The sequence below is a fragment of the Podarcis vaucheri genome (genome assembly GCF_965113315.1).
Source record: "Podarcis vaucheri genome assembly, chromosome: 4".
Taxonomy (NCBI): domain Eukaryota; kingdom Metazoa; phylum Chordata; class Lepidosauria; order Squamata; family Lacertidae; genus Podarcis; species Podarcis vaucheri.
In genome coordinates, this window is record NC_138762.1 from 28936381 (window position 1) to 29008469 (window position 72089).

A 72089-nucleotide genomic window follows, 5' to 3' on the forward strand; every position below is an offset into this window, starting at 1 on the left:
CCCTATGCATCTGGACACCCACCTGTCAAAAACAACAACCCCACTTTGATATTTGTGTGCTCTTGGGGATGAATACATTATGGCAAGATATTTGAGATTCCTGAGTTTGACTAGATGACTCCTAGGGTCCCTTCCAACTCTACAATTCTATGATTTTAACATGGCTGGAAGGTGTCAAGGCACTTCTTATAGAATATAGAAGAAATCACATTTACTGTTGCACAACGACTGTCATGCTCATAGGGCGTGAAAGTCCCTGGGCCGGATAGAAGTGAAATATCAGGAAACAGATCAATGTGCACAGAGCTAATTGCTCTGATCCATCAAAACTGGGGGGGGGGAGATAAAAGCTAAGGGGAAAACACACCAGCAAGCTCAGGAGAGTGCTGACTCAGCACCCATAAAAAAGAGGGGACAAAACTGGATAAATGAGAAAGCCATTTTAGAAAATAAATAAATGAGGAAGTCAATTTGTTTAGCTGTTCTTAACAGCCATCTTTTATTTATAGCCTCTGGGTTTTAAACAGAGATGGTTCAAATTAAATTAAAACCAGAGCTGGAGAATTCAGGGGGCAGAGGAGGAAACCATAGGTTTCTGGTTGGCCACTGCAAGACCAGCGTCCTTGGCCCAGGTAGCCAAAATAATTGGCCTGGCCTTCAGAAGCTGATAGGTACAGAAGGGAGGGAGTTTGGTACTTTCTCAAATGCACTACAGTGGTACCTCAGGTTACATACACTTCAGGTTACATTCGCTTCAGGTTACAGACTCTGCTAACCCAGAAATAGTACCTTGGGTTAAGAACTTTGCTTCAGGATGAGAACAGAAATCGTGTTCCAGTGGTGCAGCAGCAGCAGGAGGCCCCATTAGCTAAAGTGGTGCTTCAGGTTAAGAACAGTTTCAGGTTAAGAATGGACCTCCGGAACGAATTAAGTACTTAACCTGAGGTACCACTGTACTGCCCCTCTCCCTAGAACTGCATATTATGTAATCAGATTGTCCTGAGCAGGGTTAGTCCGCTAGTTCAAGCTGATCTTATCTCAGCCTAAACACTAAGGAGAGCAGGGTAGATGTTCCTGGTTGTACTCCTTCTTTCTCCACCACCCCAACTTACCCCTGGCCCAAACATCTAGGGAAAGCATTTGGGAAATTCAATGGATAACAAACGCAGAAAAAAGTGAAGGAGCTGTAAATTAGAATGGCACGGTATCTGGAGCAAAGATTTCAGCCGCAAACACAATGGACTGGGTAAAGGATCCCTGGATGGTTAAGTCCAGTCAAAGGCAACTATGGGGTGCAGCACTCAGCTTGCTTCAGGCCAAGGAAGCCAGTGTTTGTCCACAGACAGCTTTCCAGGTCATATGGCCAGCATGACTAAACCGCTTCTGGCTCAACGGAAGTAAGAGAGCACAGAAACGCTGTTTAGCTTCCCGCCACAGCAGTAACTATTTATCTACTTGCACTGACATTCTTTCAAACTGCTTAGTTGACAGGAGCTGGGACAGAGCAACGGGAGCTCACCCCATTGCAGGGATTCGAACCGCCAACCTGATCGGCAGGCCCTAGAGGCTTGGTGATTTAGACCACAGCGCCACCCACATCCGTAATGGACTGGAAGGAAGGCTTGTAACAAGGGTAACTGGAAACAAAATTATCCATGTATTTCCAGGTGCAAAGCCACTGGAACTTAGAGGATATTTTTGTAGAGCATAGCTCACCTGACGTCAGCACAAATGTCAAAACCACACACACATATAAAAGCACTATAGGATGAAATATAATAGCACTCTGGAACAACCACACTGGTAAACGTTGCACCACAATCATGGGGGAAATACAACATGGATTTTACCCGCTGAGAAAATGTATGGACATTTAATGAGGTGTAATGGGAGGGTTACAGGGTGTGGGTTAGATCATCCAGACACTCAAAAGAGAGATGTACTAATTCCAATTCACATGCCATGTCTGGAACTTCTGACCAGCAGTAGCTAAGTACCAGTAAAAACACTTCGGCTATGTAGCCTGATCTACTTTTCAATAAATCTTTAAAATTATCACTCAAGTACAGTGGTACCTCTGGTTACGAACTTAATTCGTTCCAGAGATCCGTTCTTAACCTGAAACTGTTCTTAACCTGAGGTACCACTTTAGCTAATGGGGCCTCCAGCTGCTGCTGCGCGATTTCTGTTCTCATCCTGAGGTAAAGTTCTTAACCCGAGGTACTACTTCCGGGTTAGTGGAGTCTGTAACCCAAAGTGTTTGTAACCCAAGGAGTATGTAACCCGAGGTACCACTGTACTTGAAAAGGAGTTTAACCTAATAATCTACTTGTAATTTAACTATTTATTACCATCACTTGTTACCACATCATGTGAAAACTTTCAAAACTACCCTTTTCTCTAACCAGGCATTCTTAATATTCTCATGTAAGAAGGGTATTTCTGAAAAAGAGATGGATCCAGGCATTGTCATGCTTAGTGAAGATCCACTTAAATTAATAGGACTTAAATTAGTTGTGACTTAAGTCCCATACTTCAGGTCTGGCTCCATCCCAAAAATCTCTTTGTCACACATACAAACACATAAGTGAAATGGCAAAGTCACCAAGTTTAGGCTGATGCATTTATTTTGAAGAGGTGGTGATCAGCCTAATAGACTTTTAAAAATTCAATCTTTCAGTGGGAATTTGATTTAGAGAATATCATCAAGCAGAATAGCTGGAACCTTATTAACAATACATTCGAATAACCAGTAACAGTTTCTCAAAGTAGCATGCTGGGAGAATTTTTAATTAAATATATGATAACTGTGATTAAATCTAGCTAGGTTTAGATAAAATGTTTCCCATTAAAATATTTTCATTTTATACTTTCCACAAAACAAAGCCAAACACTGCTGTCCTTGGGAATTGAAGTGGGAAACAGCCTCAGAGTGGTTTACATATCTATTTACACTTTTCAATAACTGCGAGCAATTTGGCAGACGGGGGCAACAGAAAATTCCCACATTTCCCTGAAATTACAGCAAGCTATTTGCACAAATTGCTGTTGTCCTGTACAATTATCATCAATCAGAGGAAAATTAAAAGGGAAACAAATAAAGCAAAAAACCCCAATACCACCCTGACGGGGCTAGATCATCCCTGCATCGAACAATTTCTGTTTCCAACAGAGCAATGAAAGAAGTGCCTTGGTCCTTTCGCTCTGGCTCCCCCAGATTGATTCATGGCAGAGGCTTCAAAGTGCTGGGTCTTCCTCTGCCAAATTCAGGACAGTGGTGATGTCCTGCTACAGGGTATGTGATACATCCACTGAGATTTTACTGAGACTGATCCTGATGTATTTTGCAAGTTGTAAACAAATTTGTGCCATTCGATCTAAGCACAGTGACTTGCACAGTGGTATTCAGTGTAAAGATACAAAAAAGGGTGTCTGGATATAATCCATAATCAATCTGTACCATTACCAAGATAATGGGGCTGAAATATAAAGGAAATACGTTGACCTTCTATAAGTGCATAAGGTAAAGGTAAAGGGACCCCTGACCATTACGTCCAGTCGTGACCAACTCTGGGGTTGCAGCACTCATCTCGCTTTATTGGCCGAGGGAGCCGGCGTACAGCTTCCGGGTCATGTGGCCAGCATGACTAAGCCGCTTCTGGCAAACCAGAGCAGCGCACGGAAACGCTGTTTTCCTTCCCGCTGGAGCGGTACCTATTTATCTACTTGCACTTTGATGTGCTTTCGAACTGCTAGGTTGACAGGAGCTGGGACCGAGCAACGGGAGCTCACCCCGTTGCGGGGATTCGAACTGCCAACCTTCTGATCTGCAAGTCCTAGGCTCTGTGGTTTAACCCACAGCGCCACCCGTGTCCTTCTCTAAGTGCATACCAAAGAGCTAAAACAGGCTTGGGGGTGGGGAAATGCTCTGCTGATATGATGAGCAAAAATTGTCTCTAGGTGGCCACTGGCCAGACAGGGAAACTGAAGAAAATTGGGGAGGTGTTGATTCTCAATAACCTTTCAGCCACCAACATGACATAAATGACTAACATCTGTTGCTGCTTGCCCACCCACATCCAAATCAGCCGCATCAATAGCCTGAGAGAATATCCAGCGCTCCAGAATCTTCCCTGCCTGGTCCGCTCAGGAGACATGTGAATTCAAGAGGATTTAGAAGAAACTTGTCTACAGATGTTGCTGGAACACAGTTTCCATCATCCCTGACCATTGGCCACACTGGCTGAGGTTGATGTGAGCTGGAGCTCAGAGTGGTGGTGTGGTTCAAATCCTCAGTTAGACAGTATGCTCACTGGGTGACCTTGGGCCAGTCTCTGTATCTTAGTCTAACCAACTTCACTGTAAGATGGAAGAAAAGAGCCTTAAAGTTGCCCATCACTGGCTAGCACCTGGGCAGCAGTCAGAGCAGACACAGAAGGCACCTGGTCCACAGCCTGTATTTCCATGGAAATTATAAGAATTGTTTTCACATTTGCAGCTAGATGGAAAAACTAGCATGTGCATATTCGATTGGTGATGAGTTAGTTAGTTAGTTAGTTAGTTAGTTAGTTAGTTAGTTAGTTAGTTTAGATGAATCATAAATGGCCAACCTAGAAATGGGATTAATCAGCAATATTTTAATGCTGATTGTAGGACAACGAAAGGGGAAACAAGGCGTTTGCTTAAAAGAAACTTACATAAACAAAAGCAGATCTCAATTTGTGTTAAGCATTTAATATTTGGACTGCACAAGTACATTTCATGGAAGTGGAGCTTATTGTCCATAGTTAACCAACATTTGAAATGGTTATTTCATTGCTTTTTCTCTGAATCAGTTTCTGCCCCAATCAGTTTTTCCTTGCATACTAAAACTTTCTTTTTAAGAATGATGGTGATCCATGTCTTCTGTCTTTCTTCAAATCCATTCAGCTAACCATGCCATTCCATTCAACACTCTGTGGTCTCAAAGCAGGAGATATCAGACAAGATATCGGAAACCGTTTTTCTTGAATAAGTGATGGACAATCCATCATTTAACCTTGGTAAGACTATCTTAAATGCAGTGCTTGAATCGTAAACACAGATTGTTGAAATGCATGCTGTTGGCACTAAATTCCCTGTGACCAGAGCAGCTCAAATTAAAATCCGTGTTTTATAATTCATGATTTGTGAATTATTTTTTATTGATTAGCTGGCATGCGCTTTCACCTCCACTTGGTATGTTATTTCCCCCCACATCCTGGGACATAGCCTGAAGGGTAGTTAAGGAACTGTATTACATAAAAATAACTTTTTTATTTTGGCAACTCATTTCCTGACATTCTTGTTCATGCAGTTCCTACATCTTCCCTTCCTCTTGTCTGAAGCTCTTACAAAAGGCAGATACATCTCACACTGTGAAAAAAGACAAGCAATAGGCAGCTGCCCCAAAAACATCTCAGTTCAGTTTCACCTGTCCCCACCTTGGGTTTGGGATGGGGCCATCAGCATCAAACCCACAGCTTTGTCTTAAGCCAGCCTTCCCCAATTTAGTGCTCTCCAGATGTTTTTGCTGGGGATGGTTGTAATTGTAGTCCAAAAACATCTGCAGAGGACTAGATAAGGGAAGGTTGTCTTAAATCACAAGCATTTGTTAATGTATGTATATAACACCCTCTGGCATAATATCAGGGCTGCGCATAGCAATATGGTGGTATTTTGGTAATGCACTGTGTTTTACCAGCACTCCCTGGGAAGAGGGATTGATTGTTAAACCACACTGGGAATTGTAGCTCCGTGAGGGGAACTCTCAGCACCCTTAACAAACTACAACTCCCAGGATTCTTAGAGGGAAGCCATAACTGTTTAAAGTGATATCATAGTGTTTTAAATGTATAGTGCAAATGTGGCCTTCAGGGGCGCCGACTTATAAAAAATATTGGGGGGGGGGCCATACCGGGGTCCTGCCCTGGGAAGTTTTCTAAATTTTAGATGAAAATTAGTGAGTTTTAAAGTATTTTGGCGGAGCCGGAGCGATTGGGGAGGAGGGGGCTTGTTGCTGGATTCTTCAGCTGGGCCGGAGATCCGCTGCTGGGGGGTCCCTGGGCCGAGTTGTGAGCACGGCCTGCTGAAGGGAGATCCAGCCGATTGCGCGACGGGGACGGCCGGGGCTCTCCGGCTAGGGCGCGCGGCTGGCTGGCTGGCTGGCGAGGGAGCAGGTGGGGAGGAGGCGGGGGCGGCGGCGGCGCTCTGCTGGAGGGGCGCCCGATATTATAGGGGGGCGGAGTCCCCCCAAACGAATTTTTGAGGGGGCTCGGGCCCCCTCAGGCCCCATGGAGTCGGTGCCTATGGTGGCCTTTGGCTACAACTGGCGGGGGTGGGGGTGGGAATTCAAATCCGCTCATGTTTAAAGGCGAATCTACCTAATTTGCAGCTTATGAAAAGATGTGTGAACATGAACACAGCCATCGTTTGAAATTCGCACGGCTCCAGATTTTGCAAAGCACTTCTCCTGTCAACTAATGTGTACAAAAAAAATAAAAAATCATACACTGAGGTAAATTGTCTAGCATACAGGGCTAGATTGCCCACTAGGCAGTCTAAGCATGGTGCTTAGGGCAGTAGCAAAGCAGGGGAACCCAAAGGAGAGAGAGGGAGAGAAAGCGAGAAAGAGATTTGAAAACTTTTTAAAAAGAAAAAATTGGGATTTGATATTTCAAAAAAGAAAAAAAATCACCAAAGTAGCCATCAGGGGGAAAATCAGAACCTTGTTACGCTTCACACTCTTCCCCAGTTTTTTTGTTCTCTTTTTATTACCTATCCCCACTTTTTTATTACTTATCTCCACCTAAACTATGGGGCATCCTACTGACATAGATCAAAATAATGCAAGGAAATCAGATCCAGACAGGTTGCATGTGACACACATGCCCATATGTTTCATCATACATTTAAGTTTTGTGTCATTTTGGAATTTTTAAATTTTATAGTTTAACTTGGTTTTTATTTTGAACTACATGGGGGAAGGGCACCCTAATTTTTCCAGTGCTTAGGGCTCCTAAGGGCCTTAATCCAACCCTGCTGGCATGCATGTGGCTCCCAGGTCTGATCCCGGCATCTCTCTTACATCTCTTGCAGGTACCAGGGACAGGAGAGAGACCTATATATGACTTCGCTTCAAGGCAAGAATGAGCATAACCGCAAATAGCTGCTCCATTGATCTGATTCAGTATTAGAGGACGGTGGCAGCTGTGAAAAATGATGCAGATAGTTTCTGAAACAATAAACAATTGCATAGTCTTACATAACCAGAACAGTAGAGGGCAGCTCCACCCAAAGAATAATTGTTTATGGAACAGCAGCTGCTTGCAGCAGATCCAGAGACCTGTTAACTGGGCAAGATTCAGTGTCAGGCTCTTTAATCCTACTGCATTCAATGGGATCAAACAGATCTAGTTTATCAGGACTCATCCAGAGATACTGTGATGGCCTGGGAATCTGATTCAGAGGCTGAACCTGAGGAATCCCAGCCTGCACAGGAGTCACCGCCTCCAGGGCCGGCTGAATCGGGGCAGGGGCTTGAATCTGAAGGGCTCTCACCTGTGCTGGATCCTCAGGAGCAGACACCAGCTGAATCCGCTCTGGCTCTGGAGGTGATCGAGGACCCATTGCCTGCAGGTGCTCCACTCTCAGCCCTGTCAGGGGAAGGTGAGGTTGCTTCTGGGTCCAGTAACCCTCCAGCCTCTCCTGAGCTGCAGAGGCTCAGGGCAGAGAGGCGGAGGGAACTAAGTTCTCTCAGGAGGAGTGTTTGCCTCCAGGCCAGGGGAGGCGAGGCACCTGTGGACCAGGGCTACCCTATGCCTTGGAGGAGATAAAGGCCAGCCCGCCCAGTCCCAGGTTGTGGGAGCAACATCGTTGGTAACCTGTTCCTGCCGGCACCCTGACCTGCTCTCCCGAGTTCCTGACCACGCCCGACTCCTCGCTTTGGACCTCCTCGCTTTGGACAGCCTCCTTACCCTCGAACTAGGACCAGACTTAGCCCACGCCGCACGGTAACACCCCCCCCCGGGACCAGCATAGCTACTAACAGCCAACAGTCAACATTTCACATCCATTTTTTTACATACATAAAGTGCAATAGGAAAAACTTCCAAACAACCACCGTGATTCTCGTTGCCAGCCCTTTTCCCAGTGCTGTGGTTTACATAGACAGACACTAAAGAGTATTGTTAGCGCAATCGCATTGTGTTACAGTCTCTGCATTGCCCCAGAAGGAGACCTAGGACTCAGCTATACAGCTGCAAAGAGAACGTTTCAAATGTGCAATATACAAATGTGACACTAGATGGCAACAGTGAGCTATGCCAAATTCAATGTATTTTTCAAAACTTTTTTTTTAAAAGCATTTTCCACAGCATTTTTTAATATGTGTGTAGATTTCACCCTATACTCCTGGAGGTGAAGCTTGTGAAGTTTCCTCATCTACTATATATTTCAGAAAGTGTATTTCAGAGCCCTGTTGGAGAAGAGGGGGCGTGATCCAACTGAGTCTAGGAATCTAACTCTGTGGTCTTATCCCCTTCATGAACTAACTAGTACAGTGGTGCCTCGCAAGACGAAATTAATTCGTTCCGCAAGTTTTTTCTTCTTGCGAGTTTTTCGTCTTGCGAAGCACGGTTTCCCATAGGAATGCATTGAAAATCAATTAATGCGTTCCTATGGAAACCGCTTGCCAGGCTGGCAGTGCAGAGAAGGGCTTTTCTCCCCACCGCAAGCCTTCAGGACAGGTACGGGAACAGAGGGGAAGGGGCGCAGCGCTTCTCCTCTGTTCCCGGGGCTTGCGGTGGGAGAAGGGTTTTTCCTCCCCACCGCCAACATTCAGAACAGCATTCTGAATGTTGGCGGTGGGAAGGAAAACCCTCCTCCCACCGCAAGTCTTCAGGACAGCCATCCGAAGGCTGGCGCGGGGAGAAGGGCTTTCCGCCCCACCGCCAGCCTTCGGAGGAGCCTTCCGAAGGTTGGCTCGGGGAGAAGGGCTTTTCTCCCCACCGCCAGCCTTCGGTGGAGCCTTCCGAAGGCTGGCTCGGGGAGAAGGGCTTTTCTCCCCACCGCCAGCCTTCGGAGCATCCTTCCGAAGCCTGGCGGCGGGAGGAGGTCTCTCCGCCCCACCGCCAGCCTTCGGAGGAGGTCCGAGGACAGTGGGGAAGACGCGCTGCGCTTCCCCGCTGTCCCGGAGATTTCCCTATGCTCTTTCGTCTTGCGAAGGAAGCCCATAGGGAAATTCGTTTTGCGAAGCGCCTCCAAAACGGAAAACCCTTTCGTCTAGCGGGTTTTCCGTCTTGCGAGGCGTTCGTCTTGCGGGGCACCACTGTACTGATGAATATTTATGATTGACTGCAGTTCCCCACAGATTGTATAGTCATTCCTGACACTGCCAGGTGGTCATGAAACCCACTAAATTTCTCTGAAAAGAGCATGGATGTAGTTTGGGGGTGCTCCTAGATCCATTGCTGTCACTAGAGGCCCAGGTGAGCTCAGTGGCTCAGAGCATCCATTATCAGCTTTGTTTGGCACACCAAATCCACTTTAATCGTGCATCCTAAATTTGCCAGCATATGATTGAATCATACCTGCAAGATTAGTCTGGAAGCAGCCTAAATCTTTATGCACAGGGGAATTCCGAGAATCTTTAACGACAGATAACAAGGCCATGGGTGAATCAATAGTTTAAATTGAGAGCTCACTGACAAGCCTGCTGAGTAGATGCTTTGTGTGTAAGCCACTCAGGCACAACTCTCCTTTTCCTGATGCTGTCTCCTTTACACAGTAAAATATCTTGAATTGTCATGACAACCCGGAGGGAGAGATTGAGAGAGAGAGAGAGAGAGAGAGAATGTGTGTGCTTGCCAAGAGAACCTAGAATACCAACAGGGAGAGGAAAATTTTTATCAGGGGAGAAAGACAAGGACTTTCTGTTTATTTGAGATTTCACATGAAGAACTCTGCAGCCTCAGCTCTAAGGCGCTTCCAGGTGGGTGTTTATAGTGGGATTGATGCTCCTGGAGCATGGAGACCCCTTTGTTCTCTTAATGGACCAACGCTTGAGTCTTATCATCTCAAGAGGAAGCTAGCCTGGCTTAATTAGCTTTAAACAGTTGTTGGATCCAGCAATTACAGTAGTCTGGCACACATCTTAACACCCCCAAATTTGATTACATTCTAACACTTACTAAATCCAGGAATTTAGAAATGTCTAGCACCCACAAACTCACCACAAGACTCGGGCTGTGGTATTGTTTGTGGGGAGCGATTGTTGCGGTTGATGATATTAATTTTTTTTATCTTTATTTTGGCTCCTCTTATGATGTATGTGGAAATTGATCAATTCGGTTGCATACTTTTGGATGCTTTATTAATTGTTTATGTCTGCATTTGTTTGTAATTATGTGTTTTTTTACTATGTGGTAAGCCCAGTTTGAATCCCCGCGACAGGGTGAGCTCCCGTTGCTCGGTCCCTGCTCCTGCCAACCTAGCAGTTCAAAAACACAAAGATCGCTTCTCCCCGTTGCAGCCCCTTGGTTCAAAAGGGGTCCGGATAGAGAGGGGAAGGCGCGCCTCACTCTTACTCTCAATCATTTAATGAGAGGCGCTCACAGCTGCTGGCCAGGGAATTGCAGTTTGGTCAGGGGCACGGCTGGCCCTCCCATGTGGTAAGGTGAGGTAACCGCCTCAGGTGGCAGGACCTACGGGGCAGAAGATCTGGCCTCCAAGGAACACATCACATGTAGAGCTTTTCTCCTCCCCTGTTCCTGATGTAGAGCTTCACTTCTCCTTGAGATGGGCACCATTTTGTGGCTTGCTTCAGGTGCCAACATTTCTTGGTCTGGCCCCTGGTCAGGGGATTGCTCAAGAAGCTTCTAGAATGTGCCGTAAAGTAAGCTGACTGAGGCCTGGTGCACACAGGCTGTGCAAAGAGGCACTTGAGGAGTCAGAATAGAGCATTTCACTTCAGACTATAGGTGTGGCATATTGCTGCCAATTGTTGTGCTGGGTTAAAAACCAAAACATTGTGGAAGGCAAGAACCAGCACACCACAGAAAAGGTGCCAGCCCTCTCCGTTATGCTAGTTTTCCACTTGCAAGGAATTACTAGTGCTACAGTCCTCTCCCTTCCTCGTTCAAGCCCAAGTCGCACTGGTGTGCTTGTTATGTACAGCAAAATGTGCCTGCAATTCCCAGCTCTACGAAAGCTGCGGTTGCTGCATTTTCCACAAAACTGTCTATTCTGTGTTTGCTGGCTGCCACCCCACAGCTCAGCACTTTTTCAGGAGCCGGCACTAGGAAATGAGGAACATAATATTGCAAGGCCTGAGCTTCAAGCATCGCGGAAGAAAGAGCCAAGATAATTAGAGCAAACGGATATTTGCACGTAGCTCTTTAGCAGCAACACACACACAACATATCACATCAGAAGAAGCCAAGCGATGGTGCCATATGCTGATAACGTGTTAATCTTCATTGCCTTTAATCTTCGCAGGCTGGAAATAGATTCTTCAAAGTCCCCTCCAGAGGGCTGCATGTGCCAAGCTGAACCAAACCAGCTGGCAAAGAGCACTACCAGACTGGTGCTATTTTTGGGTGGGATTCAATCACAGACCAGAAAATTCAGGTGGCACAACTGATGTTGATTAGGAGGTCTTGTGTAACAGTCATGATCCCCCTACCCCGTCAGACTTTTTGCAACAAGGAAAGTGATGGAGAAACACACAATAAAGTGTTGCGTGACCCTTGCTTTGATGCAACGTCCCTGCAGGGGAGTGTTCCACATCCAGATCACCTGGAAGCAACCAGAACTATAAATTAACAGGGCAGCCATTTTGGAGTTTTCAGTGTTGAACATAGCTCAATCTGAAGCATATTAAATTTCAATGTGTCCTGTGGTTAAAGACCAACGGAAGGGTCTCCAGACAGTCTCTTTATTGTGCATTCATGGCATTGGGGTGGTCTACGGGTTAATGGTCAGGCAGTCCCTGGTTCCCTGTAGGGTTGGGCATTTCTTTCTTTCTGTTGCCAAGACCAGGGGGCACAGGATTCCCACTGCCTTAGGGTGGTCTCCTTGAGAGTTAGGGGAAGAGGGACTTCCGGCTCAAGCCGTCATGGTGAATAGCAGCTCCCATGATAGCGGAGGCTGTGCGTGCAGCAAAATTAAGGATAATCTGAGAGTAATTATCCTTGCAAGCCCCCCCCCCCGGGGTCAGGGGGTTGAGGTCTCACTCACAGATCATGATACCTGCTTCTCGCTTCTACGATGCAGGGGCAGGAGACGCTGAGTGCATAGCACTGCACGTATTGGTAACTCTCCAAAGCAGTCACTATCAGTGGCAGTTCCTGTTTTTTTAAGATAGATATGAATTTGGACTTAAGAAACAGACATGTTCTGGAGATAAGATAACCTGCTAAATGAATCAGCCACTGAGCACCAAGGTCTCGATCTGGAGAGGACTATGTCATAACCGGATTGGAAGGTGGGTGGAGGGAAGCCTTTGTTTCTTCTCTATATATGCACTACATTGTTTTATGATTTCGCAACCCTTCACAGAAGAAAGAAAGAAAAATTCTAATGGAATATAATTATCAATGGATTGCAGCTATTAATGGAATGAGAGAGGGAATCAACAAAAACTTCATAATTTTTATGGACTAATTGAAAGAGTAGAACTGTGTGGAATATGGGATGTTTTGTATACCACCCTAATGAGGACCCTGACTTTACAGCTTGGGAGAGATACCAGCTTGTTAACGGACGGTAAGAGATCAAAGAGAAATGCTGGAAGTCTGCCCAGAGCAAAAGCTAGATGCCAAAGAAAGATGGTGGAGAGGATTGTGCAGTAAGAATTAAGTTCTCGGAGTGGGGAGGGCAGGGAATGGCGGAAATAATGGATTGCAACAGGAAAGGAAAGACAAACATTAGAATATAGAAAGTTATAAGATATAAACACCTCTGGCAAATTAACAGATATGGAACAGTTAAATACGAACGGAAGTCATTACATCAGTGGCTGTTAAGATAAAGGATTAACATTGGAACTGTATTATTTGGATTAGATAAGAATGGAAGTAGGAAGAAGGAATGACAACAGCATCTCTCCAAAATCAGAACATGGGAAGTCACCCAAACGTGTTTAATTTGGAATGGAATAATTGGCTCATTTAATTGTATTATGATTTGGTATTTTATCAATGTGGCTCATATTGGATAATTATTAATGGAAAAATTACGGTAATAAAAATTATTATATTAAAAAAGAGAGGGGAACAGGAAGCTGAATCCAAGTCTCCAGTTTGGCAGCTTCAAGCATCTCACACACACACACACACACACACACACACGTTTAACATCTAGGAGCACAGTCACAGCAGAATAACGAGCCCTACAATGCAACCAGTACAACCCAGTAATCCAATTAAGCAGTTCATTGATAGGAGTGAGGCAGCAGTAAATCACACCAAGCAAGTTTGATTTTATTAGCAAAATAGGATCTACACAGGAGTGCCAGACCTAAGGAGCACAGCAACCCATCTCCAATAGGTCTTTCGTCCCCGCAACTGTCTAGATCTCTTCCTCTCCAGTTCTCCCCCCCCCCCAAGCAGTCAGAGACTGAGCCTGCATGCCTGCCTTTACCCCTCCTGCTTCATGCCTCTCCTGGTTCTGGGAGGCCAGTGGAGTGGGAAGCTTGTCACAAGAGCTGGTACCTCCCACCATTCCTCTGCATCCAACCAGTCCATGTCATCCATTCAAAGGAGCATGGGCAAAGAAGCAGGTGAGGGGTCGTAACTATGGGTCATCTCTTTTTTTGCTCTCTAAACCAGCTCAGAGAACAAGCAAGGGAGAGGCGACATAGTAGAAGTTTATAAAATTATGCATGGCATAGAGAAAGCAGAGAAAGTTTTTCTCCCTCTCTCATAGCACTAGAACTCGTGGGCACCCAGCAAAGCTGAAGGTTGCAAGACACAGGACAGAAAAAAGCAGGGGAGGGGTGGAAGAAGACTGGAAGAAATTTAAAGACTACTTGCAGAACTACTGTAAAATTAATGAATGTTAAAGGGATGTTGGATTGAAAATAAGCGGTATTGGTAAAAAGATTAACAAGAATATGTGAATACGGATTGATAATGGTTTAAAATATATAGTTATAATAGGTTAAGATATTGAGTAAAGATAAATGATAGAGGGTAAGGATTTGCTGAATTAACTATGTGAACTGGAATATAAAAAAGGGGGGTGTGAGGAGGTCAGGAAACAAGTAAATGAAATATAAGATATGAAAATATTGATTTCTTTTTAATTTTTTTCTTACTTTTTATGTGTTGTCTTAGTATTTTTGTATCTCTTCTTTTTTATTGTTATTCTTTTTTATTTTTTATTTTTAATCTTGTAACTTTTTATTGTCTGTAAAATTTTAATAAATATCTTTTTAAAAAAAGAAAGAAAAAAGCAGGGGAGGGTGGCGCTGTGGTCTAAACCACTGAGCCTAGGGCTTGATGACCGGAAGGTCGGCGGTTCAAATCCCTGCGATGGGGTGAGCTCCCGTTGCTCGGTCCCAGCTCCTGCCAACCTAGCAGTTCGAAAGCACAAAGTGCAAGCAGATAAATAGGTACCGCTCCGGCGGGAAGGTAAACAGCATTTCCGTGCACTGCTCTGGTTTGCTGGCCACATGACCCGGAAAAACTGTCTGTGGACAAACGTTGGCTCCCTCAGCCAGTAAAGCCAGATGAGTGCCACAAGCCCAGAGTCGTGACTGGACTTAACTGTCAGGGGTCCTTTACATTTACCTTTTTTTTTAATGAAGGGGAGAGCGCTCTTATGCTCAGATCCCGTTTGCAGGTTTTCCTCACAGGCATCTGGTTGGCCACTGTGAGAACAGGTTGCTGGACCAGAGGGGCCACTGGTCTGATCCACCATTTTGTAACACCACATCTTCCTGGCTAGCACTCCTGTATGTTGCACTCATTTTCTCTGTCCGGGTCCTGAAGTGTTACCTGCAAATCCTTGGAGTAATTCACCTAGCCTGTGTGATATGGTATTTATAAACCTCTCTTGGAGTTGCTATGGTTTCCATTACATGCAGCCCATTTGGCATACGGCTCATTTCCTCTCACTTTCATCATCACAATGACTCCCACCCACCCCCCTCACTCAGCTCTTGCATGCAATTGTCAGTTCATGTATAGTCATTGCCACAGACTATACAAGCACACCCGCAGTTAAGAAAACGTTAGACACCCTCCCCAATAGGTAAGAGAAGGAACACTGGTGATGAGAATAGAAAATTTCAGTAATTTCAGACAAACAAGTGACTCATGAAGGACAACATTTTGGCCTATTAAGTTACATAACCTAGAAGTGATTTTGACTTCCTCTTAGTGAGAAGTATTGATACTTTTTCATGCTTCTATGCGGGCAAGACAGAGACTTGGGTGTAGCCCTGGCCCACGCTTGAGGCAAGGTGAGGCAACCATCTCAGGCAGCAGGGACAGCAGATCCCGATGTCAATCTTTCTCACCTGCCCCTGCTCCTGATGTAGATCTTCCTGGTCCCATTTTTTCTTGGTGAGGAGCATTTTAGGGTCTGCCTCAGGTGCCAAAATGTCTTGGGCAAACCATCCCTTGGAAGGAGCCGTACAGATCATCTCATCTAACTCCATCTGGTGCAGAAACAGAGGACCCCCAACCCTCTCTTTGAAGAACTCCAGCAAGGGAGAGTTCACCACCCCTCTAAGTAATGAGTTCCATTAATAACAGAGTGACTGCTGTCAGGTGTGCAGTGTGCAGGAGCCAGGCCCTGTGACCAATAGGGCTTTGCAGGACTGGGGCCTTCCTAAGTTTGTTCTGAAGAGGCAAGGCACAGCCTCACAGCTGAGGCCAATTGGTAACTCACAGCACCTGGTGGCAAGAGCTGGGAAGGGATAGAAGGTCAGCATTTCCCTTTGGCTCTTTGCCACAGCAACACGCTCCCTGCCTTGCTGAGTTTGGCTTCTTGCTTCCTGATCCTTGAACCTCGGCTTCTTGACTCCCTGCTTCTTGATCCTCAGACCCTTGACTCCTTGCTTCTTGCTCCTTGGACCCCTAACTTCGTGCCTCCCAGCTGTCTGACCCTCAGACTCTTGGCTTCCTGACTTCTGGACCCCCGTTCCTGCTCCCACCCTGCCATCTTGCTCCCGGTCCTGATGTCCCCTGCCGGGACTTTGATCGCCCGTCAACCAGACTGTGACACCTGCTGAATCAGGCCCATCTAGTCCTGTCCTCACTGGGAACCCAGCAAGCAGGATCCGGGCACAAGTGTGCTCTCCCCTCCTTTGGTGTCCAGCAACAAAAGTTCAGGACTGCTTCCTCAAACAGTGGAGGCTTAACATATCGTTCCTGGCTAGTAGCCATCAACAACCCTCCCCTCCATGAATTTATCCAATCCTCCTTTAAAGCTATCCAAGTCGGTGGCTATCGCTGCCTCATGTGGGAGCAACTAACTATGCACTGCATGAAGAAATTGTTTTATCTGTTGTGAATCGTCCATAAGTTCTAGTGCTTGGGAGGGAAACAATCTTTTCTCTATCCACTTTCTCTATGCCTTGAACAATTTGATCATGGCACCTCTTACATGCCTTTTCTCTAAATTAAAACGCCCCAAACACAGGAACTTTTCATCACAGGGGAGTCGCGCCATGGTCAAACTGCTGTTCCTACTCACATCATATAGTTCAAGCACATGTCATCCCCCCAAGAATCCTGAAAACTAGTGTGTGTTAAGAATGCCAGGAATTGTAGTTTGGTGATGGGTAAGCTGCAGTTCACAAGATTTTTTTTTTGGGGGGGGGGAGTAATGTATTTTGTATGTATGGTGTGAATGTGACCAGTCAACAAGTGTGCCCTCCCCCCAAAAATCCTGCATTGCAGGGGGGTTGGACTAGATGACCCTTGGGGTCCCTTCCAAATCTACAACAGCAGTACCCTCCCAAGCCTGGGCGGTGTGTATGGAGGTCCTGGGTTGCCCAGATGACAAGACCCTCTTGGCCTGGCTGATGTGGTCCAAAGGAATGCAGAGCAAGACATTTGACACCAGCTTAGCTGCAGGAACAGCCAGCAGATGTACAAGGCATCATCCAACCATCTTAGAGACTCCACCCCAAATTTGTGTAGGATTTACTCCTTAAGCCTTTTCTTCTCCCAAAGATATTTTGCAAGGCAGCAGCAGTTTAGGATCAGAGTTTTCCTTCTCCTAGATGGGCTACCTTCCCAAGTTGATAAGACTCACCTGCCCCTCACTTCCCTCTACTGCCTTCTTGACCACTGAACCCACTGGCCTCATCTGCTCAATCCACCAGAGCCTGTCTTTGCATGCAGGGGAAGTTCCTAACTCACCAAGGATTTGAGACCCATCAGATACCCCCACCTGTTTAACCGGCCAATTGAAGCTGTTTCTCGGGGTGTGACCACTGTTGCATGTTGACAGCTTCCACGAGCCACAGGTGAGAGCTGAGTGCAGGATGGAGACCAAAGGCGGACAAACTAGCACAGGAGGAGCATGACATGTCCCCCACCAGAGGTACTACCCCTCCCATAACACCCCATACACACACCCCTTTTAACTTATTCACAAATACATTCTATTAAACCTAGTCACAGGTAGCCATATCTTTGCAATGTCCAACGTATTTCATCCTATTTGTGCACACAAATCGACACCAGAATACAACAGGATCAAAACCAGCCTGCATTTATATTCACCAAGTTCTGCCATTTCCAAAGTACACAAATTGCTACTGGCATGAATCAGACAGCTCCTACTGCGAGAGGGAAAGTGGTGGGTCCCAAGAGAGTGTTGCCTTTTCCATGACAGCCCTTTCATTCCTTAAGTACTTTGATGATGTTGCCAGCTACCTTCCCAAAGGGAGACAGCAAGAACGACTGGAGATAATGCAGGCAAAAGCTCCATGAGATGTCGTGCTCCTCTTACGCTCCCAAAGCAGGAAATCCAACTCAGCCACACCAGGAAAACAACAGAATATGTACACAGAACACACAGCACCACATAAAAAGAAAAAAGCGAGTCACCATTAGGACATTTATTATTATTTTCCCCAAAGTAGAGCTGCCTTTTGTTGGAGATGAACACAGTGCATCATTCACAGTCTTGACCCAATACATCATCTTCTATGTTAAAACAAAGTAAAGAAACACAACACAACCTTTATAGCTGGCTGCATATGGTATGATGGGACTCTGCTACGTAAACACTCTTGCTTCTCTTATGGAACCAAGTCACATCTGTAGTTCTGGACATGTCTAGCAAGTGCTATGCTGACGAGGTGGCTATTACAACGAATAAGTAACAACGCAGGGAGCCCTTATAAGGAAAAGCTCCCTGAGATGTTGTGTCAGTAACTTGGAGATCTAGGTGGAAACTAAACTAAGGCCGGGCCTAGACGGACGTTTTTCTGATAGCTGATTTAGCACTGCAGTACTGAACTGGGGGAAAGACACCTCCAGGAAAAGACACCAGGTAATGCAATGTCTTGACCTTTCTTTCTTTTTTACTGTGCCACCCACACAGCATAGAACATACTTGTCCTTGGTCTAACATGGCTGGTGGTGGCAAGACCAGTAGAGATCTATACAGGGAGTAGCTCTACTCCCAGGTGACTCACTGGTGTCAGAGAGCAATATCCAACTGAACAGTTCTGCCAGTGCAAGAACTCTTATCTACACCATAGAACTTCTCTGTGTGACCCCTAAATCTGTTCCGGGTTTTTTTCCTACCTTAATCTAGAGCAAATTTAGGAGATGTACGGGGATAAGGAATGGAGGGAAATTTCCAAGCACAGCAGAAATGCAATTTATTTTGGATGAGTTGCCAAATGAACAGGTGGCTTGGAAATGCCTATTGATCATTTCAAGATGTCTAAGACCGATTTACATGACATTCCTGTTTTGTTTTGTTTTCTAAACTGGAAACCTTGCCTTAGGTTTAGGTGATTCATGTAACTCTGCTACAGCCAGATTCAATTGCAGTTCTGATCATAAACATTCATCTCCAAATACATAACTTTTGATAACGAGTTCCACACACTTACACCCAAAGCAAGTGAGCTATACATTATTTTTGAAGGGTCCCAAAGAACAAGCCACTGTTGTGTGCCTCTTTTCATGTCCGTGGACCCTTGGTAATATTATGCAGAGATGAGAACCAATTTGTCATATCTGAAAAAAACAGCTGAAATATGCAAAAGTAAGTGTAAATGCTAGAAAGCACCAAAAATAAGGGTGCGGGGGCGGAGGAGAGATTATTCCTGGATATCAAGGATGACGGCTCTGTATCTTCAAGTTTAGTTTCCACAAGTGTTCCACCTTGGTATCTTATACTGCAAAGGTGCAAATGGCACTAACAAAGCCAATTAGAAAAAGGCTGGTCTAAAGCATGATGAAGTGCAAGATGTACACTCATTTAACATGACCTACTCTGGAGAGTTAAGCCACTATAACCTCTGGAATTTATCTGCCCTTACCAGGCCGAAGTATATCAAGAAACTTTTGCTTACAGTGGTATACAATGAGAAATCAAAGACAGCAGTAGATCCAGCAAAATCCATAGATTGACACAAGTGTAAAACTGAAACAAGAGCAATATTGGCCTTGAGATTTCAAACATCAAAGTTGTGATACAACATGATTTCTATGACGGGCTGCTCCACGCTTTAAACAGCGATTGCATTCACTGCACTTCCCCTGATGTCATCTGCAGCGAACACAAGAGGAGAGAAAAGTACATGTGCATTGCTTCAGAGCTGGGAGCAAAAGATGGCAAAGAGCTGTAACTGGCCACACTGTATATTTTGGAGGTATGCACCTCCCTTTCACATTTTATATGATTATTAGTGTTCTAGCAAATACGACTGTAGCCATGACAACGTGACTGCAGTGTAAAGTGATCTCGGTATTTTCAACTTAGATCATACTGATGAGCTCTCTAAACAGAGGGGGAGAGGCCAGTCCTACGATCAAGGAATCAGGTTCTAACTAGACAAACAATATGACCCAACAACAAGAGTACAGAACAGTAAGTTTTGTCAACTTTTTCCTGCAGAGTCCTATATCTGATTGGCAGATAAAAGCCAGGAAAGACTAGAACGTGAAAATCAGGACACTGGGAACTAGTGTTAAAAAAAAGTGCAGACAACCAAAAACACATAGGATTCCCTTGCTACATTTACAGCTTTTAGTATTCATCCATGAAATACCATGATTTCATTGTGTAACATTTTATTTTGTTCCCTTTAAAGTGCAAAAAAAAGTTTAAAAGGGTCCTTGTCCGTAGGAAAAACTCAAGCCTTAAAAGATTTCTAAGTTTGTAATATTTTATAACTGAAAAGCTAAAATCCTTTGTGAGATGATGTCTGTTAAGCAGATCCAAATTCTGACATCCACTTCTCATATTTCTCCAAGTCTGCCGCTGAAACAGACTTGGAGATTTTCTTCAGAGCCAGGTCAAAGTCTCCCTTGGTAACAGGCATCTGAAGCTCTTCTTTAGATAATGCACGTATCTCTTCTGGGGATAAGCCATTAATGCGCCGCCTCATTGCCATCAAAGAAGCATCCCTGAAAAGGAAAATTCACAAGAACTAATTACTAACACCGTGTGCTAGGAACTATATGGATTTTGATTACCTCTCTTGTGTTGCAGGCCTCTAGCAGAAATGCAGAAGCATTTATTCTTAGCTATCTCAGCGTTCCCCTGTGGCGAAACAAGCTTGCACATCTCCAACACCCCCAACATTAATGTAACATAAAACAACACTTTGGAACTGAAATCCACTAAGGCATCTGGTAAATGTGCAGAGGATAATTAAAACGATAAAAAGGACCCACCCGCCCCTTTTTGCAAGGATTTATGGAGATGCTGAGGCAATTGTTCAGTTCATGAACTACTCTTTTGCATGTGCCAAATCTCCCAGCATCCAGCTTTATTGAATGTCCATGAGTGCTAGTGTTATGAGAGGGAGAAAACCTTTTCTCTACCGGCTTCCTCCATGCCATGTGTAATTTTATTAACTTCCATCATGTCACCTGTTACTTGTCTTTTCTCTAAACTAAAAAGCCCCCAATGCTGCAACCCTTACAGGGGAGTTGCTCCCAGGGGCAAAGGAAGGAGTCGTGACACCCGGGGCAGGCGTCACGATGTAGGGCGCATGTGCAGCATCACTACGTACAACACATGTGTCGTACATAGTGATGCCGCACATGCATTGTATAGCAGTTTGCCGCCAGCACTCCAGCGCTGTATGGACGGTGCCAGGATCCCTCTGGCGCCGCTACAGTCGCGAACGGAGGATCCCAGCACCATCCGTATGCCGCTGGCGGCAAACAGCTATACAGCGCATGTGCGGCGGCGCTACGTACAGCACATATGCGTGCGACGCTGCACATGCACTGTACTTAGCGGTTTGCTGCCAGTGCCAGGATCCTCTGCTCGCGGCTCCAGCCATGAATGGAGGATCCTCCAAAAGCGGCTGCAGTGGCGCGATAGCTGCTCGTGCTGCCACGAGCCCCCGCAGGGTGACTTCTTGTCACCCCCACAGGCATGGAACCCGGGGTTTACCGCCCCCTCCCATTGTGACGCCACTGGTTGCTCCATTCCCTTGATCATTGGAAATACCCTGAGTTCTAGTGCTAGGAGAAACTTACATTCCTCAGACACCTATTAAGGGTCCTTCAATGAGAAGATCCATAGTGGCAAACAAGCTTCCCCTGCAATACATGTCTTTTCGGGTTATCAGTTCACAAGGAACAACAGTAAGACCTAAGAAACCTAATCTGCCTTCTGTGTGAACTGAGTGTATGGCCCGCCAAACGGTTCCAAGATCTTATGCAACACTCTGGGCTTTGTGCTGGTTCCTCAGGAAACTATTTGATGCAGAAAGGGTTTCCAGGGAAGGAGAATTTTAAAAGCACTGACGTAAAGGCAAAAGATTGAGTCGTCAGCAATGTACTCAAAAAAGCATTCAGTATGTGTAGTTTGCCTAGCAATTCCATTTTTCTTTAGCTTGCAAACCCAGGAAATAGGATACCTGCAAACATTAGTGATGTCAGCACCAGAGTAGCCTTCGATCTTCTCAGCAATTTCTTCCAGGCTGATGTCAGGATCCAGTTCTACTTCCCGAAGATTAATCTTAAGCAGCTCTGCTCTGCCTTTTGCTGCAAAAATAAAAGTTGTTTGATCAGAGCAGGGCTTGCAAACATGTAGATATTCAATAACACTTAACCCTGTAATTTGGTTTTATGGCGGGGGGTTACTAGGCAAAAACAGCCTGGAAGCAATTTCGCTGGTGACGACTCTTCAATGTTAAAGACACTGCCACTGTATTAACTGCAAAAAGTGCATTTTAAAAGAGAATCAATTATATAATTTTAGTGAATTCTGTATGAAGCAGAGTGTGTGTGTACACACAGACAGAGAGAGAGCGAGAGAGCGCACAATTTCCAATAGCCATTTTGCCATTAACTATGAAAACATCCATAGACATGCATACATCCATAAACATGCACTCTCTACCCTATCATACCCGAGTTTTTTCAGCAAACCTTGTATCAAGTGTCAACAATTTCTCAAAACCACCTTTTCTGTGCAGCCTTTGCTAATGCCTAGCTGAAACCAAACTTTAGCGTAGTTTGTCTGGGGGGAGTTGCTGGAGACTGAAGTTTTGTTGGGCCCTCTCCCCCACCCCCTGCTGACCCCCCTTCTTCCCCCAGGTATGAAAGGGCAAGGCCACCTAAGGCAGCACCTTGGCTCATGCCTTGCCAACATGAAAAGTGTGGTGCTAAGTGCAAACTTGGTGTTGCACTGAGCATCTCACAGGAGACCATGGAAACACATTGTTCTATTGGTCTACAAGACAACAGGACAATAAGAAGCTGTAGAAAGAGACAACTCAGCAGAAAACACCCTAAATGTTAGTCCTATTTAGCTAACAGCATTTGCTAAAGCAATCGGCATTAAATGAATTATTTGGTTAAGGTATTTAAGTTACTGTTAAACCAGGTTGATCCTTTTTCACTTTCTTTCTAGACAAACAGAAAAATAGGAAGGGAAGGATCATTTTAATTATGAGAAAAAGGAAGTGGTTACACAATGGGGGAAGCCAAGTGGAACGGATACACTCTAAATAAGGATGGGTGAATTCCTTCCCTCTCCCCTGTCAAACACACAGAGATCCCTCCTTTCCCTCTGTCCAATATATTTTGATGTATTATCTTCAGTTTCTGAATTTAACACCCTCCCTATTAAAGAGTGTTTGCCCCAGCTGCTGAGGAGGGACCCCTGAACAAGTTTTAGATAATGAAAATGATTGCCCTGGTGATATAAGTGACCCAGGGGTTTCAGTTGAACAATGTTTCTTTTTAATTTAATTTAATTAAGTACATGCATTGGCCTTTGCCCACATTCTTCTCTCCTTTCCCTTTCCCCTCGTTGTTAGTTTTCGAGTGCAAGCTCTTTCTGAGCAGAGAGATGCCCAATTTGCCCGTATGGTGCTGTAAGGCACAATGAACACTGATGGCATAGTATAAACATCAAAAACATAAAATACACAAGCTTCCCATCCATCACAATGTGCCTTTGGCAAGCTATAGTGTACTGGTATAAAAACATTCCATGTACACATTGTAGCTGGGAGTTCTGTACTGTGTTGACAGTTAAAAATAGTGGTCTCAAAAAACACAGAATAATAACTGATCTTTAATAAGATTCTGCATGCATATCTCACCATGGGTAACTTTGTACCTAAGAGTACCTAAAACAGCAACAGTGGAAATTATTTTTCCATGTTTTTTCCAACACTAGTCTCTTCCAGATGACCTGTTTATTGAACATTCTTCATGATCTGTTTGCAAAAGGTGGGGATGCTATAAGATGTCAGATCAAGCCGTTGTTATCCTACACTTTTCAGTGCAATTTTTCATGAATTACCTTCCTACAAAAAGTCTTATTTTTAAAAGTGTGTTCATTATGCAAGAGAGCCAAACCCACTTTAACTGCACAACCTAAATTTGCTGGTGTGACTGAATCCCACTCACAAAATACAGTGGTGCCCCGCAAGACGAATGCCTCGCAAGACGGAAAACTCGCTAGACGAAAGGGTTTTCCGTTTTTGAGCTGCTTCGCAAGACGAATTTCCCTATGGGCTTGCTTCGCAAGACGAAAACGTCTTGCAAGTTTGTTTCCTTTTTCTTAACACCATTAATACAGTTGTGACTTGACTTCGAGGAGCAACTCATAGAACGCAGTGTACATAGTAGCCTTTTTTGAGGTTTTTAAAGACTTTGGTGATTTTTGAAGCTTTTCCAAAACTTCTTTTGCAGCCATTTGGTAAGTTAAGCTTTTAAAACTTTTTTGGGGGGGTTTGGATTTTGGGTTGGGGTGTTTGGAATTCAAGGACTTGGTGTTGGGAAGGGGCTTGCAAGAATCTGGAAGCTTGTGTGTTTTTTTCTGCATTTTTCTGATTTTCTGTGACCATTGGGCCACTCTGCTGTTTTTTAAAAAAAAATTCTGGATTTGAATTTCTGTGTGGTGGGTGGCTGGGGAAACAGTTGGGGAGGGGTTTGCAAGAATATGGAAGCTTGTGGGTTTTTTTCTGCATTTTTATGATTTTCTGTGACCATTGGGCCACTCTGCTGTTTTTTTAAAAAAAATTCTGGGTTTGAATTTTGAAATGCTCTTTACAGTATGTGTGACTTTAAAGAGCACTTAATAAACTCTTGTTGTACCAAATTTGGCTTTGTTTGGACTTTTTTTGACCATAGGAATGCATTAATTGAATTTCAATGCATTCCTATGGGAAACTGTGCTTCGCAAGACGAAAAATTCACTAGACGAAAAAATTCGCGGAACGAATTAATTTCGTCTTGCGAGGCACCACTGTAGTGGCAATCTGGAAGGGGCACTGTATCCTTGTGGAGAAGAGGACACACCTTCGCAAGGTGCCCATTCTGCACTGCACAGATAGAAGCCAGAACCAATAACGTGGTAGAACTTCAGATGAGGTACTTCCCCCGCCCCACCAATAGGGCTGAAAGCAATTATGGCTTCAAATGATTAAAACCATAAATGCAAACAAATGTCTGCCTTTCATCTTCTCTTTTGCATTAGCAATAAGGGGGAAGTTTAGATCGATAACATGATAGAGATCTGCAAGGCAATTTAAATCATATGTAATACCCCAATCAGCCATAAAGTCAGGGCTCCCATTATAAGCTGGAACTATTAGTATTTATTGAATGTGTGTAGTCAGTCTTTTCTCCAAGGAGATCAAGGCAGCATGCATGGTTCTCCCCCAACCATTGTCAGCTATTTTATTCTGACAACAGCCTTGTAAAGCAAAGCCAAGAGGGTGACTGGTCCAAGCTCACCAGGTGAATTCATGGCTATGTGAGGATGTGAACCAGAGACTCCCTGATGACAGTCCAACACTCTAGACACCACACCACACATTACATATAACATGAAGTTGACACAGCAAAACTAAATCTCTAGGTTAAGCATTTCCCCTCTTCTCTGTAACCTTTTGGATCGCTTCTCATGTATCAAGACATCACACGGTAGTGATTCTCCCATCCCACCAGCAGAAACCGAAGGTGTGGAGTAGGGAAACTCACACCAATGTCATTTTGGACTCACAGCTGGGAGTCATTTTGGACTCACAGCTGTCCATGGATGCGCAGGTCAATTCTGTATCCAGGGCAGCTGTTTACCAACTCCACCTGGTATGCAGGCTGAGACCCTACCTGCCCGCGGACTGTCTGGCCAGAGTGGTGCATGCTCTAGTTATCTCCCGCTTGGACTACTGCAATGCGCTCTACGTGGGGCTACCTTTGAAGGTGACTCGGAAACTACAGCTAATCCAGAATGTGGCAGCTAGACTGGTGACTGGGGGCGGCCGCCGAGACCACATAACACCGGTCTTGAAAGACCTACATTGGCTCCCAGTACGTTTCCGAGCACAATTCAAAGTGCTGGTGTTGACCTTTAAAGCCCTAAACGGCTTCGGCCCAGTATACCTGAAGGAGCGTCTCCACCCCCATCGTTCTGCCCGGACACTGAGGTCCAGTGCCGAGGGCCTTCTGGCGGTTCCCTCATTGCGAGAAGCAAAGCTACAGGGAACCAGGCAGAGGGCCTTTCGGTGGTGGCGCCCGCCCTGTGGAATGCCCTCCCATCGGATGTCAAGGTGATGGGCAACTACCTGACATTCAGAAGACACCTTAAGGCGGCCCTATTCAGGGAAGCTTTTAATGTATGATATTTTAGTGTTTTTTGGTTTCTGTGGAAGCCGCCCAGTGTGGCTGGGGAAGCCCAGCCAGATGGGCGGGGTACAAATAAATTATTATTATTATTATTATTATTATTATTATTATTATTATTAATATTATGATATATATTAAGTCAACCTCAACCTTACAAGGGGAGAGGGGAAGAATGTATGCTAGAGATGCTATTATTGCCAGTAGCCCCATGCTGTGCTCCAATATGTTGTTTCAACCCTTAAGAGTTTACAGCCACACTGTACTTCTATTCTGTTATCTCGAGGGGTCATGGAAGCAAGCAGGCATCCCAGTGTATCAAGAGAAGATGCCACTTTATAAAGCTAAAATGATAAAGGATCTTGAAAATAATAGCGTATATGACTGACAGCCAAGGAGAAGCAATATATGATATGGCATCCTCAGGCAGGGGAACAATCAGCATGCTACGATCTGAACGGCTGGAAATCTAGTCGTAAAGGTCAGGCGAGAGTTGATTTACAGCAGCGCCAGCCTGAGAGTGAAAATTCATGGATCCGCTTCTCTGCATTAATCGGCAAGTGCATGGAAATGCACTGGCAATATTTCTTTAAAAGATGTCTGAAGGCGGCCTTTGATGCTCAATCAAGGACTGTTAAACATTCAAAATAAGTCCAAGCTCATTAGCATCTCTCTCACCGGGTCTGCAATGGAATACTGCAACCCTTTCATTCTCCAGTCTCAACCCTTAAGGGGAAAGGGGGGGAGGGAGAGAGCACTGGCAAGTTATTAGCTGCTGAAAATGCAAGCAAATGTTTGCAGCCGAAGTGTCAAATGAATTCTTCAAATAGCAACATGTAAGAAAAGTGCATCTGGACAGAAAAGATTATGGCCCTCCCACCTGTTGGCAATGGTATATAGATCCTTTTCTCCAGCCTCCTTCTCAAAGCTTCGTCAATGTCCCAGGGAAAATTTGTAGCAGCCAGCACCAGCACCATTCTCGAAGGGTCGTCGTTTTCCAGAGCCCCGCCTACTCCTACATCAACAAAAGACATAGCAGACAACAGGGTACTATTTCTATTATTTATTAGATTTTTCAGACATCCAAGAACTGAGCTTATCCTATACTTCAAAGAAACAAAACCACCAAACAATTAAAATCACAGTTCCAATAAAGCTAGTTTATATAACACAGAGATCCTATAAAACTAGTGCAACAAAAGCTAAGCAGAGATTCCAGCTCAGAATATATTACACAGGGGAGCCACTAAATCCTCCTCAACTAAAGAACACCAGCCTAAAACCATGAAATGAAGAGGTTAAGGCCCCAAACCTTTTGCAGCGCAGGGGTGCACAGAGAAATCTAAGAACCTATTGTGGGCAGCACCATAACACGTGACGGGGGGGGGGCACTTGCCTAGGCATAATATGATGAGTACAGAACAGAGGCAGTGTACGAGGCCCAATACCAAACCCTGTTCAATGGAACCTCAGTTTTTGAAAGTAATCCGTTCTGGAAGACCATTTGACTTCTGAAATGTCTGAAAACCGAAAACTAAAAACAGTAGCCTCAATATAATAGGGAAACCCAAAACGGAAGCCGTGTGGCACGTTTGGCTTCCAAAAATCGTTCAAAAACTGAAGCAGTTACTTCCGGGTTTTTGGAGTTCGAAAGCCGAAACGTCAGTCAACAGAGACGTTTAACAACCGAGGTTCCACTGTATTTGCTTCCACAAAGCACAACAAGGTAACCCAATCCACAGAAAGAAACTGATGATGCTCAGGAAAACACATCCAAACAGCACTGGAGGGTAAGTAGGCATTTAGATGGCCAGGAAATGGAGTGGACAGAAGGGTTAATTTCCCCTAGCAATTCTTTACCAGTTTTCAAAGCAGCTACGCAGGGCTGCTAATTACTATAAAACAAAACAAAAAAATGGTTGTTATTATTATTATTAAAAATGGTTATTATTTCCCATGTCTTGTGTATTGTAATATATTATTTTTTATTCTTATATTTAATCATCTTTATTAAGTAACCTGGGAACAGTCTTAAGAAGAGTATATAAAACTTTTTACATACTCAAATATATAATTTGCCACTTAATTGGGAAAATGCATTTTAAGTGGTCTTTGTAAAGAAAAAGGAACATAAAACTTGAGTAATTATGCCATGCTCTTTGTTTATATTACGTTTACATTTCACATTTCTTCTCTGATAGAATTCCAAGCAGCTTTCGTGGTCCCCCAGGCAGACCCAGAACAGCTTAGCCTCAGCAAGGTGGCTGCATCATGTGTCCTCGGACCATGCCCAGAATACTAATGTCAGCAAAAGGTGGGCAGCTTAAAACGAGAACAGTTCAGGACAAGTTGGTAAATATGTTGCTTTTTAACTTGCTGCACGCATTCTCCAAAACAAGCGTACAAACAATTTATAAAAAGGGAAGGGAAGCTCCAGTGCAGATATCAAACTTTACCATCCATCTGAACAAGCAACTCAGATTTGACCCGACGGCTTGCCTCATGTTCATCAGAGGTGCCTCTGCGGCTACAGATGGAGTCTATTTCATCAATGAAAATGGTTGTGGGTGCATAAAATCGGGCCTTGAAACAAAGAAAACATTTACTAAACACAACATTTCAGTTTTTGTGAGATTCCATCATATACAAGATGTACCTTAAGTGATGTTCATTCATTTCATTGAGTCTACTCTGAGCAAAGCTTGGTTGACTATGCCCCTTTGACAAAGATGTGCTGTCCAGCTTACCTTACAACATCTGCCTTAGGAACAGTATCTATGTATCTAATGCTAAATCAAAGCTGGTTTGGGATACTCTTTTAGAACCACTTGCATGATTGCAGAAAGGCAAATAATATATCTGATTAAATCACACAGATATAGAAAAATAAAGTTTTTGTCAATTTATCTCCAAAAACAAGAGGGGGAGGGAATCAACAAGAGGGGGAAATGTTAGGTTAGCAGTTTTCTTAACATTTTGTAGCTATAGACAGCAGGTGGCCAACATGGTGTCCTCCAAATGTTATAGGACCACTGGCCATGCTGAATAGGGCGACTGGGAGTTGGAGTCCCACAACATCTGGAGGACACCAAAGTATTATAGATTATAAGGCTCTGGCTTCAGTGGAGTAAATGAGCCCTCCCTAGCCACTGGCTCAGCTGGTAAGGTGCTACTGAATGTTTATTAATATTCCAGGTGCTTAGACACTTGCTTGTTTTTTAATTGTCAGGTTGTCAGGACAAAAGACATAGGGCTGCATTGTCGGTAGGAAAGTTTCAGCAGAGCAGATGTAGAGATCACTACTGTGATGTTGGCCAACTGTTATGTTTCTGTGTGTGTGTGTGTGTGTGAGAGAGAGAGAGAGAGAGAGAGAGAGAGAGAGAGAGAAGGGGGGGATGGACTTAAAAATGGTACACGTACAAAAAAAACCACTCAATGTTTCATTATTATTATTTTTGCAAATCTCTTGGAAAAATTAAAGTATTGTGGCACCTTATAAAACTTGAAAGATTTGGCCCTGTTTGTGTGTCTGCAAACGTAAGTTCTAGTTACTGTTGGAGTCATTTCTAAAATATTGCAAACCGTGAATCAGTCAGATGTGTGACATAGTTCTGACACAACGTTCTAAGGAGCTGTGGGGCTGTGGTGATTGAATCATTATATTTTACATATGCATGTTAATCAATGAGCCTCTTTTGTAAAGCAGGTATCAAAGCACCCTACCTCGCAAGAATTGTGTAAAGATGAGTACATGTTGTTTAGAAAGCATTTTGCAATTACAAGTGCTACGAAAATGAAAGGGGGAAATGCAAAATATGAAATAGAAAGAAGAAAACATTTTGAATAAGAAACAAAAAGAAAACAAAAACAAAAACCAACCTCAAAAGGCGGAAAGTTAAAGAAATATCAGGCCTTGACTCTGATAAATGCAAAACATTAAAGGAAGCTGTGAAAGATTTCATACTACAGGTAAACAACACACACATAATGAGTCATTTTGGAAACAGATGCCATTAGTTCTAAAAGCTGGGGATATTACAGGCACTCTGTAGCACAATGTTGCTGGTTGGTATAACATGGTTGGCAAATGTGGCTGAGAAGCCTTATTACCCCAATTAGTAATGATAGTTCTAGGACTTCTAAGTACTCCCATTGAAATCAATGGGCACAACAAACTCAGGTTCATTCATTTCAATGGGTCTGTTCTGAATAAAGCTGAGTTGGATACTATCCAATGTGTTGGAGTGACTTAGATGCCCACTATACAACAAGAAACTGTGAGACTTGAGCATCAGTAATGCTTACCATTTCAAACAACAAGCGAACTAACTTTTCAGACTCGCCTCGATACTTTGATGTCAGAGTGGAGGAAGAAACGTTGAAGAAAGTCGTTCCACATTCTGTAGCGACAGCCTTCGCTAGCATAGTTTTACCAGTCCCGGGAGGGCCAACCATCAACACTCCCTAAAATTAAATGAGGGCAATTGAATAAGCACAAGCGGGTACAAGTGCACAACGGTGCAGAATAATAAAATTAAATGAACTTGTCTAAACACAGTCTAGCATTGTCAAAGCCAGTTGTGCTATTACGATAATCTGCTGCTGTTGATTCATAAAAAACGTAATTGATTTCATTAACGCAAAGCTGACTGCTACTTGACACCTGAAAGGCAACAGAAGATTAGAGAGTATCTCCTATAGTTTAACCCTTTTGTAGTTACTATTGTAGAAATATTGAGCTAAATTGAGCCTAGAAGTCTTGCCGCAGGATAAAATGGTAAGACATGGGTTGTTTTTTTTTTAAAATTGGAGGTATACTAAGATGGTGCACATCAGTTTACAATGAGCAAGCAGTGTGCTAGTTGTGGTCCAAGGGTCAGAGTCCCAGCAGATAAGTGCATCTCAGCAAAACACTCACCCTAGTGGGCTCTCCAGAGCAATACATTTTGAACCAGCACTGTTTTTTTCTTGGCAGGGTGCCCAGGAAAGGAAGAGGAGTTTGTAGGCACTAATGAGAGACTGCGGAAGAGAGAATGAGAACAACCTGCTCTTCCAGCTTCCACAGGTTGAGTTTACCTGGAGGCTTTTCCCTTTCAGCAGCACAGATCAGAAAAGTGCCAAGATCCAGGCGCCAGCAGAATGTATTTGGCTCTAATCTGTGGGATGTAGTAACTTTCTAATCAGACTTTTGGCTGATTAAACTATCTATCACCTTTTAAATGTGTTTGTGAGAAGGGATTGTTGGTTTTTGTTGTTATGTATTTTGTGTTTTCCTTTTGTGTTTTTAAACTGTAAACTGCTCTGTGATCTTCGGGTGAAGGGCGGTATATAAATTTAATAAATAATGATAATAAATACCACTGTAGCAGGTTCCCCTCCCACCCCAAATTAAGTTTGCCACTTTATGGAGAAAACACCTTACACTGAAATTAATAGATGACTGTGTACAATGAACAACCCGCCACAAACTCAGATTCAATACTGCCTCGCCCCATACAAACCAACCTGAACCCTGCAACCAGCATCTGAGGCCCTTCTTCATGTGCCTCCTCCTCAAGAGGTCTGGAGGGCAACAACACAAGAACAGGCCTTTTTTTGCCGTGCTTCCTCATTTGTGGAATGCTCTCCCCAGAGAGAAGGCGTAGGCAACCTAAGGCCCGTGGGGCAGATGCGGCCCAATCGCCTGCGGATGGTCCAGGAATCAGCGTGTTTTTACATGAGTAGAATGTGTCCTTTTATTTAAAATGCATCTCTGGGTTATTTGTGGGGTATAGGAATTTGTTCTTTTTTTCCTTCTTCTTCTTCAAAATATAGTCTGGCCCACCACATGGTCTGAGGGACGGTGGACCGGTCCACTGCTGAAAAAGGTTGCTGACCCCTGCCAGAGAGACTTGCCTGGTATCATCATTATATATATGTATTTAGGTGCCAGGCAAAATCTTTCCTCTATAACCAGGCTTTTGGCATTTAATTATCTGTGGCCTTTTAGAAGTGGGCAGGGTGTTTCTAATGTATTTCTTTTTCTTTTTGATCTTAAAGTATCTCTGTGAGGTTTTTCTCTCAGTCTGTTTGGTTGGTTTTATGTTGCTTTGGGTTGTCCTGGTAAGATAAAGCAACTATCAAATTTAATAAATATATAAATCAGGTGACCTTTCTACAATACAAAGGCCCTCCCTGCTTTAAAAATTAGGGCTTCATCAAGTACGCATGCAATATGAATTGGCTTCCTGAATCTCCTGCATGTTGTTTCTCCTGCGTCCTGCCCAGCAAAGCTCACAAGCACCCATCAGCATGCACACGATTTAGCTTCTGCTAAGTGTTCGGGGCAAAACAATGTTTCTCCTATAAATCCTATGCACAGATGCAATTGCCCGTGTAGTGGCCTGCTTTGGACACTCATTCCACGGTTTATGAAGCCAGAGATAAGCACCAGGGCCAAGCACTCCTCCCCTCAATCCCACCATGCACCAGCTTCTGGCTTGTATTAAGCCAGAGTTCCCCATTGCACTTGAACCAGGAAGTCTGGCTTAATGTTGGTTAATAAACCAGGAAAATAAGTCAGGATCACATTATAGTTTATGAAGCCTGGAACCATCGTTCAAACCATCCAATATTTTCAAGCACTTCTGCAGGAAGATACTGCACACCTAAAGAAAATACAAGTCACCTCTTAGTGTGCAATGAAAGTTGAAAGGAATACAGTGGTACCTCAATTCGTTCTGGAGGTCCGTTCTTAACCTGAAACTGTTCTTAACCAGAGGTACCACTTTAGCCAATGGGGCCTCCCACTGCTGCTGCACTGCCACCACACAATTTCTGTTCTTATCCTGAGGTAAAGTTCTTAACCCAAGATACTGGGTTAGCCAAGATACTGAGTCTGTAACCTGAAGCGTCTGTAACCCGAGGTACCACTGTATATCAGCATAGTACAAAGTAAAAAAGAATATCCTAAGTGTTTCAACTGACAGGCAGGAGCAGGGGGAATAGAAGCCGTTCTGATAAACTAGTAAGCGTCTGTGTTTCACAAACTCTGTCTTCAGGGACAGAGCTTATCTAACAGTAGAAATATCAACTTAAAAGTACTCTGAAAGAAGACAGATATTAAAGCTTGTTCACCTTTGGATGATGAGGACCCAGAGCTGTACTTTAAAAATATATAGCTCTCTAAGAGCTACTGGATAATAGTCTCAACTGCCACCATGTCCTTCCTTTCTAAAACCCTAACCCCACTTCACTTCTTCTTCACCCTACCCAAGTTAGCCTGAAGCTAAAAAATTGCCTCTACCTAACCCTGCCCTTTGATTCTCAAGGTTTCACTATCCTGTCCTACCAAACTAATCCTTCATCTGCTGGGAAGATGGGAATTAGAAAGGTGGGAAGAATGTCAACTTTGTTCACATGCGGGTCCCTGCCCCCTTTTCTCCTATTTACGTTGTTGAACTGTTGACAATGTTCAGATATTTTAAAGAGCCCCCGAAGAGCTTAGGAGCTAGAACTTAGCCATCACTGGGAAAGGCTGGGGTCTTACTGCAGAGGATTTTCACCATCAGAAATGCACAGCAATAATTTAAGGAGAACAGTTGCCACCATGCTCTCATCAGACACTCTGCTGTTACTGCACATATTTCATTCCCCTGCAAACCTAAGATCAGATTAAATTCTAACAAGAATTTCTTTCTTTCAGGGTAATAAAATTAGCCGAAATTAGAATTGCACATCACAATAGAGTTTATGCAATTAATATCTTACATAAAACACCACCACAATAAAATAACTAGTTAAAAGCTATCCACTCTGCAAATTAAAAATTGCCTGCTCCTCAGAGTGGGGTGGAGATTACTTTGAAAGAATGGAATGAGGAAGACTTATAAAAACAAATCAACCGAAAATGCAATTATTCAAAATTGTTTTCCCCTCCCCGATTCTTTGGGCATAATGGACTCACTGTGTCTAGATTTTCCATTAACTCTCACTACCTCTATAGCCATTTAAGGACTCTCCTAATGTAGGTTCCAACGTACGTTTATGGGTAATTAAATCACAAGTGTTCATATTATTTCTATACAGCTGGTATTTAAATGGCATTTCTATGGCTGCAGACATTCTCCTGAAATCAAAGGTAAAAGCTGCAGAAGATAAAATAGTATTTTGTAATATCGTTAAATACTTGGCCATAGTAATAAAATGGGCTCTGATCCACACGCAAAAAAATATATTTTGTTTTTGAAAAAAATTAAATACTCTCTTTAGAAACAAAGGCAAAAAAGAAAACAAACACAGATAGATTTAAAAACCCACCAGAAAGTACGGAAGAACAAAAATGGGGCAGTATCTGATGAAGTGCTTCCACAAGTGCAAGAATTTCTGCTTGCACAAAGGAACACTTCCTCCCCCTCTTCTTATTTAATAAATAAATAAGAGACCATTTAGGGTATTTCCATGGTGGTTGTAGTAGTCATAAAGACAGAAACAACCCTAGATAAATTAAAGTGAAAGTGCTATGAGATCCAATCATGTTTTGACTCTTTAAACTCATACCTATATAGCAGGAGAAACTCTGCCCCACCCTGATGTCACTGCACCACAACTCCAATCATTTCTGGCCATACCTGCTGTTGGCTGATGGGAATCTATCTTCATCTGGGGAGCCATGGATTCCCATTCTCTGCTTTATAGGAACCCAGATGCTAATCTGCACTGTATTCCATTCCACACAGTTGGCCTATTTTTCAAAGCTCAGCAGTTGCACAAAGTGAATTTATGAAACACCTTGCTATGTTTCTTTATGAGAATTAGATTCCAGCAATGAATGGCTAGTTAAAATCCTTTACACAAAACTTATCTTTTCTTTCTGGCTCAGTCAAATCTAGGAATTTTCCACATATGCTCAAGTGCGCTGCAAGGGGTGGGTGTTTTGATGGGAGCACAGCGGGGTTTGCCTTGCTGTTGTAACCATTGCTAGTTGAACAGTGGGAAGCACAACTGGCGCCTGGCCCTTCTTAGCTCTAAGTACAGTTCAAAGGAAGCAAAACCGGAACCTCTCTGATGTCCACACAAATATATCTACCCATAGCTGTCTGTTTCATACAGCGGGCCTACTTTGGAAATAAAAGCAGCTGTCCTGAGAATTGTTCTCGAGAGAGCCTGAGCACACAAGAGCTGGCTGGTTGCTATCCAAGTTATTACTCAGAATGACTGACACCAAATGCTGCTTATTTCGGCCAATAACGGTGAAAAATCACCCTCCATAATGCAAACAAAGGTCAAGAGGGGATGGAGGAGAATAAACCATACTGACTGTCTTGGAAGAACTGTTCCCTGCCTTGCAGGCCTTTCGCCACCTGGCCTGCAGGGCCCTAACTGACTGAAGCTACAAAAGTTGAGGCTGCTGAACAGACACTTGGGTTGGGGTGTTGTTCCAGGGGATGAGGAGATTGTTGATGCTGTGGTTTTTTGTATCTTTATTTTAGATCTTGTGAGATACGTGGAAATTGTTCCGTCTGGTTGTGTATTTTTAATGCTTCATTTATTGACTACTTTTGTTAAGTTGCAGTTTTGTATTTTTTCATGTTGTAAGCCTTGAGCATGGTTTGAACTGTGGAAAGGTGGCATAGAAACAAAATTATGCATGTATGTATGTATGGAGAGAGAGAGCGCGCATCATTCCATATTTTTCCCAGCGTCTGCATTTATTGCTTAGCAAACATTCTGCACTTTTCAGTTTCCCAAACACCTGTTAGGTCCTTTGATCATGATATACATGGCAGAAGAAAGGTCTATCAGGATCTACAGGCTGCAATTTCCACATTGGTTTCTAATGTGTGATTGTTGATCAAAACAATAAGCTATATCATAATATCCAAATGGAAAATGAGATCAGCAGAAATCCAGGAATATTTATATGCCACCCTTGCCTTATGGTCACAGGGCAGCACAGAGAAATTAGACAAATACAACCCTAATTAAAATGACAACAACATAAAAAGCAATACACAAAATGGTACAATGGGGGAATATGTCTCAAAACCCCTCCTTTTCCCTTTGTTACTATGTATTTGTATATATATTTTCTTTATTGTAATTCTCTTTGAGACCTTCGGGTAACAAGTGACCAAAAAGTTAAATAAATAAACAAATCCATCTAAAACATCCCATCCTTCTCCAAAAGCTTGGCAGGGACAGATGCATCTTGACCCATCATCTAAAAGAATGGAGTGACGGAACCTGATCCACATAAAAAGAACTAAGCCTCAAATATCCCCAAAGTTTCAACTGTGTCCACAGTTGTGACTCCCAAATAAAATGAGGTCATCTGCCAGTGACAACAGCATCATCTCAAAACACACCCAATAACCAGATTAACTGTTTGTAAACCAATACAAATGATCAAATTTAACATGCAGCCCTGCAATTTTGGGCTGCCAATTATAGGAGGAAACGTCTAAATACACAATGTAGTATTACGCATATACACATCTTTTGTACTTACAACTGCATAGACATGAATACAATAGTTTGATGGTTCTCACCTTCCAAGGTCGCCTGATCCCCTTGAAAAAATCCGGCATCCACATTGGAAGAACAACTGCTTCCCTTAATAATTTTTTGGCTTCTTCCAAGTCTGCTATATCATCCCTGTGACAGATCAACCGAGATTAGAAGATTCATGCACAATATATTCTGCTTCAAAAAAGTAACATCTTTCATTTATTTTAAAATAAGTAACAGCGTTTTCTTAAGCAGGATGCAAGTAAAAGCCAGCCTCCTGAAAATGGCTTTCTACATGAAAGACATGGGTGGGGGAGAATGACTTTCAACTAACCCTGCCACAAGATGTTGAATAATAAGAATAGTAATAATAAAGGCTCCCTGAAAGAATGATCACCAAGGAAACATTTTTAAATGTGAGAAAACGCTCAAGGGCATTTTAATGAGTGCCTGTAATGAAGCTTTTGCTCATGGTACTAAGAATGAAAATCTTGCTTTATGTTCTGAACAGTACACCATTAGCAAAAGAAGCTCTCTTGATAAAACAGAAACAAAAATGAACCACTTCAACCAGGTGGGAGGTGAGGCTGTCAAGCCTGAAGAGGCTAGTTACATGTCTGCTTACAGTAGTGGACCAGGTGGTCCCAATATAGGAGAAATATCCACTGTCTAAATCATGACACACGGAGCTAGCCCTCTATGAGTCTATGAAATATATGAGATCCACTGAGTGACTGAGACAACTGTACCAGATGCCCCAAATATTTTAGACTTCCAACACTCTCCTTTAGTTCAATCTCAGGCTGAAATGGTAGCCTGGAACAAGCAAAAAGGGGAGGCTGCCAACAATCCTGCAGGTTGGAGAGGATTAGGCTAGTACTGCTCTTTTGGGAGGGGGGAGGGGGAAGGGTGTGAAGCTGAACACGTTCAGAGAGCCCTAACAGCAAGGAACATCACTGAACACCTTTCAGGAGGTAGGATCCTAAAAGAAACTGTAAGGCCCACACTATTTGGGCTGGGTAAGACAGCATCATGCAGGACCTCAGTTAAAGTTAGCTGAGAACTTTGGATCCTCTGTTTCTAGGTGGATTACATGCCCTGTCCATTACTGGTTATATGACCATAGGTGGGAAAAGGGAGGCTTCAGAAATTGTCCTTGCAGTCCCTCATCTTCTTTACTCTTGCATCCACACACTATGCTGAGCTAAGCCTAGGTTCATGGGGTAAGCTCTCTTCTCACTAACCACAAGCCAAATGGAAGCAAAAAAGACCAAGGAGGCGAAAATCACCTGTGAGCTGCTTTCCAACAGCCAGACAAAGCTTGGATTACCATGTCACGTGAACCAGACTTGATGCCAGTTTGAGCTTAGTTTGAGCCTTGGCTCACTGGAACTTAACTTTGAATATTGGGGATCATAACTACGAAATCAGTTTTTACCTTGTACTTTTGGGGCAGGAACATGCCTTTGAATATATACAGAGCACTCAATGTGCAGAGAATGGCTGTAGTGTAGGAAGAAAATGCACTCACAATACAAGTTGCAGAAAGGTAGCTGTGCATTCTGTTTTTGCAACTAAGCTCTAGTCCACCACAGCTTATGCTGGTTTTTCAGGGGCCACAAGCCACTTTTCCTGTTTTTTCCTTGAGTTTTACTTACTATGCAGTAACCACAACCTCAGGATGAAGGTATCTGGTTTCTTGGGCAGATAAGAATTCTAGCATTTCTCACTTTACAAAGTAAGCACTGTACCAATGAATACTTAGATTCCTTGACACGATGTCTCTTTCGAGAGCTTCAACCAGATCTTTGTCATATCCTGCTCCATCAAACTTCTGAATTTCACCATCACCAGCACCATCCTGGGGGATCTTCTTTCCCTAGATCAAGATGTTGAAAGCTAATCAACTGAAAGTTAAAAGAATTCTACAGCTACGTTTCTTTTTCTTCTTTTGAGCTGTTCTCTGTGCCATACTCCCTTCATCATCATACCTCAACAAGACATGAAAGCAAAAGACTAAAAAAAGCCCCCCCCCAACACACACAGGGGGAGGGGGAGCACAAGCACATTTCAAGAAAATGCCAAGGGGGGGGGGTTAAAAGCAGGTACATCAGATCAATATACATTGTGGGGGGAATTGGGATCACTAACTGAGAATTGCTAGCACTATGTCCCCTGATCCCACTGTTTTGTTTCAAAGGGAATTATGAACTCTGAAAATAGGGAAAGGTTGCATTTAATTAAAAGCAAGGGGCAAATTAAAGGTTCTTGAAAACAACTTAGGATTTCCAGGGAAGTCCTAGAACTGGCAACGGTGCTGCAAGTTGGAGAGGATTTTGAGGGTACTGTTTTCAGGGGGGAATGAGATTCTGAGCTAAGCTCCACCTAGGGTAGCTATGCTTCAGTTTCTGTAGTTTGATTTTCGAATGTGCAAATCAGATAAATCCACCTTTAAATATGAACTGAATCAAATTTCATCCTCATCCCTACATGCCAACGATCTCTTCATTTTGTTTTTAAACCAACACAGTTCAGTGTTCCTATAAATACTTTAGGTTTATGAAGTTTATGAGACAGCAGCAGCTCCATACTGCACTACAAATAGTTCAGAAAGAACCTTTTAGATGCCTTGCAAGTTTACAGTACCCAGTGATGCAGAAAAACATCTGCAGGTTGGTTGTTTTCAGCCAAGCTAGACAGAATTAAGAAACAATTTGTTCTCTACATACTTCAAATCAAATCAGAAAGTGTCATTAGCTGCTTGGGATAAGCGACTAATGAGAAAAAGAACAGATGCAGCTGGGGAATTGGGCGGCACAGGTAAGCAAGATAGCAGAGGAATAGGAGGGTACGGAAGTGGTAACTTATGGGGTTCCCCGTGTAGGGATTTCTTCCCAAGTCCCTTTGGAAGCAGAATACTCCTGTCTGGTTCCTTCCCAAGCCCACTTTTTAAAAAAGAGTAAGCAGAGATATTCATAAATCTCTGACCAACCTTTCCTTTTGCACAGAAAAGCAACATTGAAAATTTCATTTAAATCAGAAGATTGTAGCCAAAGGGTGCAAAATCTCAGAAGGAAAGGAAAGAAGACCATTTAACTTGTGCAAGGCTGCCCGCAGCTTTGTCCTCTGGGTGCTGGCTCCTTCGCACAAAGCCCACCGATCCTCTGTGCCCTACAGCAGCTCAGCAGGCAGGAAACAATATAGTACTGTAACCCGCGACAGTACTTCTTCATGCAGCTGCCCAGGCTATGCATCTTCACATTTTGTGCTCCATTTTGCAATATAAAGTATAAACTATTTCCTTTCTGCCACCTAGTGACCAGATTCTTTGCATTAAAAATCCCCGGCTGAGAGGTAAGCAGAACTGCTTTGTACAATAAAGGGTCCTTTGCACAATGCCACTGCTTTAGGATTACTATTCCCAGCAATAGCTGCATATCAGTGGAAGTTTAACCCATGTACAAGTTCTGTAATGCATCGCACCAGAACCCCCAGAATTCATCATTTTGTGCTGGTTACAAGCAGTGCTTGGAGGGCGATATATAATCCTGGTGCATTACACGTTGCGGTGATATCAGGCCCCGCCCCTAGACATTCTGCAAACAACTCCTACATGACATCAATGTGATGTCAGATAAATTGCTCTGACTAGGAAAGGCACACTCAAAGGCCTTCTGACAACTAGAACCAGCCAGATGCTTACTGGGAAGTAGAAAAAAAAAGTGCTGCTCCCTCAGCTTGGGGACCACACTTCCCAGTGGAAAGAGGGAGGGAACAACATGACTTCAAACTGTCTGAAGCAACTAGACTGAGAAATAAACAGTTTGGCTGAGGACAAAAAACATATTGGGGATGGGCTACAGGAAAACACATTCCTGTTGCTTTAAAAATCAAGACCCACGCCCTGACTACAGCTAGACCAGGCACCCCCAAACTCGGCCCTCCTGATGATTTGGGACTACAACTCCCATCATCCCTAGCTAACAGGACCAGTGGTCAGGGATGATGGGAATTGTAGTCCCAAAACATCTTGAGGGCTGAGTTTGGGGATGCCTGAGCTAGACCTACACCCAAAGGAAGAAGGCTTATCTTATCTTACGCAAAGTGAACACTGATGGGTTAACTCTAAGAGCTCTCAGCTCCAGGGTCCCTTTGCCCCAAGGCATCTACCAGTGTTTCCCAAACTTGGGTCCCCCGCTGCTGTTGGACTATTACTCCCATCATCCCTAGCTAGCAGGACCAGTGGTCAGGGATGATAGGAGTTGTAGTCAAACAACAGCTGGGGACCAGAGTTTGAGAAACACTGCAGGCAAAGGGTCTCTCTGTCCTATCCAGTTATCCTGTCCAAGAGCACTCGGGATGTGGCAAGGAGCCTCCCTAGATCCAGAGAATCCAGCAAATCTTGCTGGCAGAGGGCGGAAGAAGAAGAATGAGTGGAAAAGCAGCAGCAGTGAAGATGAATGGGGAAATAATGCATGGGGGGGGGGGTTGAGAAAGAACAAAGGAATGTATGTATGTATACTTCCATGTATGTAAATTAAGAGAGAAAGAGAATATATATCTACATGCTTATAAGAGAATGTAGGTGTATGAAAGAGAAAATGGGTGTGCATGAACATGTGGAGAAGGTGGACAAAAAGAAAAAGGAAATCTTCCTCCCCTCTTTGCCCTAGCTCTTTCCTAGTAGAACATAAAGGTTTTATGACAAGTGCCATCTTCCATATATGCAAATGACAGGTATGCATTTAACTTCCACGAAGCATTTTCATTTTATCATGTCTTTTTCCATTCTAACCATAACCTTTAATTTCACCTTGGCACTGTTGATCCATTCAGCATAAGAATCTGTCACACTGCTATTAATGGCTGCTTCATACAGCGTCTTCCTATACAGAGGTCACTTCCATTTAAGCGAAAGCACGCACACATCATGTATGATTAACTACGCCATTTATTCTATTCCATTTGTATACTTCTCCACCTTCAATGAGCCCAGAATGACATTCCTGGGGCTAGCCAATTTTATCCTCACAGCAATCCTAAGGGACAGATTGCTAGCCCAAAGTCCTGCAATTAACTCCATGGATGAGAATGAATTGAAACTCAGATTGCCCTACTGTAACTCTGATCCTCTACCTTCTACAACATCACACTGGAATTAGATCTGTGGGGAAATCATTTCCTACTATTTATATAAGTTTTGGAAAAACAGCTAATGACAACAATAATAAAGAACACTGCCATCATTGGCATAAAACCAGAAATAGAGACAGGCACTTCCTACTTCTGCAAGCTGACCCCAAAGATATTATCTAAAATCTTAGTACAGAGAACATTGTGTGTGTTCCTTTACACACCCTGTAAGCTAAAATGTGATTCTAAATTCCAGATGCTAAATCAAATTGTCACAAAGAACAATACTTTACAAAGTAAAGCTATCTACCATAGAATTTTTACAAACCTGAGACTGTGGCAGAGATACAATCTCCTAATCATATTAACAAAAGGCACTTCCCTCAACCTATAAAGGATGTACCAAAGTAAAACAGTTTGCTAATACAAAAATATTGTTCTGTATTTAGATAGCCTAAAAAACCTGCCTCTTTATAATTACCTTACATTCATTACAATTCAAGAAAATCATTATTGCTTTTCCTTCCTTGAGCCAATTTCACTTTATCTTTAAAGTCTTTCCAAAATAAAAATCTGTCAGGCTTTCATTTGCCACTGTTGGTGCAGAGCAAAACTTCCAATTTTATGCATAGCTGGTGTTAAAATCCTCTGCTTGTACCAAGTAGTTTTAAAAAGCTGTAGCTTTTATCAGTATCTACTGCCCAACCCAAAATTAGATTAATTTGGTTATTTATGTCAAGGTAATAATGAACTCAAGGACAAAACCATAAGACATGCAGAAAACTGCTATCTGAGAATACGCTTCCTCCATGGACTACATTTGTATTATAAAACTTAATAGTTTCAGAGTAATTTTTAAAATGCAGTTCTCTTGTGTTGACACAGCAAAACAGATTCACTGGTCATATCTTCCCCTCTTCTTTTTGGGGGGAGTTCAGTCTCTCAGACATATTTTGGCTTGGGAAGCAAAGAATATAATACTAAACTTTTCAACATTCTAAATTTCATCAATTAAAAAATTGTATCTTGTACCAGCTGTTCAAAGGAGATGGTAACTCTCACAGTCTGTTCCTTTCTCTCTCTTAATATCTGAACCAGTTGTAAATATTGGGAGGAAAATTATATTTTTGTAAGTATGCATTCATTACACATTCATGCTTTTTTGCCAACAGAAAATATACATTTTTTTTTCCACAAAAGAAAGGTACCTGCCAGCTGCCCCCTAAATTCTTACCTTTTCATCTTTTCCTTTTGCTCTAGATTCCCTTTCTCGGCTGCTGGCAGGTTTTTCATTTTTTGAGATTGGTTGAGCTCTGCCCACAGGTCCACGCTGCAATCCTGGCGATTCTCTCCTCAAAGGTTTCACTTCTCGATTGGGTCGTTTTATTTGAGGTGGGGCTCTGTCAAGCAAAGGAAACATGATGCAGCTAGCATTGGAGAGAAACAAAATGTTTTACTGCTGTGTTTTGCTACCCAATTCGGTGGGGAAAACGTGATGTTCAGATCATGCAAGTTGATCTGTGAGAAGCCAGTGGGTGGGTGGCCATGCTTTGGGGCGGAGAGCGGAATTAAAGTACATTGTAAAGTACATTGTAGCCCCATACTAGGGACACGGGTGGCGCTGTGGGTTAAACCACAGAGCCTAAGACTTGCTGATCAGAAGGTCGGCGGTTCGAATCCCCACAACGGGGTGAGCTCCCGTTGCTCGGTCCCTGCTCCTGCCAACCTAGCAGTTCGAAAGCACTTCAAAGTGCAAGTAGATAAATAGGTACCACTCGGGTGGGAAGGTAAATGGCATTTCCGTGCACTGCTCTGGTTCGCCAGAAGCGGCTTAGTCATGCTACCTTTACCTAGCCCCATACTACCTTGTCTCCCCTTCTACGGCTATGAAAATCATAATGGTTGTATTTCTGTAAAGCAGAGAGGGGGAACCTCTGCCCTGGAAGCCAAATTAGACTCAACACGGGTCCCAATTTTGTTGTCAGGCATGGGAGAAGTAGAGGTACCGTTGCAAAGGAAAAACTGTGAGCCTTAAAGTACATTCCAAATTGTTACTTGGCAAGCAAGCCTTGCTGTCAGCCCCAATTAGCTGATCAGCACTGACAACATGCCACAGTGGGACTGGCTACACTATGGAGTTCCCAAGTGGGAACTCTGAAGCACAGCCAATCCCTACCCAAAGCAGGACTCACTGTAAATCATAGTTTTTCTCTATGTTTATATGCTCAAACCATACTTAGGGTTAGGAACAATGGTTCACACAGACCACTGCTGTTTGCTGTGTTTTCTGAACTGATCCAGCAACAAGTAAAGTTGAAACCCTTACCAGAAAACAGTCTAAAGAAGCCAGAACAGGGAAAGAAGTAATACAAGGTTTGAAATAAACCTAATTTCTTAGTCACTATACTACATACACTCTCAAATATTAAGTACAGGTAATTAATCCACCAATAAAAACTGCAAACTTATTTTAAACCCAATTACCTGTGCTCAGCTGGAACAGGAGGTGGCCAAACAGTTGGATCCCTAAAATTTTCATCTTGATAAGATATAGGAATATCTGTAGGTTTGTCTATTTTAAAACTCTCTAAAGTGTTGACAATGCTCTTTACTTGTTCATATTCTTCCAACAGTTCTTGCCGAACCTTGAAAATAAGCAGAGTTTATTACACTGACTAAAGCATTCCTAGTTAAACTACAAAAGAATTAAGCTCATCATCAGAATAAGGCAGGAATGATATACTGCACAGCTGGCTGTAGGCAGACTGCAGTCTATCTCTCCAACACCTATTTGCCCAATTTTCTGTATGAGATCGTATCATTTATTATTTTAAAAATGTGCTTATGTTACCACCATTAAATTTATTACCTGCCCTTCATCAGCAAAACTCCTGATGGCACCTCCCAGTCGTTTCATATAGATTTCAAATAGCATGGGGAACACCAAAGGAAGGCTCCCATGACTTCCCAGTAGCCTCCCAAAACTACTTTCTGGAAATAGCCCTGAAGGTAGGAACACAACCGTTGAACTATAGAGTACCCCCAACCCCGCCTCCCTGAGCTGCTCAAGAAAGATAGCATGCATGGTCAATGGTTTTGGAAAGCCACCAAGAGGTTAAAAAGAATGAAGAGAGTCACACTCCCCCCATCTCTTTCCTGACAAATGTCAGGGCAACCAAGGCTCTTTCAGTGCCATGACCAGGCCTAAAGCCAGACTGAAATGGATCCAGATATTCAGTCTCAATCCAAGCATGCCTGAAGCTGAACCGCTGCCACCCTCTGGAGCACCTTGCCTGAAAAGAGGGTATTAGTCACTGGGTATTTCTCCAGTGAACCACTGATCATTTCCTGGAGCCACCCAATCAATAGCCTAACACTAGCTTTAAGAAGCCAAGATGGAAAAGTATTAAGGCGGCAGGTGGTCGGACACACTTCTTCAAGCAGCTTGTCTACAACCTCAGGACACAGTAATCAAAACTCATCCAGTACAGATGGAACAGACAGTGCACCGGAAACCTCCAATGAACCTGCTCTTATATCTATCAACAGCAAACATATGGCCTATTTCCGCTCCTGTTGCGATCAAAGGATGTGTGGCCTTTGAAACGATCAATTCCACACACACCTCAAACAAAATCAAAGCATCTCACACAGAAAGCCAACAGTATGATTCCATGAGTTTAACAAATAAGAAAGACTTCAATGTGTCACACCACAAAAATCTTTAAATAGGTGTATTGGCATTGGACAATATCCAAGGAAGTGACATTCAGTATAGACCCACTGAAATCACTGGACTTTCTAGTTTTGGCAGGGAGAATTAACCTGCTGAATCAGAGAGATATTATTTTTCAAGCTCTGATTTTATCAAGGACACTTAACAACAGATACTTTAATGACTACATGTTTGTAGGGCCAAAGTAACATGAAAAGTAGGCATTCACGGACCCAGCAGGCAGCAATGCCCATCATCAGTGCCCCTGGAAAGTGCTGATGCAATCATGGACATTGCTGCTGACTGTATCCATGATTGCATGCCTTACAAGTTACATTTGTATATGTATACAGATGATTAGGACTGCTTGCATGTACAGCAAGATGGCATTTGTGAATGCAACCCTAAATTAAAAGGGCCAATTGTACATTGCACAGTCACAGAGTCATGATAATATGTCAGGAGAAATTGATGCTCTTATTAATGACAAGGCAATGAGCAACTGCCATAATGGACCCAACAAATATGAAGGCTAAATGAGTCAAAACAAAAATCTATTTTGAAATAGTGATATGAAATCCTGCTAAGGTTTTTTTTTATTATATGAAAAGAGGATTCGTGTAAAATGCCAGTTTAAATAAAAAGACACAGTAACAATGAAATTATCCTTGTTCTAGTTTAGCACATCATACACAAGGGTGCAATTCGCCCCCCCCGCCCCCCCAGAAAGCAAAATTCTGAAACAGAATTGTGGTTGAAGATGTGACTTGTAGCCCAACTCTAAATTTTCCTCATATATAGTCTCACCAAGTTCTATGACTCTTATTTGCTTTGTTCTTAATTTGTATTACCTGGAACTGACACCAACCAAAAAGTAATTGTAGAAAATTAAACATCTCTGACATCAACGCAAAACATATGCCACAAAATTTTTGATCGCACTGTACAATGTCCAGACTAAGTTAATGCTTTTAGCAAATCAGGCTTATCCGTCTAAGCTTCCTGCACATTAGGTGATACAGGAAAGAAGAACTTGCAAAATAGCACCTACTATAGCACCTACTCCTTTACTAAGGAGGGATCAAAGCAAGACACAGGAAAGAGGGTTAGGGGGAGAAGGATGGGAAAGGGAAAGCGGGGCCAGCAGAGGAAGTAGAAAGAGTTAACCATGCTTGTTAACAGGGGTGTTTTTTTGGAATACAGTGGTGCCTCGGGTTAAGTACTTAATTCGTTCTGGAGGTCTGTTGTTAACCTGAAACTGTTCTTAACCTGAAGCACCACTTTAGCTAATGGGGCCTCCTGCTGCCGCTGCACCACCGGAGCCCGATTTCTGTTCTTATCCTGAAGCAAAGTTCTTAACCTGAAGCACTATTTCTGGATTAGCAGAGTGTGTAACCTGAAGCATATGTAACTCGAGGTACCACTATACAATGATGAATATGCATTCAGAAAGAGAAGAGAATGAATAAAATATTATTAATAAAAAGAAAACAGATTCCATTAGATGTAAAAAACCATTGTTTAAGGGGAAAAAACGAATCTGCAAATGTCAACTAAATGTTTATGAACTTCAATTTAGCAGAATTCATACATGACCATCAATATGTTTAAAAATTGCTGAAAGATATTCCCATTTTCTTGTGGTTCACTTACTAGGTGTGGCTAACCTAGCCAGATCAACTAATGGATTTTAGGAAAAGAGTAAAATTATTTGGGGGGGGATTTAATTGACTGATAGCTAAGGGCATTCCATAGATGTTGCAGCCTGCCCTGCTCCTAATTTGTTGATGTTATGAAGTTTTGTATTGCTTATTTTAATGTTTTCAATCTTTTTGTTCTATTTCTGGCCATCACATGAGCCACCACCAGCAGCATATATATTTCCCAATAAATAAAATATCTAGTCATGCAAGTATTGTTTTTTCATACCTGCTGCCATTTGCCCTTCAGTGCTGGGTCTCTGATGGATTGACAGTGTCTTTGAATTTGCTGGATGACACCCTGGTAATAAACCATGGAGGAGTCATAGTTTCCGAGAAGTGCATATTCCCTTCCTTTTTTAGCATTATCACAGATCTCGGCCAAATTCATTTTCTTCGAGAAACCTACAACACAGCATGGAAACATAAAAAGAAAATAATTGCATGCGGTCTAACAAATCATTAAGTAGTAACCTGAGGTTATTCTCATGGACTGGATGAGACCAAAAAAACTGAGGTGTTGTTAGACCAGATGAGTGGGGCTCAGTTTGCTCTGAATACTGCTACCCCCCCCCTGAAGAAACTGGTGCATAGCTTGGTGGTATTTGTGAATCCATTATGTACTGTTGATCAAGGCACAAACCACCTTTGTTGCATAGTGTGTCTTCCAACACCTATGACCCTATACAGTCATACCTCAGGTTGAAGTAGCTTCAGGTTAAGCATTTTCGGGTTGCGCTTCACAGCGACCAGGAAGTAACGGAGCGCGTTACTTCCGGGTTTCACCACTCGCGCATGCGCAGACACTCAAAATGACGTCACGCGCATGCGCGGAAGCGGCGAATCGCGACCCGTGCATGCGCAGACGCGCGTTGCGTTCGGTTCAGGATGAGAACGGGGCTCCGGAACGGATCCCGTTCGCATCCAGAGGTACCACTGTATAGACAGAGATAACCAAACTTCTCTTGTCTGTGCTGTGGTAGCTTCAATGTTAGATTACAGAAACACATTACAGTGGTACCTCGGTTTAAGAACAGTCCGCTTTAAGAACAATTCGGTTTACAAACTCTGCAAAACCGGAAATAGTGTCCCAGTTTGAGAACTTTACCTCGGTCTAAGAATGGAATACAAACGGTGGAAGGGCACCAGTGGCGGGAGGCCTCATTAGGGAAAGCACGCCTCAGGTTAAGAACAGCTTTGATTTAGGAATGGGCTTCTGGAACAGATTAAGTTCGTAAACCGAGGTACCACTGTATACATGGATGGGTCTGCCTTTGAAGATGGCTCAGAAACTTCAGTTAGAACAGACTTCAGTAGCAAGATTGCGGAGGTCACGAGTCCAATTCTTGCACAACTGCAGTGGCCACTGATCAGTTCTTAAGCTCAGTTCAAAGTCCTGTTTTGACCTTTAAAAGCTCTATATGGCTCAGGGCTCCAATACCGCTCCTCATCTGAACCTATCTAGACCTTGTGGCAGCCATTAGAGGCTCTTCTCCACAGGCTTTCTCAACATGCAGAGATCCACAATATGTAAGCAAGCCTTCTCAGTGGTATCTCCATGTTTGCAGCAAACTCTCCCAAGGGACTTATGCCCAGTGCCAGAGTTCGGTGCAAGGCTTAAACATCCATTTACCCAGACCTCGTAGGGAGGGTAGTGAGTTGTTGTTTTTTGGCCTTTTCAGTGTTCATCCTTTAGTGAGGTGGGTAGAATTTGTCCTTCTATGAATATTCTTGGATGAACACAATTAGGATCTGCATTTTTTAAAAAACAATTTTAATGTATTTTATGCTGTAAGTCACTTTGGGACATTCTTCTGTGTGTGAAAAACAACAAACCTAAAAAAATTGCAATTTAGGCCTATAATCTCACCTTTTACTGTTCTGCACAATTTATTGCTGGTTTGCTTACTATGGAGCCTCCAACCACCACCAGAAATCTTATCTTATTCAAGCTCTCTGATATATACATCTTGTGGTACACTTATTCCCAGCCATCATTCACATATTACCTTTAAAAATAAATTCACTGAAAAGGTGTCATTTGTGAATAAGGCCGAAATATATAGAGCAATGTTTTACACAATGAAGACCCAACAGCAGTATTCATGCATGTGAGGCCCAATAATGGCAAGGATACGGGTTTCTGCTACAAAAGTACTGCATCTCATCAATAAAAATAGTCTCCAACCCTCTGCTCATCCATACATGTCAGGGAACTGACATCGGAGCGAGAGGCGAAGGGGAGGCTCCCAGATGATGCTGGCGAAGGACCCAGCAGCAGGGGGAGAAACAGCTCAGTAGAAGGGGAAGCCAATCAGCGCAACACCAGGGATAAAGGGGGGCAGACGGGGGAAGTGGAGAGAGGGCTCCAGGACTCTTCACTGGACATCAGTGAGGAGAGCCCAGGTCCTCCGCTACCCACGCCTTGCCTGCGCAGAAGACTTCCGCGCAGTGAGAGGAGGAGGAGACTAGGTGTCAAACAACTTTTATGTTGGAAGAGGTTCAAGAAACGCCCACTGACGGATTCTGCCAGTGACTGAGGCAGCCACCATGAGAAGGGGCTGTGCAGTCAGAAAGGTTTGACAAGGCAAATTAACCGAGAAAGGCACCAGTTTACGCACGAGTAACTCATACCCACTACAATACAGAAGCAGGTTTTTCAGATCTTTCAAAAAAAATCAACCCACACAACAAGCTGGCTGTATGTTGTTTTTTATTCATTCTATTCGTCACAAAAGATGCCTTGCTGAATGACAGTTGCAAAGCAGTCAAAACATAGGCTACACTGCAGGTTCTGGCCAAGCAATGCTCTTTTGCTTCAATGTACAGAACTGATTACTTGAAGCTGGCCTCTTTCCAGACAACAACCCAAGCAAATTAATGCACTTGAGATACAGTAAAGCCCTCCAGGACGCTTCTGAAAACATGGCTGAAGAGAAGGTGATGTCACCTAGTTATTTTTGGCACAAGGAAAACACAATTTGTTTATTAAATTTGTATACTGGCCTTCATCCAAAGATCACAGGGAGGTTCACAACAGAAAAGTGCAAAATGAGGACACAATATACATAATACATACTAAAACAGAAACAAACCAATAAATCCAGGGAGGGTTTCTTGAGGTGGTTTTACCATTGCCTCCTTCAAGCAGGCAAGGACCACCCCCTCTCACAAGAAAACATTAATCACCTCCCAGGCCCAGCCAACTGTCCCCTCCTTTATCAGTCAAGATGGCAAGGGTCCAGAGCTCAAGTGGTCGCCCTGACTGATCCAAGCACCCTGTCCACATCCTTGAGCCTTCCAAATTGAAACTCATCCAAAACAACAGGAATAGACAGTATTCTGGACACACCTTCATATTATGTTCTGGGGATCGTGCCTAAAGCCAAAATCACATGTGGTCAAAACTCACTGGGTTCAATGGCAGATGGGATTGCCAAAATCATTTTTTCATAACTCTGCCCCCTTCTGCCTCTTTTTATTTATTTATTTTTTAAATTGTCATGTGTGGAAAGCTGAATGTGCACAACTAAAATGTGCCTAAGTTGCAGGCTTACTGTATCCTACTAATAACAAACATAACAGGAAACCTGTCTTAAAAGTCAGGCCCAGACATTTCTAAGTCTTAAATATTCACAAATCAAGAGCACGAATCTCAAAAGGAGTGCTGTCCATCTCCAAAAAGGCTCTATAAAATGTTCTTCAGTTTGAAATGAACGCAAGACAACCTCTGCTATGTAAAGCAAACAGTCCCCATACCATTGGGGCACTGCTTGCAATGCTTTCCCAACTCATGCTGTTGGGGGACCCTCTGGAGCAATTTGAGGGGCACATGGAAAAGAGGAAAGGAAAGTCCTACTGCATTAGTGGAATGTTGCTCATACAGCACAGGATATAACCAAAAATGTTTTTTCTTCAAACATTTTCATGTTTTTTTCCTGCCTGCAGAAAATGGCTCTTTAAAACTAGCATTTTGGCTACTTACATTTATGCCAACAACTTGCCCCCCCCCCACTTTTACAGTTTTGTCATGATTTGCAAAAACTATAATTTGACTCCTGTATTAGTCCATTACAAATTCCAGGTAGCTTTTGAGTCTCCTTCATTTACATATCATGCATAAGAGAGTTCATATATGCATGTCAGAAAGCTGCTGCTCCTGCCCAAGGTTTAGAAATCTTACACTAGATAAGATAAGGAGGTCACAAAAGATATTAACCTTCACTCTTAACAGCATAAGCTGAGCTGATCCCTAACCAAGGTTAGAAAGAAAGTTCTCTCTATGGGTTATAAACAAGACACCAATGATTTAATATATTCTGAAAGGCTTTTCCTTTTTTTGAATCACCTGCATACATTTTTGCAGACTCTGTTTTCTGCCATTCTAGGAAACACTATGCTACACTAGACCCGTTTCCTCAGTTTTCCTTTGCTCCACAATACAGATGCACATGCTAATAAGCATGGGTGATGTTAGGGAGTGATTTGGGGGGGTCTAAGACTGAATCCCAGATCTGCCCCTTTTCTCTTTTTAACTACCTATAGAGCAGCTGGAAGTGATCTTCCAGGTTAGGTATTAAATTATCCCTACATGCTGCCCTGAACAATATTTTGGCAGTAGCATTCCCCACTGTGACTTCTGGGTTGTTCTTAAAGGCAGCCATACATACAGTGCATTACAGTAATCCAAACATGAGATTAACAGACGATGTGTCATTCTGGCTTGGTTCTCTCTAACCAGGAATGGTCAGAGCTGATGAATCAGCCAGAGCTGAGGCCACCTGTACCTCAAGTAACAATGCTGGGTACAGAAACAGCCCCAGGCTGCACAATCATATTTGTGGGTGGGTTGCAACCCTTTCCAGAACAGGCTACCTATGCAGCTTCTCAAATCAATACCCATTTGTCCATAGGACCTCAGTCTTGCCAGGATTCTGCACGTTTTTTGGCCACATCAAGCCCATTGATGCGGTCTTGTCTTCTGGGTCCTCCATGGAGACAGAGATAATAATATTTTTAAAGCGAACATGAAAGCATGCTGAGCACACCTTGCTAACTTGGATGCCACTCATAGCTGCTTCATGAGCATCATACAATGACAATGTGTGAAATGCCTCTATCGGAACGTACTGTGTTTGAAAGACTCCAAGTGTTCTACCTGTGGCATTCAACTGATAGTGGCAGTTTCAAACATGCAAAGCATCACATCCAGGTGAGAACCCACATCACTGCAACTGCAGAAGAACTCTGAAAGGGCACAGCTCTAGAAAAGGGTGAGATTGCAGTTACCGTATTTTTCGCCCCATAAGACGCACTTTTTCCCCTCCAAAAATGAAGGGGAAATCGGGGTGCATCTTATGGGGCGAATGCCTGCAAGCCTCGCGCGCCCGGCAGGAGGTCCCACCGGGTGCGCGAGGCTTGGGGCGGCAGCCTGTCGCCCGAAGCACGGGGAGCCCTCTGGAGGGCTCCCCCTGCTTCGGGCGAGTGTCTGCAAGCCTCGCGCACCCGGCAGGAGGTCCCACCGGGTGCGCAAGGCTTGGGGCGGCAGCGGACTGCTTGCGCGCACCTAGAAGCTTGGGGCGCGCTGAGCTCAGCACGCCCCAAGCTTCTAGGTGCGCGCAAGCAGTCCGCTGCCGCCTCAAGCCTCGCGCACCCAGCGGGACCTCCTGCCGGGTGCGGGAGGCTTGGGGCGGCAGCGGACTGCTTGCCGGCATGCAGAAGCTTGGGGCGCGCTGAGCTCAGCACGCCCCAAGCTTCTAGGTGCGCGCAAGCAGTCCGCTGCCGCCCCAAGCCTCGCGCACCCAGCGGGACCTCCTGCCGGGTGCGGGAGGCTTGGGGCGGCAGCGGACTGCTTGCCGGCATGCAGAAGCTTGGGGCGCGCTGACCTCAGCTTGCCCCAAGCTTCTGGATTAGCGCAGGGGTCCGCTAGCCCTGGGAGAGGCGCCCGGCTCTCCCACGCTAGCGGAGACCTTGCCGGCACGCAGAAGCTTGGGGCGCGCTGAGCTCCGCACGCCCCCAAGCTCCTGGTGTAGCGCAGCGCACCTGGGGGGGGAATAAAAATTTTTTCCTTTATTTCCCCCCCTAAAATCTAGGTGCGTCTTATGGGGCGAAAAATACGGTAGCTTTCACCCAACTTAATGCTTCAAAATACTTCATCCAATACAGACCTGAACAGATTTTCTTTTAAAACGCTTAAATTGTTGCCATTAAAATCTTAAGTGTTTCAAGGAAAACAAGATGAAATACAAAATGAATCCATTGCTACATCATGATTGGCATCATGTTTGACATCCTATGCCCTTTTAAAATGCGTTGCGGGGGTGGGTTGTTATTGAGTTCTTTTTGTTTTTATTTTGATTGTGTATTTTGTGGTTTTATATTCTAATTTTATCCTGTGAACCGCCCTGAGACCTGCAGAGATAGGGCAGTATTACTAATAATAAAGCCTGAAATGTTAAATTCATCCCATCACGTTGCGAAGGGGGACAGCAATCTCCAACATTAAAGCTGCAGGGAATTATCTGGTTTTATTGTCCTTTGCACTGAAATCTATACAGGAGACATTACTTGCAGAGCCCCAAGTACAGCCTCCTCTCTCTTTTGGTTTTGCAGCCATGGCAATATATCTCATTAATTTCCCAGCTCCTTCTTGTCGCGTAAACCTATAGCATCATGATCTAGCTGCCTAATGTTGCCACCCCAACCTTGGCTGAGAGCCCGAAATCTTAAGGCCTCCTACAGGGCAGAAGAGGAGGGGAGGGGCCTCTCGACACCGTTATATGGGCGACGCCCCACAGTGCGGTTGCTTCCCCACCACCTTCCCCTCCACATAACTGCCTTTCTCTCCCCCCCCCCCTCTAGCCGACCTTCAAAATGAAGCGGGGAGGGGGCGCTGAAAGAGACTCACAGGCAAAAAAGAAGCGGCACGAAGCCCGAGACAAGAACTTCGCTGGGATTTGTAGTCCTTTTGTCAGCTTCGCGTCTCCTTGGGCTACCAGGCGAAGGCGAGACTACAACTCCCATCATGCCTCGCGAAGGAATGAGAGGGAGGGGGGAGAAAGAAAAAAATAAATCTCCCCCCCCCGACCGCTTTGGACTTGGCTTACCTGCGGAGGGACGCCTAACTACGAAACACTGCGACTCGCGGCTGGCGGCGAGGGGGCTGGCTTCGCATCCTCCTGACGACCCGGTGAGAACGCGAGGGGCGGGGGGGGGGAGAGGATGGAAAGGCCGGCCTGAGAGAGAGAGAGAGAGAGAGCGCTCGCGCGTCTCTCTTCGCGCACGCGAGAAGGGAGAGGAGGGGGCTTAGCCCTCCGGCTCGTTGGTGCGAGCGCGCGGTAGCGGCGGCGATTGGTTACCATGGAGGCGGAGAGGGGAGGGGAAGGGCGCGCGCGCACGCGTGTGTATGCAGAGCTCCTGCCGCTCCTCCCCCTGCTGGAGGGAGACTTGAATCTTCGAGGTCGAACCAACGGGCTGTTTCTGCTGCCCCCTCCCCTCCCCTCCCCAATAAACTTTTCCTCAGTTCAGAGTTTTCTGCTCACGTCAGCATTTTTTTTAAAAAAAACATTTTAAAATCTATTCACCGAGATATATATATATATATTGGGGGGGAGTGTTACTATGCTGCCCCCTTTCCCCCTTCATATGCCATTCTTCTTTTCTCTTTAATTGCAAGGAAGCTTGGTTGATGAATAACGATCATGGCTACAAAGTGTAATAATATAATAGTGTTATACACACACACACACACACACACACACACACATAAAATAAAATAGGCATTCAGGCTTGTAGCCAGACAGTCATGCCACTGAAATCAATGAGAATTAAGGTAGTCATGACTACCTTGTTCCATTAGTGTCAATAGGTCAGCTATGGGTCTGGATCCAGCCCTACCTCTTCTAAATAACCCACCTTTGATCCCACCAAGGTCCTTAATGTAGTCATGGGAAAACGGTAACCGGTTTGAGGTTTTTTCCTACAATCAAGTGGTATATAAATTTTATGAAGTAAAGGAATACAAATAAAATCATATTGAGCGTTTACCAAGTCTCTGACTATATAATAAGATGTGTTCTATTAAACTTTACAAATCATGGTAAAATTAAATTGTGGACACAGTACCTATCTTTATTTCCTCCATCGTAAAACTGAAGTTTTATGTACATTATTAAAGCTGTATAGTCATCATTACCGTACAATGCTTTTTGATACAAAAAAATGCATTTACTCTGAAGCCTCTTAGGATAAATCCCATTGAACTCACTGGGATTTTACTTCAGAGTAGACGGGCCTAGGATTGTGCTGTTAATTATTATAAATAAATTAGCAGCAGTAATGAAAGAAAACAGTGTTTTAGATACCTTCCTCCTGTTGCAGCCCTTGGAAATGGAGTAAATAAATAAAAAATACAACTAAATTTAACAAAATTGGCTCACATCCAACTAAATTTAGTCATGTTTAAGTCTCTAGGTGGGTGGGTGACAAAACAGTTTTGTCACTACTAACATAAATCCTATCAGTTTCCACTTAAGTTTCCACAGCTCACTGCTGTGTTTGAAGAAACACTGATTTTCATTTTGAAGAGGAAAGAAAGCTGGTGTTTCTGTCTTCATTCATCATATCAGTTGCCTGCAAATCACAGCCTTGCATTGTGTGTGAAGGGAGCAACTGTACAAGGTGCTTTGGGGTTACTTAGAGAACTGCAGCTCCAATTTCAATAATAAGGCTTAACGGCAGCCTGAGAAGAATTTATTGCCCACAATGATAGTCTAAAGCCAAATCCACTCACTCCCCAGACTCTGCAAAGGCAGCAATTAGGCAGCATTTTATTGGGCTGCATGGAACACACGGAAGATGCTGTCAAACTAATCTCGAGAGTTTAGACACAAAATTGGTTTCCTGGATAGAGAACATAAGAAATCTGGCAACCTGAAGATATTTAAAGAACTTAAAGCTCTCTGGAGAGAAGCTCAAGTTATTGAGCTGGAGACGGCAAAGAGGAGAAAAAAGGAGTTTTCAATGAACAGCACCAAAGTGCGCCATAATTTTGCTGCAGCATCTAAAATAGCAGTGAAAACCTTAGCATTAATTTGCAGCCGTGACTTTCAGCTAAGGACTCAATTCAAGGCTCCAGGCCTAAAATGGCAATTTCCCAGGTAGGTATCAGATCAGCATTATTAGGCACTGGAAATGTCTAAAAATGTAATAGCCATTATTCATTGCTGCACAGCACTCCTAAGGGTGTCATCTTCCAATGAAAGGCTGCCCCTTAAGGCCAAGTAAGATGTAATGCAAGCAATGCATTATTGGCTCTCTTGATAAGTTCTTTAAATCTTAAAAGCCACTGTGGGTGGATATGGGAAAGAATGACTTGGCTCCATCCCTCCCCGTCCCTCGCCTCAGCTCAAAGCTGCTGTTGACTACACTCAGGGCAGAAGATATCGTTCTTTTGCATCTCTGAAGCACACACAGCATATTCTTATATGCAAGGTGGTTGGGTTTTTTGAGGGGGGAGGAGGGTGTTGAGCAGATGGTCCTTCCCGGTTGGGAGCGCTGATGAGCAAAATGTTATACAATAAACAGACATGGGTTGATAGATGAGCTGGCAAAAATCCTGTGGATTCCCATTTAGAAGTAAGCTCCGCCGAGTTTAGTGTCTGTCTTTTTCTCCTTCGTGAGTCTATTAGCAACTTCTGGGTATTTAACCCAGTCCTTAGAGAGGTTCTATCCCAAGACAAGTCACAAATACATAGAGGCTGCATATACACCATACATTTGAAGAACACTCCCCTCCCCCAAAGAAAAGAAACCTGGGAACTGTAGTTTACCACCACCCCAGAGTTCCAGTTCCCACATGCTTAGCAAACTACAGCTTACAGGATTCCTTGGGGAGGTGTGATTTAAATGTATGGTGGATATGTAGCCAAAAGGTCTACCAGGAGATCTGGTCGCAGCACTAGTAGTTTGATTCATAGGTGCTATTTCCCAGAGAAAATGGGGCTTCTCAACTCTCTACTTCCATTCAGTACACAGGCCCCTTTGTAAGGCAGAATAAAGCAAAATAAAGCCATGTGCATCAGGTACCTGTGTGGTGCAGACCACCATCAGCTGGTGAAAAACAGTGTTCAGTTTGGCCCACTCCCATGCAGCTATTGGCCCCGTTGGTGGAAAAATATGAACACACAAGTACCTTTGATGGATCTCATAGCAGCTTCATAATGCCACATAAGCAGGGTTAACATTCCCTTCTCCCAGTCTTCTTTGACATAAATTAAAATCCCTCTGAGGCTAGTTTTAAATGGCTTTTTTTGGTGTCACATCTGTTTCAGTCCTAAGCAACTTATCCGTAAGTATGTGCCAAATGCCACTCTGTTTGTTTATATTTATAAACAGTCTCTCCAAAAGCAGCTGCAATAATGTACTGTACAATAAAACACATAAAAGCAATGCAATAAAACATCCTCAGCAATGGAATATCTTAAGGTAAGAACACTATAAAATTCACGTCAACAGTATTGGTAACTATCTCTGTAGGAGTGGCAGAAGAAATCATATTTTACCAAAAACTTCATAAGTCTGTTGCTTGGCAAGCCTCTCTGTGGTGGGCATGCCAGACAGCACATTTTTCCGTTTCCCCAGTGTTTCCTTTAATTTCTGCTTTTTGAGTTTTCTTTCACACAACATAAAAGCTACTTCTGTTTTGACTAATGTACACATTTTTGCAAAAGAAAATTTCCAATATAATGCATTTTGTCTGTTATTTTCACTAATATATTCCTTTTTATGCACTTTTACCTAATACATTGTTTTTTGTATACATTGGTCAGCTGCTGAACTCCATCGCAACATTCAGATCGGTGTGAATCTGGAAAGCTGGCTGTGTTTCAGTTCTCCTATGGTTTCAGAAAGTGCTGATTTGATAAATCCAGCTATAAATGTGAACTGAATCAAATTCCTCCCCGATCCTTCGTCTCAGATGATAAGACTGAGAGGGGGGAAGCTGAGCAAGTGATTCTGTGGTCACCACCTGCCTGAGTCTCTGCCACCACACTGCTTGAATTCCCACTCTTGCTTTGCTGGATCATTACAGCCATGAGGCATGACTACTGCACCACTGGAACCTCTGCCTGCCAGCTAGGCCATGGGGAACGGCTGCTGGGCCCCTTTCTCATTTGACCGAAGGGCAGCAACTGCCCCACTTCCAGCAGAGGACTGGTCTGGTCAGCAGCCCTCCTACAGGTTCCTTCAAGTCTCACCTGGCCAAGCCTCAGAAGACTTGGCAAAGCCTTTCACCACTGACTTGATGAAGCCATATTAGACTTGTGGCTGCTGGTGGTGTGGAAGAACAGAGGAAGGGATTGAGTCCCATCTCAGGCAGCTTTGCACTTTTGTACAAAAAGATACAAGAATTTCGGGCTGCTCATCCACTTTACAAGACCTGGATTTTAATATTATTCGGTTTTTATTCGTTTATTGTTATCTATACTGATGTAAGCACTATGCTGTTATGCAACTAAGTTTGTATACAGTGGTACCTTGGGTTACATATGCTTCAGGTTACATACTGTCAGGGGTTTAGGAGCAGAGGCAAGGGCAAGGGAGGAAACAGAGAGCGAAGGGGAGGAGGCAGAAGAAAAGATGAGTGATGACGACGACCCGAGATCTCCGAGTCTTTCCAGTGAATCAGAGGATTCACAGAAAGGAGCACCAGGGCAAGGGGGGAGTCTAGGGGGGCACCCCAGGAAGATAGAGCCAGAGGGGACTCAGAGGAGAGCAGTTGGAAATCGGGACCAGCGTCACCGCCAGAGAGCAGGGAAGAGGAAGGGAGCCAGGGGGCAATCGCTGGCAGCTCACCACAGGAGGGAGGGCATGAGTCAGGAGTGGCCACACCTCCATCGGGGAGCGAAGAAACGGTTAAGAGGAAAGTGGAAGGTTGGGCGCGCGCGCCAAGTTCAAATGCAGAGGAAGGCGGCGCAGTAAGCAGCCCGGAAAGGGAGCCAGGTCCTAAAGCCCGGCGCAAGGAGGCAGGAGGGTCCGGGTCAGCGTCAGAAGAATCCCGGAAGGAAGAAGCCCCGGGGGGTAGAGGGACCCAGAGGAGGACAGTCAGGCGGAAAAGGTGGAGCAGGGCTAGGATATTAAGTTGGTGCGCACGGGGCGGAGACTCAGACGGAGCTTCGTCGATCTAGCTACTAGACGTAGAGTTGCGCGCAGCAGCGTGAGAATGGAAACTGTAATTCAATAAAGACTTTTACTAAATGATCGCTGGCTAGCGTGATCCTCTGTGAGCTAGGATCTTCAAGCAGCTCTGACAGTAAGCTCCGTCTCCAAATTGTGGGCATCTACAGCCCCGAGGAGGGGAGAGAAACAGGTGCCTACTAGTGAGCTCACGAACAGCAGACGACATGACGGCTGAGCAGCAGATAGAGGAACTCAGAAAAGCAGTGGCACAACTGAATGCCGAGGCTCTCGCATCCAGGAAGAGAGAGGAGGAGGCAGCTGCCGCCTGCAGGGATCTCCAGATCAGGTTAGACGTGCTGACGAAGCAGACACCCCGGCAGGAGGGAATTGGGTTGGCGAGACGAACAGGCGGGCTGGTCTCTCACTTCGATGGGAACCTGCAACAGTATCCCAACTTTAGAGCAGACGTACTGTGCGCACTGCAACTGCTGCATAAAGACTTTAGAGATGAGCAAGAGAGAGTGGGATTCATCATGGCCCATTTGCATGGGGATGCTAAAGCATGGCTACGCAATTTATGGAGGGATAAGGATCCGGCGCTCCAGAATGCAGATGCCTTTATTAAAGCGATGGATGGGTGTTTTTTATCAAGTATTGACGTGGATCTTGCCCGGAAGGAGGTGCATGGGCTAAGACAAGGGAGGGCCAGCGTCAGACAGTATCATGCACGCTTTTTCGCCTTGGTCAGTGCCCTGGAATGGGACAGAGATTCGGCCCCTGTAAGAGACCTCTTTTGGGAGGGGTTGCACAGCTTGATTAAAGATGAGATCGCGAGGGGGGAGAGACCCCGAACCACCCAGGAGGTCGTTCAGAGGGCACTGGCAGTGGGGGTGAGGCTGGAAGAACGTCCGTGGAGCAGGGACGAAGGGCGTGGAGGGCGCGAATCAGCCAGGGGCCCCTCCTTCCTTCCCAGAGAAGCAGCGCGGGCGCAATCCACGCCTCCGCCAGGAGGAGGAGCCTAACCTATGGAGGTTGGAGGTGCAAGGGCTCAGTCAGCAACCAGAGCCCTAGCACCGGCAGCAGTGAAAGCGAAGCCTCCTAGAGGGAACAGGAAGTGTTACGTCTGTGAGGAGCCAGGGCATATGGCGAAAGAGTGTCCCCAGAGGCTCCACAAGCTCACTGCAGCCTCAGCAATGGTGACTGCAGCAACGCAGCAAGGAGAACCACAGCAGGGAAACGACGATGTCTGGCTGGAGGAAGAGGCACTGGGGCCCAGCCAGACATGTCAGTGAAGCAGTCCCCAGAGATTTTACAGCCCGTGAACCCCCTCCCGCCCAAACCAGTGGTGAGGCTCACCGCATCTCTCCAGCTGCCCAATGGAATCACCATGGACGTGCCAATTACCATCGACTCGGGCAGCAACGCGGACTTTATAGGGCAGGAGTTTGTCGACAAGCACGCTATACAGTTGCTGCCTGCCACACTGCCCCTGCAGGTTGTCACGGTGGATGGAAGGGAGTTGCTAGGGGGGCAAGTGGTGAAGCAGACGCCGCCAATGGTGATGCGACTTGGGAATCACAGGGAAATCATCAGCTTCAACGTCACTCAGCTATCGGACACGCCCATTGTATTGGGCATGAGTTGGCTGGACAAGCACAGCCCGGCGCTGGCTTGGTACCAGAGGCAGCTGACCTTCGGCTCTTCCTTTTGTGCTGAACACTGCATCATGCCCCAGCAGGAAGGGGAGCAAGAGGAGTCACAGCTGCAGCTAGGCACGCTGCAAGCGATTCCCCACAAGTACGCAGAATTTTTGGAAGTTTTCTGCGAGAAGGAGGCGGACAGGCTACCCCCTCACAGACCATATGACTGCAAAATTGACCTGCTGCCGGGGGCCGCGCTGCCCAAAGGGAAGCTGTATTCCATGTCAGAGGACGAGCTGCAGGAACTCAAAGAGTTCTTAGATCATAATTTGGAGCGCGGTTTCATCCGAGAGTCCAAGGCAGCGGGGGGCAGTCCTGTATTCTTTGTTAAAAAGCGAGACACGCCCCAAAAAAGACTGGTCGTGGACTATCGCATTTTAAACAATGGGACCAAGCCGTCGGACTTCCCCATGCCACGAATCGACGACCTCCTGGCGAAGGTGCGGAAGGGAAAAGTGTTCACCAAGTTAGACCTGCGAGGGGCGTACAACCTCATTCGCATGCGGGAGGGAGATGAGTGGAAGACGGCCATGTTCACGCCACTGGGTACCTACGAATACAGAGTTATGCCTTTTGGATTGCAAAATGGCTCCCACGTTTTTCAAGCTTTCATGCATCACGTGTTGGCGGGACTTCTCTACAAGACGTGCGTCTGTTTCTTAGATGACATCCTGATCTTTTCGGAATCGCAGCAGGAGCATGACAGACACGTCAAGGAAGTGCTGACCAGATTAAAGCAACATAGGCTCTACGCCAAGCTGGAGAAGTGCCAATTTGACGTGACGGAGGTGGATTTTCTGGGCTACAAGTTGTCTGACAAGGGGCTCGCCATGGACAGCGCCAAGGTTCGAGCGGTATTGGATTGGAAGAGTCCACGCAACCGAAAAGAGGTCCAAAGGTTTGTCGGCTTTGCGAACTTCTATCGCAAGTTTATCAAGGGCTTCGCTATGCAGACAGCGGCCATCACAGACACGCTTAGCTCCAAGAAAAAGAAGTTCGTTTGGACAGAGGAGGCGGAGCAGTCCTTTCAGGCACTCAAGCGTCTCTTCGCGTCGGAAGAGCAGCTGCTTCACGTCAACCCCAGCAGGCCGATGAGGGTGGAGACAGACGCCTCGGACAGAGCCGTGGGGGCGGTCCTGCTGCAAAAGGACCAGCAGGGGGTGTGGCGGCCGGGAGCGTTTTACTCCAGGAAGCTCAGCAAGTCCGAGCAGAACTACACCATCTGGGACAGGGAGTTGCTGGCCATTCATGCAGCGTTCAAAGCGTGGAGGCACTTCCTGATCGGCGCCAAGCACACGGTGCAGGTTTGCACGGACCACAAGAATCTGGAGCACTGGCGCACGGCACAGTTCCTAAACCAGAGGCAGATACGTTGGGCTGAGTTTTTTGCGAACTTCGACTTCCGCATAGAGTATGTCCCGGGGGACACTAACATCATGGCGGACGCCCTCTCCCGTAAGCCACAGTATCTGGAGGACGCAACGCCAGCGGCCGCCATGCACATCTTCGCACCAACAGTATGGGCGTGCGCCGCGGCCACCGTGGACCTGGAGGCGGTGCGACGAGCGTTGCAGGATGACTCCTTCGCGCAAGCAAAGATGGCAGAGGTGCAAAGGGGCAAGGCTGCGGCCGACGGTTTCCAGCTACGAGATGGATTGCTCATCCGTAAAGGGGCCATCTACGTGCCGGTAGACGACCTTCGCGCCAAGGTGCTGCAGCAGCTGCACGACGCGCCCACGGCCGGGCACTTTGGCAAGGAGAAGACGGTGGAATTAGTAGCCAGGGATTTCTGGTGGCCTGGAATGAGAGGGGAGGTCGCAGACTACGTGGCGAGGTGTGACACCTGCCAGAGGGCCAAACCAGTGCACAGACCGCCGGCAGGACTGTTGGAACCGCTGCAAACTCCGGTCGAACCTTGGGAAAGGGTGGCTCTGGACTTTGTCACAGATCTGCCCAGCTCGAGGGGCAAGACGGCAGTGCTGGTGGTGGTGGACCTGTTTTCCAAGATGGCACATTTCATTCCGTGTGCGAAGGTGGCCACGGCGGAGCAAACCGCCAAACTGTTCATAGACCACGTGTTCAAGGTTCACGGTCTGCCACGGTCTATTCTGTCCGACCGCGGGCGGCAGTTCATCTCGAATTTCTGGCAGAAGCTGATGGGCTTCCTAAACGTCAAGATCAACCTGGCGTCGGCGAGACACCCGCAGACCAACGGGCAAGCGGAGCGGGTCAATGCCATCATGCAGCAGTACCTGAGATGCTATGCGAATCAACAGCCTGCGACGTGGGTGGATTACCTGCCGCTTGCCGAGTTCGCCTACAACAACACGAAGCACGTGTCCACGGGGGTCACGCCGTTCTTCGCCAACAACGGGAGGCACCCCAGAACCTTCCCGGGACTGGAAAGAATGGGGGAGGGGGAGCCGCAGACAGCAGATGCGTTCGCGTCGGAGCTGCAGGAAGTCCACGATCAGCTGAGGCGCCACCTGGAGCTGGCCAAACACGCATACAAGGTACAAGCGGACAGGCACAGAAGGGTTGGCGAAGAGCTCCACGTGGGAGACTGGGTCTGGTTAGCAGCCCACGCAGTGCCGGCCAGGTCGTTGGCCAAGAAGAAACTAGGGCATAAACAACTGGGACCCTACCAAGTCGAAGAGCAGGTCAACCCGGTAGCTTTCAGACTGGCACTTCCGGAGGGTTCCAGAATGCATCCGGTGTTCCACAGATCGGTGCTCACTCCCTACAAGGCACCGCACAGGTTCCAGGAACCCGGAACGGCGCCGAGTCCGGTCAGAGACAGAACGGGGCACGCGGGAGTGGCACAGAAGGAGCGCATCAATGACGTCACGGAGATTTTGGACTCCAGATGGGGGGAAGAGGGGGTAGAATACTTTCTCGCCAAGGAGGGCACCCTGGCCAGTGCGAACAGCTGGGTGCCGGGCTACGCCTTGGACGAACCTCTACTCAAAGACGAGTTTCATGCCCTCTTCCCACATAGACCTATGCCAGCAGACTTTTTCGACGACTGGCTTTTCACGCCCACGCTTTCGGCCAGCACTTTCCGGGGGTTCGACTCGGACGAGGACCCGACACAAGACGTCCGTTCCCCGGAGGGGTCACCCTCGGGATCTGCATCAGAACCCTCGTATTGGTGGGACGATAGACCAGAGGAGCAGTTCCGCAGAAGGTGGCTGGAAGGCCCAGGACGAGCAACGCCGCCAGGAGGAAGTGAGGGAGAGACGGACATGGACGTTTTCGGGGACGACCCTGGTTTCGAGCACGGCGGCACAGAGATGGAAGCGGAGGTGACCGTCGTCGACGAGAGCAGGGAGGAAGACCCGCGAGACTTCAGATGGAGGCCCGCCACGGGAAGCGAACGATATCCGACGTTCGTCCCTTTGCAACAGCACACCCCAGCTCCAGCACCGGAAGGAGGGGAGGGGGGAATGGGGGGCTTCGAGGGGGGGATGGATGTCAGGGGTTTAGGAGCAGAGGCAAGGGCAAGGGAGGAAACAGAGAGCGAAGGGGAGGAGGCAGAAGAAAAGATGAGTGATGACGACGACCCGAGATCTCCGAGTCTTTCCAGTGAATCAGAGGATTCACAGAAAGGAGCACCAGTGGCCAGGGCAAGGGGGGAGTCTAGGGGGGCACCCCAGGAAGATAGAGCCAGAGGGGACTCAGAGGAGAGCAGTTGGAAATCGGGACCAGCGTCACCGCCAGAGAGCAGGGAAGAGGAAGGGAGCCAGGGGGCAAGCGCTGGCAGCTCACCACAGGAGGGAGGGCATGAGTCAGGAGTGGCCACACCTCCATCGGGGAGCGAAGAAACGGTTAAGAGGAAAGTGGAAGGTTGGGCGCGCGCGCCAAGTTCAAATGCAGAGGAAGGCGGCGCAGTAAGCAGCCCGGAAAGGGAGCCAGGTCCTAAAGCCCGGCGCAAGGAGGCAGGAGGGTCCGGGTCAGCGTCAGAAGAATCCCGGAAGGAAGAAGCCCCGGGGGGTAGAGGGACCCAGAGGAGGACAGTCAGGCGGAAAAGGTGGAGCAGGGCTAGGATATTAAGTTGGTGCGCACGGGGCGGAGACTCAGACGGAGCTTCGTCGATCTAGCTACTAGACGTAGAGTTGCGCGCAGCAGCGTGAGAATGGAAACTGTAATTCAATAAAGACTTTTACTAAATGATCGCTGGCTAGCGTGATCCTCTGTGAGCTAGGATCTTCAAGCAGCTCTGACACATACGCTTCAGGTTACAGACTCCGCTAACCCAGAAATAGTACCTTGGGTTAAGAACTTTGCTTCAGGATGAGAACAGAAATTGTGCGGCATCGGGTGGCCCCATTAGCTGAAGTGGTGTTTCAGGTTAAGAACAGACTTCAGGAACAAATTAAGTACTTCACCCAAGGTACCACTGTATTCTGAAAACTGGAAGCCCATTAAAAAAAATAATTAAAAAGAAGAATTTAGGTATGCTCCACACGGCGCTAACTTGCACACTAGGATTTCTTATCACAGTCAGGAAACTCGAACAAATGGCTGAGTGGGAGAACGAGGTGATGGACAGGATTTGCTTTTTCCTGCTGTAAGGCTGCTGCTATGTTTGTGAAAACCCTCCTGCTCACAGAGTGTGGGGGCTGCCTTGTCCTTGCTTCTCTCTCCTCTCCCCCTCAGTTTGTCAATGTGGATTGTCAGCTGGTTCCCTCTGGGAGTGGAAAAAGGCAAGAGTGTTTGCAAGAGAACAGATGGGCAGGAGACAAGGGGGATGGGCCTGCAAGCCTCTATGTATGAGAGGCAGCAGCTAATACGTCTGGGTCATTGAAAGAAAGAGGGTGGCAATATGAGGCAACAGTCTGAATAAACTAAACAAAAATGAAACATGAGGATTTGAGACAGCATGTTCTAAATGGGTAATCTGGCAACGCTGCCTAACATTCATCACCTCCTGGGCTCCGGAACATGCCTGGAAAGCAAGCGGTGTCCATCTGAAGTGTGGTTTTTTTGTTTGCCTGATTTAGGACCTGATGGATTATTTTGGAACATTGAGGTATCAATAATAAAATGAGGACAACAAGCGAGTGGCTGATTTATACAAATGCAGATGAGAGCAGAGTTGGGTTTTTATAGCCTACATTTTCCAGTATTGATTATGAATAACTTAGATTATGAATAACTGCAATTAAAGTTCTCTTTCCCCACTGAAAATCATACATGCTTTATGGTGGACAGACACACACACAGACACAGAGTTACCCAAAGATAGGCTCTCACAGCACCTGTTTTCCCTTGCAGTGCAAAGAACAGTGGAATTTCTTATCACATTCTCCTGATGAGTCCATATGGCCATATGAGTCCAGTGAATGCACTCTCTAGGCCAAGAAAAGACATCAGCTGTTCTTGGTGATCAGTGGGTGGTCTCTGCTTTTCCCAGTGACAAAAGTGGATTGCATGCTTTGCTGTAACTCACATCATGTCATTTCAGAGCTCTGAGCTCAGAAACCTATGTGGATGTAGTGTTTCAGAGGTATGATACTCTGTTACTCTCTCTTCAAACTCAGTTTCCCTGCTAGTTTTTCGTAGCCACCCAAAATGATGTAATTTCTTTTAATGTCAGTAAACAACTGTTTGTGCCAGTAGGTATTAATTAATTAACTAATTAAGAAAGAATGTGTTATGTTGAGCCACATATCCTTACCACCAGGGGGTCACCAAACGTTTGGGACCTGTGGGCATATCTGGAATTTTGAGATAGTGCCATAGGTAACAAATGCAAAATGGCTGCCGGGGGGCGGTATGTGTCTGTGGCATAACACTAAATGGCTGCCACATCTAAAAGAGCAGGAAAAGAGGCAGGACCACAAAATGGTGTTGACATGTTCCCCGAGCCCATCAATATGGGGAAAGGCACCTGCATCAGCCACCACCACACACACTCATGGAGAAATGCTCTTTGCCGTTCTCCAAAATGAGTATGATTGTCCAGTCCTGGCATCCAAGAAATATGGACATATTTAAGGATGCATGTTCCATGTCAGGCCAAGCCAATGCAAACCTCTCATGTAGTGTGAATTTTTGAGAGGATGTTTACGGAGGCCTTTTGTGGGTGCCATAAGAATTACTGGCAGACATATTGGTGCCTGTTGATGCCAAGCTGGTGATCTCCGCTTAACATGTCAAAGTGGACATTGTTCAGCAACAACAGAAGTGGTGGTTCATTCAAGACATGGAAAGAGCCATTCTCTCATCAGCCAGTCTCAGAAACCAGTGGGAAATTTGTTGCAATCACAAAAATGACTCATGATAATACAATAAATGCATCCTTACCCTAAATCTAATCACTTGGAAGTCACTTTGAAATAAATGGGACCAAGGGCCAAGTTAGATGTGAACTTACTGAATAATTCCTTTAAAATAAAATAAAATATACCTACTGTGGAAATGTGAGCAACAGATTTCACGGGCATTTGAAGATACGCTTGCTGCTATTCCCTTGATTTCCTGACATTAGTTTTTTATTTTTGTATTATTTTAATGATGCTGTTTTATTGTGTATTTGAATTAAGGATATTTATATTTCAATGGTTTGTGTAACTTGCTTTTTATACTTTGTAAATTGCTTAGAAGCTTATTTTGACATTTAAGTGGCATATAAAATAAGTAAATAATCTGGCTGGCCACTGTGAGAACAGGATATTGGACCAGATGGACCTTTGGTCTAATGTAGCAGAGCTCTTCTTATGTCTCTTTATCCATTTGAGTTGCATTTATACATTTCTCGCATCTAGTTACTTCAACCCTTGGCTCCCATGTAAAAAGGGTAGGATAGGGTGTTAGTCGAATTTTTCAACCAAGTGTCATAGTCAAACGCCACCTAGTGACTTCAAGAAGACATACAATCTGTGAAGAATAAATTACACATAGCAAGTTGTGTAGGGATTCAAGTTGCAGCATGAGAGGATCTACTTTCTTTTCATACATAAGGGGTTCCTCTGCTTCAGAGGTTCTTCATTCCAGTGGATTTCTCTTTGACCGGCCTCTTGGAATCTCTTTTTCTCCCTCCCTCGTTCCACAACTTATCACGTATTTGCAGCCCATATCACACACACAAAAGAGCTGTGAGGAAAAAGAGGCAAATGTGCTATGGATGTGCCACATGAAGCAACAAGCTGGGGCACCTTCTCACGGGAAAATCTATTTTTGAATAGGTGTGGAGCCTGCATCTTTGAAGGAATGGCTGGCGTGCCTATTTGGAAATACTGCTGAGCAAATCTAAGCCATGATTTTAAACTGTCAGCTGCCTGGGTAATAAATAGAGGTAGTAAAAGAAGAGGCTACATAAAGGTTTTAAAGGGGCCATTTATGGGAAGCACATAGCTCAGTGGAAAAGCATCTACAGGGTTGGTTCCTCAGGACGGGCTTGGAATGTGCCGTTTGAAAACCTAACAATCACCAAAGATAACATTTAGCTACGAGGTCCAATAATCTAACTTGGTATAATTCAGCTTTCTATGTTCCTAGTTTGATACGGTTGCCCAAACAATCTTTTTGTGTTTCTTTTCCACTTGTGTTAAATAGAAATCAACCAAGATATTTCAGGATGGAGAATCCTTAATGGTTCATTAAATACATCTTTTTTTATTCAACATGTTATTAAGTTTTTCTCCTACTTTAACTCGGTTGAACAGCCCACTAAACCACCTGTTCTACAGATAAACTTGTAAAGAGGCTTTATTGAGAACTGAATTGACTCACTTAAAATATCTGATAGTTGAATGCTGTATTGTATTCTCAGTTGTTTTTAGGTTTTCCTCCCCATTGTATCTTCATTTTATTTTTTCTATCTGCATGCATTTGTATTGGTTACACTTATTAATTTTACTGTTTTTTGTACGTGTTTAAATGGACATAGCAACCATTTTCATCATCTTGCATGTTCAGCTGTTTTGCTTTTACAGTACTTTCCGCAAAATGCTTTTAATGGAGTCCTACATTAAAGGCGCAACATCGCCAACATCTGACATCGTCTTTGGTAATCCAAAGTAATCCTTCTAGCCCCTTAAGGCAAACTGTAATTATTAAACCAATTTTACTGCACTATACCAAACTGTACCTGTATCATTAAAAAAAAAAAAAAGTTAACAGCCTTCACAAAGACCACATTCACACCATACATGTAAAACATTATGATACCTCTTTAAATAGTCACAGCTTCCCCCAATGCACAGGGAACTCTGGGAATTGTAGCTCTGGGGCCTCCTAACAACTCTCAGCACCTTTAACAAATTACAGTTCCCATAATTTTTTAGGGAAAGCCATGACTGTTTAGAGCGGTATCATAGAGCTTTTAAGTATGGTGCGAATGTGATCAAAGTTTTCCCAGCTTAGGGGTTTTTTTACAGCAGTTTTGTGCTGTAACTAAAGTCTGGCTGCTATGTAGAACAATAACAGCTGCATTAAACAGTTATTGGTCTAAAAGGAAGTCGTTCCTCACCCTTGGTAACCCCCCTTTACAAGTATGACAGTGCAAAGTCTCAATGTGCAAGCTTGAGTGAAATTGCAGCAGGAGTGCCTCTCCTCTACAGGAACCTCGATGTCTGTAAAAACAGTAAGAAAAGGGGAAGGGAAGGGAGCGGAGGCAGGCTTTCTGCTTTCATGCACTGGTTCCGAGCTACCACTAAAACAGATGTTTGCCTGAAAAGGGTTGCACCTGCCAAGCCACCAACCTCAGGTTTCCTTCCTTTTTTACTTTTTAAGGCTTCTGAAGCAGTGGGGGTGGCGCATTTGAGCAATGTGTATTTCCCCCAAGACACTATTCTCCTCAGAGGAAGAAATCAGACAGGGAGTCTTCTGAGACACAAGAGAGTTGAAAAGAGGAAAATGTCTGTTAGTGGGTGCACAAGCCTTGCAGGAGAGAAGCTCATACAGTGGTACCTCGGGTTAAGTACTTAATTCGTTCTGGAGGTCCGTTCTTAACCTGAAACTGTTCTTAACCTGAAGCACCACTTTAGCTAATGGGACCTCCTGCTGCTGCTGCTGCACCGCCAGAGCACGATTTCTGTTCTCATCCTGAAGCGAAGTTCTTAACCTGAGGTACTATTTCTGGGTTAGCAGAGTCTGTAACCTGAAGCGTCTGTAACCTGAAGTGTATGTAACCCGAGGCACCACTGTAGTATACTCCAAATGGGGCTGTTCCTCAGCATTTCCTGAAGGGTCATGTTGATGCCTGTTACTGGGCCAAAATATTTGCCTAGGCGAGATTTTGATCCTTTATAAAATTTATATCCCCACCACCACCAATCTTCCCAAAGGAGCCCCTGGAGGCAAACAACTAGTGATAGAATGGTAAAAACACTTTTAACGGCATCTTTAAAAACAATTCCAGTACAGCTGCAGACTTGGAAAGATCTCAACTTAAACAACTTGTTGAAAAGAGGAAGATATTGCCCAAAAGACGGCAGCTGTCTAATATTCAAGTGAGGGCATTCAAGGGGAGAGAATTATACAGAGCACTTCCTCAGGCAGGCAGGATGGAAAACAACTAACCACCAGTGAGGACAGCAAGGACATGTACAAAAGCAGGTGGAACTGGGTTGCGCTGGTCGTTGTGCTGCAGGGGGTGTCACAGCAATGCTGTGGATAGAATGCAGCATGAGACGCAGGGGGTGCCAAATTTTAGCGTCTCCCAGGGCGCCACTGAAGTTTAAGAGCCCAAAGAGCCTACTGTTCCAAATTTTGTGAGACAACATCTCCCAACGTTCCTGGCCATTGGCTGTGCTAGGTGGCAGAGACTGATGATGGGAGCTAGAGTCCCACATTGGGAGCTAGGGTGCCACATAGGCTACTCCTGCACTAAAGCAAATATTTGGGTATCATTAGGCAGGAGGCTTTAATTATAAATACAGTGGTACCTCGGGTTAAGAACTTAATTCGTTCTGGAGGTCTGTTCTTAACCTGAAACTTCTTAACCTGAGGTACTACTTTACCTAATGGGGCCTCCCGCAGCCACTGCGCAGTTTCTCATTCTGAAGCAAGGTTCTTAACCCGAGGTACTATTTCTGGGTTAGCGGAGTCTGTAACCTGAAGTGTCTGTAACCCAAGGTACCACTGTACACACAATGCATTAACCAGCAGGTGGATAGAAAGAGCTGTAACATCACAAACCAAAGGGCCCTGGTTAAACAGCATCATATCGCTGTAACCAGTCATGGACCAGAACTACAATTCCCAGAGCTCCCTGGGAAGAGGGATTGTTAAACCACTCTGAGTTGTAGTTCTATGAGGGGAATACAGGTCTCCAAACAACTCTCAGCACCCTTACCAAACTACAGTTCCCAGGTTTCTTGGAGCGTGGTGTGGCGTGATACTGCAAGAAATGAAGTTACAGGGAACCAGGCAGAGGGTAGTGGTGCCCGCTCTGTAGAATGCCCTCCCATCAGATGCCAAAGAGATAAACAACTATACAACTTTAAGAAGACATCTAACGGCAGCCTTGTATCAGGAAGTTTTAAATGTTTGATGTTTCATTGTGTTTTTTATATTCTGTTGGAAGCTGCTCAAGAGTGGCTAGACCAACCCTTTCATATGGGTGGGGTATAAGTAATAAATTATTAAGATTATTATTAAATGTATGGTGCAGACGGGGCCTTAATGTAGGGTTGCCATATGTTTGGAATTTACCAGACATAAAAACCACTCAAATTGCAGAAGCACCATGTGAAATAACTTGGATCCTACCCAATAATGTCTGTACATTTTAATTCTTTGCCTGGTCTTATCAAAAGGAAATCATAAAAGGGTTTCCACCCCAAGGAGCGATGATGTTGGCAAAAATTCTCACCCATAACACGAAGAGCTGTTATTGTCTGTA

The 72089-nt window shown here is 44.8% G+C and overlaps 1 protein-coding gene and 1 long non-coding RNA gene across 7 annotated transcripts; one reads left to right on the forward strand and one right to left on the reverse strand.

The window, feature by feature from the left end:
* Positions 1-18082: 18082 nt before the first annotated feature.
* KATNAL1 (katanin catalytic subunit A1 like 1) lies at positions 18083-54540 on the reverse strand. 6 transcript variants are annotated; one of them, XM_082220302.1, is made up of 12 exons: positions 54464-54540; positions 52516-52620; positions 47587-47762; positions 44427-44587; positions 43177-43342; positions 38561-38688; positions 36851-36956; positions 30627-30785; positions 28778-28904; positions 27202-27336; positions 22097-22223; positions 18083-20627 (listed from the first exon to the last, which is right to left on the reverse strand). In XM_082220302.1, exons 3-12 carry the CDS (start codon positions 47746-47748, stop codon positions 20429-20431), a joined length of 1470 nt encoding a protein of 489 aa, XP_082076428.1. In that variant the 5' UTR covers positions 47749-47762; positions 52516-52620; positions 54464-54540; the 3' UTR covers positions 18083-20428. The 6 variants fall into 6 exon arrangements, with proteins under 6 accessions (XP_082076428.1, XP_082076425.1, XP_082076429.1 ...); XM_082220299.1 differs by having other exon boundaries at positions 52488-52620; XM_082220303.1 differs by lacking the exon at positions 54464-54540 and adding an exon at positions 54265-54364.
* A 1234-nt stretch (positions 54541-55774) lies between these two features.
* LOC309531059 lies at positions 55775-58738 on the forward strand. Its single transcript, XR_014219039.1, has 2 exons — positions 55775-56515; positions 58187-58738. It is a non-coding gene; the product is annotated as an uncharacterized lncRNA (long non-coding RNA).
* The last annotated feature ends 13351 nt before the right edge of the window (positions 58739-72089 follow it).

Coding starts and splice junctions, on each gene's coding strand:
- KATNAL1 (XM_082220299.1), bottom strand. CDS start 52,524: ATGCCACAGGTAGAACACTTGGAGTCTTTCAAACACA. Junction 38,689..43,176: donor CAAAAGGAAAAGATGAAAAG/GTAAGAATTTAG, acceptor ATCTTGATCTAG/GGAAAGAAGATCCCCCAGGA. Junction 36,957..38,560: donor AGGAATCTAAGTATTCATTG/GTACAGTGCTTA, acceptor GATCTGTCACAG/GGATGATATAGCAGACTTGG.